Genomic DNA, 70,586 nt, shown 5'->3' on the forward strand with positions numbered 1-70,586 from the left:
ATTTGTATAAGCTACGAAATATTTCTCAGTCAAAATTTCTCCAAATGAATGGCGTTACGACGCACTTCCGGTTTTCGTCAAAATTTAAGCTACGGTATGCAGCACATTCAAGGCGTTCTACCTCAAAATTTACGCAGCCGCTTTGATTGGAATTTACAACACTTATTCTTTACATGATATAGCACCTACGTGCATAATTTGTGAGCTTTAGCTGTCATACATTTTCTAGTGGCAATTCAAATTGGAAAAGGAGCTACAGTATTCCGACGGTTACGTACCTATAGCCTACTCCCCCGCACCGATACTCCCCCGCACCGATACTCCCCCACTTCTTTACATCCCCGCACCGATACTCCCCCGCTTCTTTACATCCCCGCACCGATGCTCCCCCGCACTGATACTCCCGCGTACCGATACTCCGCAAAAACACTACTCCCCCAAGGCATAGATTCCCTTGGCTTTGTAAACCCCATTCGTAATTTACAACACTTTCTATGCTTTTTTTTTTCAAGATGCATCACCCTCTTGGGACACAGAATTGACTAATTTTATTCGAAATATATTGGGAAAAATAAAGAACGTTACACGAAGTCAATCTCAGACTTTGTGTGCAGCTTGACAGTACGTAGGTCTACAGCTCTTCCTTGTGATTTTTGAGAAATGTTTTTGCAAAATTAATTTCGTTCTCCTACTGTACTCAGTAGTTACTGTAGGCTTTATATATTGTACGGTCTTTTATTTATTTATTTATTTATTTATTTATTTATTTATTTATTTATTTTTTATTAACTTAAGGCAAAGTTAGTTTTAATCTAAGATAACGCAGCTATGTCTTTTTTTCAGGCAACGATGAATTCGTAAAATTATTAAGTAATAAAAAAGAAGTGCTAAAGCGCTTCTTTTTCCGTCTTTTTCCTCCAACCTTCTTTTCTGCTCTTTAAGCTTCTTTCCCTTGTCTTTTGAATCTGAATTAGATTAGAATCTGAATTGAGCAAAATTCAAAAATTTTGAAAATTGTTGCACAACGAAATTGTCGAGACACGAGCATGCATCGTGAGCGCGCCTTTTATACTCGCAGTCCCGTCTTGTTTTCGATTTTGTTCGTTATAGATGTGAGGGCGTGCGCCGTACTCAACACGCAAAGGGCTCTTTCTCCTTTCTTGCGGCGTGCATCTTAGACCAGGCAAGTGTCACTTGCAAACCAATCGCAAACTCCTTAGAAAAGGAGCAAATTACGCTTGCGGCCTCGCTGTCCGCAGATTATTCGTAGAATCTATTGGAAATGTTCAATATCTTCCGTACGTGCTTACATACGTGCGAACTCGAAATTTCGCATAAAGGACTTGCGTAGTACATGAGATTCTCCGCAAAATTTGGACTTAAACGGGTCGTAGATTTTGATCCACTTACCTAGACTGACCCTAACCTGTATAATTAAATGGAGGGTTGACTCTGTTACTCCATCCTCAGTTTCGTCAAAATTGCATAGGGGGAGTAATGATGCGGGGGAGTAACGGTGCGGGGGAGTAACGGTGCGCGTATAACGGCAATTTTACAGGGGGTTTGTCGATGCGGGGATCTGTCGGTGTGGGGTCGTATCGATGTGCATAATGCAAAAAATTACTAAGGGGGAGTATCGGTGCGGGGGAGTAACGGTGCGGGGGAGTATCGGTGCGGGGGAGTAACGGTGCGGGGGAGTATCGGCATGACCCCATTCCGACGATTTCTTGAAGGGCAAGTGCTACAGTTGTCGTATGGAATCATAGTCGACAAACGTTGTCGAAAATCTGTATCGATCATACAGAGTTAAATACAAGTTGATAATGTGTGTTTATCTTATAGATAATTGTTTTATTTCCCCAAATTGATAAAACAGACTGCAGTGTCGTTAGAGACGATTGACGGTGCGCTGAAATTACGCAAATCGTCAAAGTACGTAACGACCGATCTACCTTAACTGAAAGAGAATACCTACATTCTAGCACTTTATAAACCTTGTAATATCTCAATTCAGGTACGTGCATCTCTAACTTCTGCTGGCATGGTGCAACGTGTGTAGCTCATACTACAAATATGAAATGGAAGTGCTTTTGCCCCCTGGGTTATCAAGGAGGATGGTGCCAAAAAGGTACGCCGTGCCTTTCTAATAGTGGACACAGTGTCTATCTCAGTATTGACAGATAACAGCTAACAGCTCGAAGTTGAAAAGCATGCAGCAAAGTGATTAAGGGCGCATTCCCATAGATTTTAGATCGATCTAGTGGGGAGTCTCACTAGATTACTGTCAGATAATCCGGCTTAAAAGTCCGTCCCGCCTACTACAAGCTGTAAAGGGATAATTAACTTTCGTGTAAAGGGGTAATTAACTCGACTGACAGCTATCTAGCGTGAACCCCCAGGGAGTTTGGTCGATCTAGTTGGATCGATCTAATTTCTGGGAATGGGGTTTAAGTGATTAGATGGACCTTTTATAATGAAGACATTTGATGATGCCCGTTAAGGTGGTTAATTTTTTTTTTTTTTTTTTTTTTTTTTTTTTTTGTATTCTGTCGTGGACCAGTACCAATGTATATCATTTTATTTATTTTTCCCGCTCTGTTATGAAAAAATTCAGGGATCATGTTTTCCCGCCCGCCTGTGATAATTTCTGTTACCTCTTCGTAGACTATTAGGGTTGGGAAGATGGAACTGTCGCAATGGAGAAATCTGTCATCAAAGATGTGCATGGGCATTTCGGATCTTTCACTTAACAGATTGGGCTGCTACTCTATGAATATCCACATTTAAAACTTCCTCGCTTTAATGGTCTAGCGGGAGTTAGTAAAAAATACAGCGTGAAAATTAAGATTGAACCTTCCCCCATTGTAACGCATTCTACAATTTTCTTCTTGGCCATCGGAATGAGAGTTGAAACTTAAGGAAACGATAGTCCTATCATCAGGAATATGCGTGGGGGCTTTGGAATTTAAGTTTGCCTATTTATATGACAGTCCCCTGGCGTGGATAATTATAATTTCCTGAATTGTAAATTGGGCTATTTTCCTAAGACCTATAATGAAGAAGTTGAAACTTTTGGGACTGAATGCGCCAGATAATTTGCTTCATGTCTGCAGAAATTGATAGCCAATTCACGAGGATATTTTGTGAGTGAGAAAAAATAATAAAACAAATGGGTTAGTTAAAGCCTCGGTCACAACCGGACGCACGTATTTTAGGATTGTACGTCCTCTACGAATTTTGGGTGCAGCGGAGGTCGTGTAGTTCGCAGAGGTTAACGAAATGTTTCAGTGGAAAGGTGCAAGTCTGCCATTTGAGACGCAGGGGCCACGCAAGATGTCCTTTTAAGAGGGACGCTATTTGCAGGGCGCGATGACCGTGGAAATTGTATTTATTCATTGAGTCTGTCTTGCGGCCTGCGTACGTGGCACGCACTCACTACATGTACTTCCGCAGAGAATGCAACGCACGACCAAAGTAGTTCCCGTTTGCATCAGTTTTGCATCACACTTGCCTCACACCGTCACACGTTTCGATGACGTAGTGGCGGCGTACGTCTATTTTGCCTCCTTTTCTCCCCTTCTTTCTTCTTCCTCATCTTTTCTTTTCTGCTCTCAAATTTTCTTTCTTTTGCCTTATGAAGGCATATAAAAAGCTGAATTGAGCAAACTTTGAAATTCCTGAAAGTTATTGTACACGTTGCACAATCGACTTTCATTGTCGAGGCAAGAGCTTGCGTCGTGAGCACACCTTTTATACTTCAGCGTGCGCCGTACTCAACACGCAAAAGGCACTTGCTCTTTCATTGTTTGCGACGTGTGTCTTGGACCACGCACGTCTCTCTTGCGAACTCCTTGTGAACTCCTTGCGAGGCGCGCTTGTCACGCTTGCGTCCTAGCTGTTCGCAGGTTATTCGTAAAATATTTTGGACATGTTCAATATTCTCCGTACGTGCTTACGGGGTGTCTGCGAACTCGAAAATTCGTAAGAAGGACTTGCATGGAACGTGAGATGCTGCGGCAAATTTGGACGCGAACAGCCCATAACAGCCCGTACTGTCATGGCCTGTACGCCCGTACTAAAAGAGTCAAAGCAAAGTATCGACACTCTAGCTAACCGTCATATATTATCTTAATGGCTTAAGATATTTTTGTTAAGGTGAACGTCAAATATATTTCTTTTCTTTCAGCAGTGACGGGATAAAACCGAGAATATGCAAGAGGGAATAGACCTTTGGACATTCATTGAAAATTATTTCTGAATTAAGTAACTGAATTGAAAATATTTTGGACATTGCATTTTATTCTTTTTATTGCTCTGCAATTTCTACATCCCATTTGTTTTACCATTTATGATTCTAAGCATAGAACCCTTAATTGTCGTTTTTAGTAAAAGTGCGGACAGATATGGACATTGAAAACACGCTATGGTCAATGGATTATTTTTCATGTTTTTAATATTTCAATAACAAATGCCACATTGCATTGCATTCTTTGTGTGGTACAGCTACAGTTGTAAACAAACCCTTTGCACTGCGACCTTATGTGATTTGGGGGCTGAAAATCATTGACCCTGTCTCGATATGGCAAAGAACCATTTAAAAACTCACCATACAGATGGTGATCGATCCAGATCAGAATGAACATTTATGTAAGTCTATGCCTGTCCTTTCCTTAATATTTCCATCAAAATTCGTTTCTTATAACAAAACTCTGTGAAGTACGCACCAACTAGTTCACAATACCTGCCAATTTTGGTATACTGTAGCTGTTTTGCTTTACCATGTCAATATTTGGGACAAGGGTGACACCAAGCTTGCTGAAAACTGGGCAGCCACAAGCCTGAGTAACTCTTTCGATTTTTATAAAAATAAAAACCTTGTGCGTTGAATTAATCCTTGAAGTTTTATGCCTGTCGGCATAACCCAACACAATTAATCTCCGCTCCTTAATTCTCGTAAGTGTTTTTCCAATTGCGTTGGAAGCTTATATTAGGTTCGTTCCGGAAAACGTTTCTTCATATCAATATCCAACGGATAACAAAATTACAACACAGATTGTTAATAAGATAACGGAAGTTAGCTATTACGGAAAAGTTCATTTTGTTTCGAAGCCAGTATCTTGTGATGAACGTCAGCGTCTCGAATCTCCTGAAGAGTTCCCAAAACGGATGGTATATATTTCACCGGAAGTTTCTGTTTTAGTTCCAAAATTTCCGTTTTCCTCACGGGAGTCGCGCACAGAAGAAAGTGGCCCAAAACATCCATTAGTCGACACGTTGTGTCTAGTATGTCTTCAACAGTTTCGTGCAGCCATGAGATTTTGACCTCCAGTGAAAGGTCAAAGGTCACATTTGGCTGAGTGTCATGATCCTTACTCAGCCAAACGGCGGCCATGTTGTCCAGTCTCTGTAATTGATATATAAATACTCAGGTAAAAGTATGTCACTTGAAATGAACAAAATATCGTCAAGAGATGTAGATGCTGTAATGTTCAATGTTACAAAAGGGTAGGCCTGAGAGGGAAGAATGACGCCGTTTGATCGACATTCAGATACAATGTGTTACCCATTAGGAAAACAATGGCCAAAGCGCTGAAAAAATAATTGCCAGGTCTCTGCTCAAAAATTGATTTGAGTCGACCCTTAATGAATGAAATACTTTAACATTGTTTTCATGGACATATTATTCACTATGTGACATATTTCTTTTCTTTTAACCTCTTACATGAAAACCAACGTCACAATTTTATTCAGTTGCGACGGTGCCATACCATGTATCTCACCTACAGCAATCAGTGCACTTGTAGTAAGTTTGATTAAATTTCTTTATCATTTGAATTAGGTGACTAAGCCGGATTATATTGTAAACCAAATTGATGGTCAAATATTTGTGCAGAAATTTGCTTTTCCGCTTTCATTTTCAATAATAAATCAATATTTATTTTTTGTTTCAATTATCAAAGCTCGACCACAGGGCGACCACCAGAAGCACCATAGAAAAGCGTCGCATAAATATACATTGTTTTTAATAATTTTCCTCCTTTTTCCTCCTATTTCTTTTCCCTATAATAGTAATTTTTAACAATAATTTGACCATGATGTCACAGCATTCTACTTATCACGTCAACGCCATATCTCAACGTTTGTGACGTACTGGTACATTTCGAATTGGCGGAAATCCCTCATGATGTCTTACAGTTGCCATTTTTTACTCAAGATGCCAAAAAGATAACACACAGCAGCACAAACTTACCTTTTTTATTCTGTTCAACAAGTTGACGATTTCAATTTCGTTGTCATTGGAAAGACACGCCGTGGCCAGACCGTGAGTACATTGCAATGCCTCTTTCATGCACCCCAACTTGGCAGTCAGTTCACACCAAACTTCAGTTATTATTTTCAGTTTGTGATATCTATTAACGGTAGGGAAAAAAGAAATGTAAGGATCTGGTATTGCATTACATTGTCATAAATCTTATCCATAGGGTTTATAGTACAAAAAATACAACATGTAATAACTGTAGTTTACTAAGTTTAACAACGTTTTATAAAGGTACATGTATGAGATGCAATGTTACCAACGCTATTTAAAGTTTTTGACGTTGATTTTTGAAAGAAACATGCACTAATGTCCGATATTGATTAAAATAGGAAAGCTTTATCTAACATAAATTGAAACTATAGTTAAGGCTGTAGCTGTATATTGCACTTCAACACAGGGAGAAGAACCATGTAACCATCACCTCGTTCTAAACGCCAGCGTTATTTTTCCTTTCTCCTCTCTCTCTATCATCTTCTGCATGGGTCTGAGGTAACCTTCCTGAAGTTGGGTGGCTACGGCTCTTAATAGAATGACATTCCTGGTTAGATTCTCGGACACCGTTTGCTCGGCCATCGCGGTGTACGCTGTTTGTTGCTCTTTTCGTTTCGGTGTACGACAGGATATTTAGAGTCTGTGGCTAAGTGATTTGTTCATCTATTACTGTGTGTGCTTTCGATTCCAACTGAAACTTATTTCTTCTTGGAGCTAGGACTTGTCGTGTTACCATTTAGAAATAGATACGCTGTCTCTTTTTTTTTTTTTTTTTTTTTTTTTTTTGCGACTATTTTTGTCTTGAAGAGCCCGTCATCCGTTTAGTTACTTTTTAATTCTTCACACGTAGAAATGTGCAGTTGGCCGAATTATACTTTAACGTCTTAAAACGATGCTGGACTTCTCCAATCCGTCTTTCTTTTTTTCTCCCTACTACATCTAGCTGGCCTTGTGAGCTCTAGCTGGCCTTGTGAGCTCTATTTGCAGTTCAAGCTATAGGCTTGATTTTTCAGTTTGCAACTGATACTGTCTTTAGTTCGAAGTTTTTCTTGATCCGAGTCGGTGCGTTCCTTGACCTGTGGATGAAGACAAGCAGAGAAAAGAGAGATTAGATGACAATAGTACTTTGCTGTTTGATAACAAAATGTTGCCTAACAAAACGGTTTATTTCCTACAAACGTAATTTTGCGTCGTGTTGTCAGTGCGGATATAGAAGGCAGTAGTTTAGAAGAGGGGGTGTATACAATGTATATATAAATGTGTCCAACACTCGAAACGTTCGAGGCGTCTGTCCGCTGGCAATATGGTCCCAGAACTTAACTTCAAAAGTTATTTTGGTAAATGGACGATATGCAAAAGACTCCGAGCCGATCGGTTAATATAAGTACCATTCTATGACTGCTAAACAAATAGATATCACCATGTTTGATTAACAACTAATTTGGATTCTAAACCGAAACAGGAAGGACATGGCTCTTTAATGGTATAATTTTTTCTGAAATTAACACTTTATTCTTTTTCATCAAGGAAGCCTACACTCTCTCCAACACTTTAGATAAAAATTTCAATTCGTTCTCGAAGTACTTATTCCCAAAGTACTCATTTTTACTCAAAAACTCAGAAACTTGGAAACTCTTCACTGAAAGCTTTTGCTAAAAAAACGATTATTTTTGCGCCACTTCAGAAGGGTTTACACCCTCTCACCCCATGCAGGCCAGCTGGGTGGCTACTGCTTTTTTTCTTTTTTATTTATTTATGATTATTATTTTATTGTTTTTATTATTTTCTGGGCAAAAATCCACAGAGACGAGTGCAGAGAAGCAAATGAATATATGTGAATATCTACAAGAAATCCCTGCACGTACCCAACACACGCATACATACATGCACATGGCGGATTTAGAGGGGGACAGAGTGTCCTGAACCCCCCCCCTCCCCCTTTCAGTTTCTGAAAAATATATTACACCAATATTCCCCCTCTTAAAATTAGAATTTTGACTAGCTACATCATAGTTCTAAACCGTACCAAAGGGCACTGTTTGCTCTCCAAAGCACCAAACTTGAGCAGGCTCTGAACCCCACACAAAGGGGGCGATGGTAGGCTTCGCATCCAAGGGCTGTCCTTCCGGACCCCCTTCAAATAATCCTGAATACGCCCCTGCACATGTATGTACGCGTACTATCACGCTCGTGTTGACATTTGGACACAAATGTACACAGGCAGTGTAACATGTGTGCGCGCACGCACACGCGTCGGTAAAATATCCCAACTGAGCCGCTTTTGTTCTTTATTGCTTATATTAGGAGTTCTGCTTTCGCACAGTTTGTACTGTTTAATGGGTTTTAATTCAAATATTTATCAAAGGTCCTCTGTGATTCAAAGGCTGTCTCCACAGAAGAAAAAAGGACTAATTAAATATCTTCACTGTGCATAAAAATTCTGCCGCACAGTAAGCAAACCCATTAATATTTTTTTCTAATATTTATAAGGCATAATACGTTTTCTGTGTTACGTTTTTTATGTTTACAAATATACCAAAACAGTTCTGTAGTCACTATTTTGCATTCCTTTTACAACCCTGAAGTTAAGCTGCAATAGCCTATTTGAAGGGTGAGAAACTGAAGGGTTAAAAACTTAGGACTGACATAAATTCCCCCCATGCTCACTCAACTATGAAGTCATACGTGTAACTGTGTATACATGCAGTTATCTTTCTAACAAGTTTATGACTGATGTTTATATTATTGATTCTGTAAACATCATAATTCTGACTGAACATTCAAAGTTCATCCTCTAAACTGCAAGTCCCAATTAATTGCAATTTTTAGTAACGGTTTAGTTACTATTTGTTTTTAGTAACGATTTAGTTACTGTTTGTTTTGCGGTAAAATACGCGGGTTCATTCAATTCGCACGGATGTTCAAGAGAAAAAAACAGAAAGAAACTGAAAACAAAATCACTTCCCCTGTGTAGCCTATATAGTGTACAGTGTTCTTTATTCAATTTACTCGTAGAAGGAACTTCAACTATTTCAACCCAGCATGTGTCAGTCGCTATCTTAATCAACCAAAACTCACAATTTTACCGGCTGCGCATGACGTCACTTGCCCCAAAAGCACAAGTAACGCTTGACGTGACAAATTTAACTCCTGCACAAACGCAAACGCGTAAGTCAATAACGACGTAAGTTCCAGTATGTAGCAAAGTAAAACCACGCTCTGAATAACTTGAGCAATCTTATCCATCACTTTTACAAGGATAAAGTTACAACGCGAGGTATAAATAAAGCTGAGTGTAACAACCGTAGCCCCTTTCACTCTGAATGTGTCATGTAACACACTGTTTACGCGTTTTTACTTGCGGTTCAGCCCAGCGGATCTACAGGCCCCAGATTTAATCTTCTTCATCTTCTTCTGATATTGTGCAAACTTAAGGGCGAATACAGAACTAGTTGATCCGCTGACTAACGGATCAAATATGGCTTGTTCAAAATTTGCCGCAAAAAATGCTCTGTACTAGACACTTAATAGATTCGCTGCGGGGATTACGCGGTAAGCTTTCAAGTTGGTCGGCAATATTTGATCTTGTCGGAGGAAAATGACTATCAAACTGCGTTCCCATAAACCTCTCGAACTAGTTGGATCGATTTAAATCTGCGGGAATTCTCGTTAAATTGCATTCAATTTAAGCCGCTTAAATGTCTGGTATGCCCCCTCGTAACTTAAAGTAAAAGGGTAAATTCGGGGAAACACTGGTCCATCATGTTGTATGTAATTGCTTTGTGAGGGGAGGGGGGGGCGTTCCAGACAATTAAGCTGATTACATTGACTGCGCCTTAGCGGGAATACCCGCTGAAATAGATCGATCCTGCTAGTGCGAAAAGGTTATGGGAACGCAGTCTATGGGATCGCTCCCTTATATTTGGTGTCGAACTGACAAAAATGAATTTAAACATTACTTTGCTCATACTAGCATAGTGAAAATGTAGGCGGTTGGTTTAAGGTTATTTCTTTTGTCTATAAAAATTTCATTGTGTGAGTATATTGCAATTTAGAAGAGCACTTTTTTCTGAGATTTTCGAGTCCGAATATCTAATCAGTGCCCAGTAGACTCTCAGGTTTATGTCACAGACAGCGACAGAGTCGTGGATCACTGCCCCCCCCCCCCCCCCACACACACACACACACACTCACACACACAACGCATGCACTTTTTTAATGTTTTTAATTACAACAGTCATAAGCTTTCTAAATGGTGTCCTCTTTATATATTTTACATACAATTATGAATTATCTTAACCTGAAAAGAAGAACAATTTGCAAGAGCTGTTTAACCCTCAAGTGACCGAGTGGGGTCATTTACGACCCCAGCCATATGATTTAATGTGCCATCTCTTTATTTTTTATTCGAATTTTCTTTCCTTGCATGAGTTTGTCAGTCTACTAATCCTACACACTTTCACAGTTTTTTGTAGGGATCAACCAATTAGTGTGGCGCATACAGCACAAACTCTTGTGGGGTCATTTATGACCCCAAAGAGAAGCATTGGTTTTTAAATATTAGTTTTTAAATTTAATTCAAATGTTTTGCCCATGCAACTGACAGGAAAATGCCACATGCATGTACTTCATGCAACCAGCCAGTGTGCCCAAAGCATAGGCACAAATAAGTGGTTTGTAAAGATTGCCCTTGAAGTGTTCCTAATAGTGCATCGCTGAATCTAATTTCAGTAGCTTTGTTGGAACTTGTTCTCATAACTGGGTCTCTCATTTTGACGGTTACAATTTTCGGGTATTTCGGAAATCAAAAGAATTCTGTCGATATCATTTTATACATATATTAACAAAGTGTTTGTGTGGATTTTGTTATATACACAGATGTGGTAGTAACATACATGTAGGTTGATTGAATGTGTTCTGAGAAGTATGCCTTCCTTACCGGCATTAGGGTATTCCCTACTCAGCAAATCAGCTAATTATTCTTATTGAAGTCAGCAGGATGCTATCTCAACATAAGTCAAAATATTTTTACTCAAAGCAATTTTGTAATGTACTTTTTTCATTTAGTGTGGCAAATAAAAAGAGAAAGGTTTCTGCAAGTGGAAATTGACAAGGACTGTCTAAATACCGGTGTAATGTTGTTCTTAAAATCTGTGCTTGGTTATTTCATGCAATAAAAGTATTATTACCAAATACTTTTTTACATTAGATCATTATAAAATACTTGTCTTAAATCCTGGGAGTAGTATAGGTGTGATAAACCCTCAACAGCCTTTTATAATAAGGATCCCTGTATAGAACACAATGGGGTCATAGATGACCCCACTTGGTCATTTCCGTCAGTAAAATAGCTTGGTCTCTTGAGGGTTAAATTAAATGCACTTAAGTGTAAAATAGTCACATGTAGGAAGTTTTGTGTTTCGTTTTGAATGTATATTTAATGTAAAGGTAGAATATACACGAAAACCAAAAGGAAGTAGTGTCTACTTTACTGCAGTTTCTCTCTATTAATTAAGAAAAAAATACACAATCTTACTGTTTCAGAAAACTGGAGTGTTTCATAATATAATAATTTTTAGCTCTTGGATCTGTGAGTACTTATGGAATATAAAACCGCCAAGATGCGGAAGATGTCGACAATGCCAGTCCACTTACTAAAAAAATAAAATAAAATAAAAACGAGAGCACTACATTTGTAATGTAAACATTCAAGAAGTAGCAATGAATAGTTTCAAAAATAAGGGTCAGATATCGCCTGATTTTAGAGTAAAAAACTCACCGGTCTTCGTAGGTCGACAGTCTTCACTAAACATGATCATGCCCTATTTTATTTACCTCGTGAGCATGCGTTACCTGTGACAAAAGGGCCATGCCGCCATTCAGAATCACAAGCGTGACACATTTTTTTGTACAAAGAAAAACAAGATTCAAATCGGGTGGTCGCCTTTTGCACACGACAGACAGATTAAATAAAAGTGAAAAGTTTTTTTGTCTCCTTTCTTCATATACTCAGCGTTCTTTCAGATGAAGTTAGTCACTGAGTTTCCTTGTTCATTTTCCACAGCTAATTAAAGTCTTACATGCGGCGTTGCATATGCTAGCTACGATTAAATTCTCTTTTTGCAGGTTATGTTCGTGATTCCACTTCTCTTTTTTCTTGCCATGCATTAATAGAAATACCATTTATTAGTAAAGTCTGATTTCTGGATTCCAGAAAGGTAATATTATATGTCCAGCGCTTTAGATAACATGAAAGTATCAAGTTAACAACAACACAGTGTACTTTTCTACTTGCGCGCTTTGGTGTGGAATTTAAAGCACCCTTAAGCATCGTATGCAAGTATGATAAGATGGCAACAAAATGAGACGATTAAGAGTTAGCGTCGGTGACTTAGGGATCATTCCTAATGATACTGTTGTTCTACAGCTCGATTCAACTTTGAGGGGACTCACGCTGAATGCAATTATTTTAGCGGATAAACACGCCTCCTCTTGTTCCCAGCGAATTTGTATAAACACTATTTTCTTCTGTTATCTACTTAACGACAGGGGGAGGAGTGTAAATCTCTTTAACAGATTGCATTCAGCGTGATTCCCCACACAGAGTTGGATCGATCTCCGTAGAACGATGGTTTCATTAGGAGTTAGCCATTATTGGTCTCATTAATATCACTGCATGTGGACGCTGCCTTACTTTACTTAAAGTCATGAGCATGAATGAGGCTCAAGTCTTTATATTTGCCCACCGATGTCATATGATATAAACCGAGCAGGAAGACGTGTTCAAGATAAGAACATCAGTCAAGTCCATAGGCTATATCTTCTTGAAGTCACATGCCAAAACACTGCATTAAATCCTCGACAACCGTCGTTACTTGCTGGTCTAGGACCCGAATGTCATCTAAACGGAGGTGACTCTAATCTTTGCTTGGAAAATACACCATTTTTTTTATTTTTATGTTTATTTTTATTTATTTATTTATTTATTTATTGCAAAATAAATAAGAAAGGCGAGATTAAGGAATAAATCCATATGTGTTAACGTGTGTAGCACGTTGTAAACACTCTGTCGTTTCTGTCATTCCCCCTTTGACAAAAGAAGTTACTACGCTGCTACAAAAATTACTAGTGCGTAAATACTTTCCAACTGAAGTTATTCTAGATATGCATAAAATAAACATTGATTAACCTACTGTAGGTAATGTTGAATAAACCCAAAGACAGCAACCTCCGCTAACAGTGTGATTCAGATTCTGATTTCCTCTATGAAAGTCACAGAACAAGAACCAAAGATGGCCAGTAGGCCTACTATCTATATCTGCTAGCCGCTCAGCTTGTCAAATAAGATACATGCAAGGTTATTCTATGGGCACATTCAGATTCAGACATCGTACCAGCTGGGTCGGTCCAACTTCGAGGGGGATTCTCGCTAAGTGCAATCAGTGGGATCAGCTTAATTGTCTGGAACGCCAACTCGATCAGCTAGGGGGTAATTAAGTCGAGCGCAACCAGCTCGTGCGATGACTGAATCTGAATGCAGTGTATGTGATGATGCTGAGTCGAGTCTTCTATAATGTTTGCCACTGTTACCGGTCTATTACTGTTACAACATTTTCGCTATAATAACGATAAATGCATCCATATATATTAGCACAGTACACCGTTAATGCTCAAAGAAAAATGTACCATGTATATGAAAAGCAATAGGTTTATATCCTGATACACAGACAGATCAATCAACGTATGCCTTTTCTTCATGGTCCCATTTCAATCCTGAAACGACCTCACCTGCATGAGTTGTCATTCCAGGCTGGCAACCTTCAAGTCAACTTTAGTTGCCAGTATAATCTCTGTTTTCTGCATTAAATTTAAACGTACTGGCTCTTATATTAATGAGCGATATAGAGTGTTTGACTGTTAAGCACGTGCGCTTCGCATTTTACATATTTAATTGACTTCGCTGGTTTCCGAATTTTGCTGTCGATTTAAGCTCATGCGCATAGATTTAACTAAGTGTCTTTCTTTAGAAGCAATAATTAAATAAAATTGTGCATTCGTCTGGGTTGCCATTTAAAAAACCGAGAACTGACATGCTTTGAGAGAGAGAGAGAGAGAGAGAGAGAGAAAGAGACTAACGACGTTTCAATCCAAGCACAATAGTACCAACTGAACTCTACTTACGTCTCATTCTCACAAACAGTATAGTCTCCACAGTTTACATAACCTAAGACTTAAAGTAAAGTGCACATCGTGACCAAATAAAGTCAAAGGAATCAAATCAGAATTTACCAGACAAAATAATCCCCAAATGGTATTAACGTAAGACTTTAGTTTAATCTACACCGCACATGTAATTTTAAGTGCATGACGTAATATTATCGTGCGTTGATAATGCTTTTCCTAGCAAACCTCCCCCCTCATGTTTTTTATCCCCCTTCTGCCTTCTCAAAATTGCTCAAATACGTGGCGTCAAAATAAACAAAGGGCAAGCCCTGTTCTGTCATTTATTAAGTAAAGAAATGTCAGTGTAGGAACTCGGGTTTTTTCAAAAAAAAAATTTAATGTACAAATGTTAGCAAGCATCAAGCATAAGTCATATTATTGTCAAAATTATTAAGAGATATTCACAGTTTTCGCTACCCCGACCCCCCACCCCCCCCAAAAAAAAAGCTTTTTTTACTTAAACTCGCTTACTTAATATTGAGCAGCTTTCCCACTCAGACTTCTGAATGGCGCATGTTCTTCGTATACAAGTCGTTTAATATCAATAACATCTCTTAGCAAATGGGTGTGTTAAGCGAATTAAGTATCGCTGGCAACGAGAGCAATAACGAATAACCAGAGTTTTCGAACTAAAGGCCGTCAGAATAAAGGACTGCTACACTGCGTCGTCACTTAATTAAAACACAGATCGATGAGAAATCCCTGTCGTCTTTCTTATAATTTTCATTCCAATTTAGGCGACTACATTTCTCGCAGAATGAAGCAAAAGCGTATTTGCAAGTGCCCCGAGTTTACAGGAAACCAACCTCTGCTGCCATTTACTAAAAAAAAAACTTGTAATACTGGGTATACTATCTGGTTAACTCTGATACTGGGGGTGCTCGCAAAAATTACGCTACTTCATTTTGTCCTAAAACATGAGTTTACCTGATTTTACCGTCAGACCTTAGGTTCATCCTTTTCAGGAACTGCCTCAGATGAAGGAAAGTCTTGTAGTTGGCGATGGATTTTTGGTGAATATGAAAACCACTGATTTGTCCTTCCTTCAGAATTGATGCGTTAAACACAAGGCGTTGTATGCCACATAATTGCGTGGTCGTTCTGTCAAGTTTGCTAACTAAAGCCCGAGTGCTGCCTGCTGTTTACTAGTACACAGTGCTCTGTGTTGCTGTAAGTGTGTGCGACATTTACACAGAGTGCTTGGAGCTGCCCAAGGATCGCTCCAGGCTCGCATAACTTTTGTTCAACAGATATTGGATTTTATTGCATTATCAAGCACAGAAATTCTGCACTGATGAAATAAATCATAAAATCAGCAAAATGGCATTGGGCAGAATTGTGATTTAACGCGACCCAAGTGCGCACCATGAATTTTTAGTATTGTGTAAACCCTGTATTGGTCTGTAGCCAGCATGGAAAGGTTGTCGCTGACTGTCACCAGTTAACCTTAGGCTAGGGTAACTATGTGTCACTCCTCTTTGTCCTAAATGTATTTTTTCGAAGGTACATGTACCTATTACTAACTACAGACACGATTTTTTGTCACTGGGATTTTAATGTGTACTATCGACGTAGCGTCTTAAAACTGCAGATCTGGAATCTGAGTTTTACGCATCTGTAGCGTTCACTGATGTGAATGTTGTCCCAGCCCAATATTTTCTTTTTAAAAATACTGACTTAAAAGACCACAATTTTGGCCTATGATTTTAGTCCACTTTCGGTCTAAAGTCGTTTTGTGAAGCGGGCTCCAGGTTAACTGGAGTACAAGTTATTTCTCACTGCCGCGTGACACCATTAATGTTGTAAATACATCAGCCGGTATAACAAGGCCAGCTTTTTAACGTCAGAGATCATGGGGCGCGTCAGTCCAAGATAAGCTTTAAGCAATAAAAGGATAGCAACTTTTCGTAATCACGCATGCACCCACACACGCAGGCACACACACATACACACACGCGCGCCTTAATGAGTTTTCGTTGAAGTCTCTTGAGAAGTGTGCATCTCTATATAGCGAATACACTTTGACAAAAACGGATCGAATCTAACCCTTCCACTGAAAGATAGTGATGTGGAGGGAGGGGGGGGGGGGGGGTGGAGAACGCGTACGAGGATGCCCCGAAATTGCTTGCATATTACCATCTAATTGTAGTATATTTGATCCGCCTCGGCCTTCAGCTATATCTCAACTATCTTACACCAAATCTAATGCATTATTGACCGTGTTTTCAAATAAGCTGTTGTATTACTGACTAATCCCTAATGGAATCACTGTACGTCAGCGTTGAATTACTCAGAATACAATCTGTTAGTCTCCACTTCATATATCTCAGTTCTACTGGTGCATATTGACAGTTTTCAATATTGCGTATTAAGTGAAAACCAGCATTTCAAACAATAAATGCTAGCTATCGAAATTTCTTTTACGCACAAAACTATCAAAGCCAGGCTATCTGATTCAAGGCAATGTGTGATAACGGATAAAACTCCAGGAAAAGGAGATGATATCTATTTCTGTAATATGATAGACGTAGCATCTTCTCTCCCTTTTGTCTCAATACGACAGTTATGTAGAAATGATTTGCAAAGGGGGGGGGGGCTTTGAATACAACCGTCGACGCACATAAGGCGTGGTGTCTACAGGATATATACATTTACACTTACATATGCGAATACTACTGTACGTGTATGTGACTTTACTTGCACCAGGAGCCACTGGGTTCATGTTTCTCTTATTATCAACATCCATTCTCCATAAAGCAAAATCGTCTTACCTGGAATGGCGCAAATCCTCTGTCGCGATTTCACTGTATCAAGCTCGCTCACGTTATCCAGGTTAATAATATTACAAGTCTCAGTAACACGCATGCACAGTATATTTACAAGCAAATTCTGCTGGTAGATCTAAGTCTGTGTACAGTCACTGTGACAGTTGCTGCAGAAATCTGCATGGTGTGTCACTGCAATCAATATTTCAACTACGGCCTTGTTTCCCTGTCTGATGCATCAAATCAGATAGGGCATCGACTGTTTAGTGTTAAGTGTGGTAGCACTTGAGAACTAAGGCCTCGAGTAGGATGGGGAGAATCTCCAGCATCACCACCCTGAAGTATTACCGTATTCCTATAAGTGGGTTTTGCTGCCCCTTCAGGAACAGACGAAAGTCGTTTTCTTTTTATTATTATTATTATTATTATTTTCAAAAGCTGGTCGGCTACGGGGATGAAACCCCACCCCCCTCCCCTCCCTCAGCCAACCTAGTCTCAGTACGAAATCAACAGCCTACTGCTGAAAATTTAACATAACCTGTGGATGGTCAACCACTTCGCATTATTTGGGATTACACCTGGTGCACCTGTAACTAGTGAGTCTACAGTTGCCATAGAAATATGGCTGCAAATCCAGGTAACAAATAATACTTTATAGGCAGTAGTGTGCGCTTTCTTCAGTTGGGCAAATCGGTCAACGTGCATTGAGGCGTTTATTCCTATAAGTATTAATGATGATGGTAATAATAGTTAGTTGTGCATTAAATGAGTTTATATTCATAGCCTCTCTAAACTACTGTCAAACTATAATGCTGATTATTACACAATTGTGTAGTGAATGGAACAAACTAATGTGTACATCTGTTGATGTCAGGTGTTTGGCCTCTGTGTGGACGTTTGCATGAACTTGACTACTGCTTTTGAAGGGTTTTCACGAGATGAACTCTGAGGAAGAGATAATTTACCAGCATTGTCAGCCACAATTTGTCTATGCCTTTCTCCACGTGGAGGACAATAATATCGATTTTCTACGTGGATAGACGACACCAGTATTCAGTAGTACGATAGCATCCATATCTGTGATTACTACATGTACTACTGTATTACTTGGGGTACTCGAGTATTTTCATGTCTTATTCTGGGAGATCCAAATCCATTTATGAGCTCTCCTTTGCATTTATTAGCTACATTAGATAACGAGACAATTGATGAAAATTAATTCTATAATACTTTTTATTTCTATTTCTATATCTATTTTTGGTCCAGAATTCTCCAGCAATAGAGCACTACTACTGTATGTGTTTTTGCACTACTGTATGTGTGTTTTAAGTCCTGCAATTGAATAAATTGACGTAGAAACGCGTGTTTCTCACTAACAATTTATAACATCGTTTTTATTATTTCTGACATTTCATTCATATCGATGCAAATGAACAATCCGTTTATTTAACAAGTATATTATGCAGGAGAGTGATGGAGATTTTACGGTGTGGCTGAATATTTTTTTTAATAATCACAGACCTGTCACCGCTCCCGATCTCGTCGGGAGTCTCCCAGTTTGGGGGCTAATGTCCCGATCTCCGGATTCAGACTTTAAAAATTCCCGATCTATCAGATTTTTTCTGTTTCCTTTCTCTACCGATATTACGTGCAGTGACTTCATACTTGAAAATGTGCCTTCATTGTGACTGCAGTAAACAATACATTGTAGGGTGGAAATCTCAAAGACAAAACCACGTCGGGTCTTTGTATGAATACCGTCTTGATCTTTATTTATGTTAATGTTGTCATGGGACGAAGCTTTTTTCGAAAGGAACCAAAAACCGATCATTTAAACCGCAGGCATTGTCTGTATTTTAATAAATCAATTCAAACTGCTTTTACAAGTAGACTTCCTCTCTCTCTCTCTCTCTCTCTCTCCTACCACTGTTTTGAGCCAACAATTACCCACATAACGTTTGTTTGTACTAAATCAATACTTCACAATGTCATCTGTCTGGTCTTCACTCCCTTTTTCTTCAAGTTGGGCAACACACAATGCAAATGCTGTAAGGCGATATTATAACAAACACCGTCTTTAAGAATCTTAATTATTACATAACGGTTCAGGTGTACACGATAAAGCTACGCAATGAGCCACCTTGTTTGACTATGATAAATGCGTATTACTATATTGTTCGATTCCTTCTTTTACGACCTACCTATGCCTTTTAGAATCGGCTTCGCTATGATTTGTTGTCATGGTAACAGATACGCATTGGGGCCATATAAACAGGTTATGCATTCATTATTGTAGTTGATTTTTATTGACAGGCGGAAAGCTTCGATTATTTAATTGCGTTTGGTAAACGTATCAGTTGGCATTTACCCTAATTAAATAAGTTAATAATTTATGACTTAATTAATTCATAAGAATAAGTAATAAATAGATAACATTAACAATAGTCATGTAAAATAATAAATGGAAATAAGGATAACAAAACAACTTGAAGTTATAGACGTGAGGACAGGATTACGCAATAAACCACAATCGCCCTCCCTATCTCTTATCGACTGATTTTACAATTTGATACACATTGTCATAAATTACATCGTACGAGTAGTATAACAAGTATTTCTCAATTATGCAACGGCAGTCGAACAAAAATGATACAGCATGCATCATATATGTTTTTTTTCAATAGTGCGATTTGGGAAATTTGTTTGTAAAAATCTAAAACTCCCGTATATTTTATTTTTCGGTTTTACTTTGTTAAGCACCAGGCTATTTGTCACCCCCCCCCCCCCCCCAGTATTCAGACATTTTCAGACCTTAAATCTTGTAATATACTGATGTTATATTCTGAAAATAATTTGTGCAAGTGCAATACAAATTGTGATGTCAATTTTGAGTTTAAAAAAGAGACTGGCGTGATGATAAAAACGATCGCCTACTTGTTATAGTTAAAACTCATATTAAATTTGATGATTGGCGGAAATTCGACTGCTCCCAAGCCGAAGAACGATCTAGTACATTTCATTAAAACGGGGCTGATCATGATTTATTTTTGTAATTGTGTCAAGGTATATACTCTCCATCTAAAACTCATCTTCTGCGTTTAAATTTTCGAAGCGAACATCCAAGTCACATACAGCCAAGGGTAAAAATGTGCTAACTTGTAGAGTCGTTAATCCAATTAACTAATACAGTATATTTATCAGCTACATTACAGTTATAGTCTCCGGTCTTACCTTTTGACACGTCTATGCGGCCCGCTTGCTGTAGTCCCAATGACAGACTAAAGTTTAAGTCCCTTTTTTTCACGTGGCCAGTTTATTGCTAACGCTCATTTCAAATGAATGACTTTGTAACCTGCAACCCAATATCTCGCGCCTTTTAAACCCAGGAATTAAATTTTATACAGGCTCTTCTTTAAATTAAATTGCAGGTATCGGGTGTCGCGTCCGGTTTTTGGTGGCCAGTGGACAGTGGCCGAGTATTGTGGACATGTTAAGGAAGCAGAGGTAGAGACGCAAAGGTGATTTATTTCCAGAGCATTAAGCAGTCGTGGTTTAGTTCATCGCCACTGTGTGTATATACCGGTACAGGCATATCTGTGATTGTGCGTGCGTCTGTGTGTGCGTGTGTGTGTGTGCGTGTGCGTGTGTGTGTGTGTGTGTGTTTGTGTGTTAGAGAGAGAGAGAGAGAGAAAGAGAGAGATATGAATAAACAGAGATTAACTACAGGTAGCTGAAATATGCTACGGCACGGCTTCACGCTTGAGGCGCTGAAGCGTACATGTGATTTAAGATGAAATGCGTTTAGAAGCAACTAGCTTTCTATCACTTCTTCTCAATACATTCTGGATTTCACCACCTCACTAAAAAAACTGATCTTGTTGATGTTGATTTTGAACACCTCTAATAACATTTCACCAAAGAAATGTCAAGTCCAAAAATTTTTGACCAAAATTTTAGCCTACTTTGAAGCACGATAAAAAAGTTCATACTATTACAATTAAATGAAAAATTGATTTTTAATGACCAAAAAAAGATATACATGTACACAATGTTTCGTCCGAGTATTTACTTAATAAAAGTGGACAATTGAATACATTTATCTTGAACTTCCTTTACTCAGAGTGCTGTGTGAAGCAAGTCACCTGGGCTGGTGATAAAATGCTCTTCTCTAACTTGAAATACAGCTATTTAATTCTTTAATCAACTCGTTTAAACCGACTCAAGTTCTGATGCGTGACGAGGAACAATTGACCCTAATTTTAACTTAGTTCAAATATCCTTAGTCACAAATATTAGCCCCACTATAGCAAAAGGGTATACGTCGCAAGTATGAAGCATTTTCGAAATATAAACGTCTCCTGGTTTTGTGATTGTTTGTACATTTGTACTTTTCAAACTATAAACTTGCACGAACAAAATCTTAAACACCGAAACGCCAGAATGAGTCAATTTCTCATAGATATTCCCTGTTAAAACATTTGTCGTCCATTACCTTATTAAGGTTAATGCAGAAAAATTGCCTGTAAGGCTGCAACTGTAAAACGCCCAATAGAACTACTTAATCTCACGACCTGTGACCGCCTCTCATTGTAAAGCAGCTTATAATTCCATATCCTATGTACGTTTTTAGTCAAACATTTGCAATATCTACGGTAGACCCAGAAGGAGTAACGGCGGGCACATGCCACACACACCCTGCGCCCCGCCCCTTTAAGCTTCGGATGTACCTCCCTCCCCCCCCCCCCCCCTCACAAACACATATAATGTCATATTGAGCAAATTGGAATAGAAATAATCAAACCCTTTCCGTGAATGTAAAATCTTATAAAAAGGCGGAGAAATTCCTTCATCATATCAATTATTTCTTTATTTCTCCTGCGAGCTATACAGGTGGGGGATATACAGCGAAAACGAAATATAGTTACGTGAAGATTGCCTGACATCTTTTTAACCTTGGCTGAGCTTGCCAATAAAAACGCGTCTATTAATTTACTCTTTTGATGATGAGAACACAGACAGTGACAGAGGTGAGATCATGAACAACACCCCGCCCTGTGTGTTACTGTTCGTAACAGTTCTGTATACTCGAGCTACCTATGGTGATAATGGATCATTGAAACTACAGACTTGACATTTAATATGGAATATTTCAGTTTCGAAGGTATGCCTAGGTAAAAATGCATCCTTTTTTCAAAAAACTCAGATCTCATATAAAATATGTGAATGGAGAAGTGTGTAGTCAGGTGTGTCGCTTCCAATTCACTGAATTCCAGGTTTGTTGCGCTGCTGCATTATGTAATATGCAGTGATTTAATTGGGTAGTGCTCCTTTGGGCAGGTCAAAGCTTGGCTTTGGCAAAGCATGGTTCTTCCAAAAAAGTATCCATATGTCGGTAACTACTGCATAGAAGAATTTGAAATTTGGCATGCAAGTGGTCAGTTTTGCAAGGTGTAAAATGAGCTATGCACTGCTCCGCAAATTTGTTAATCTGTGGCAGAATGGCTCGAAAAAGCCAGGCATTGCCAGACAGATAATTGCGCCAAACGAAACGGTCCGCACAGTTTTATAGAGTAATGTCCAGACTGATGCACCTACACAGAGACCACACCCAATGTATTGAAACCTTACCACCAGGGTACAGGACGTACTGTCTGTCGGGATATGTTGTTGCAACTAAACAAAAACCACTCAGTCCGTTCAGAATGAGGGGTAAATTGCCACCAAAACGCATTTTTTCAAGGCCCTTAGCGAACACCAAACTGGTTTTAGCTGGTTAGAATACCAGACGACCTCGGGGGAACCCACTGTAAACAGCAAAACATCGCTGTATGTTTCTCTAATGAATTGGGGACCTTGACTGTTTCTGAGTTGAACACTGAAAACTCGTGGCTTTCTTTATTGAGGTCAGTTTTCACCTATACCGCTCAACTTGTCAAAACAGAATTTACAGACATCTAGAAGAGGCCAACAACTAAGCGTGTGCCGCGTTTAAAGTGACTAAGTTCATTAACAGCGTCGGTAATTGGAGCGGATACCACATTGGTGCCAAAACACCAATGATGGTCATCCACGAAAACCTGAACCAGATCAAATAAAGGAATAATCTGGGAACCACTTGACAATCATTTGACAGGGGGCACCTTAGGAACAATTTTAGGTTGCACGGTGAAATTGCCGGTACACACAGAGCACTTTTAAAAGCAGATTACTTACAGAACCAAGGGAATGAGCAGCTACCTTGGTAATCAAAATCGCCACATTTGAACCACATAGACAATATGTGGGTAGGTCATTACTCGCCGAATCAATGGCCTACATGTCCTACAACAAAACTGGACCAAATTGGACAGATTTTGACCGATGCCTGGAATTTTATTCCAGATTTAACTCTAAAAACCTAACCCAAGGAATGCCTTGCCCCTTGAGAGCGCTGGTAGCAGACAGAAGAGGTCAAGCGTAACAGCGACCGTTACTGTGACTAGACACTGACATGGGGGTTCTTTGTGAGGCGTGTAACTCTTTTACAGAAAATAATTTGGAAAATATGGAGATCCAAAATATCTCTTTTAATTGTTGTCGTATGACATAGAATAGGCAATGTGTTTTTGTTTGCTTCTCTGGCGAATTCCATTAATTAACTGAAGACACAATGACATCAAAAGGATAATTAAAAGTTATTAAAACCCAATTTTAAGCCTTATTTTCATTTATCGGTCAGCAAAATAGGAAAAAACTGATGAAAAATGATTTGGAAAAAAATATTCCATATTAAATGTCAAGTCTGTAGTTTAATATCATTTGGTGTACGAGGTGTTAGGTATTTATTTTTACTTTTCTTCGTGTTATCTCTCTCTCCCCATCTCTCTCTCTCTCCCCTCTCTCTCTCTCCCCCCCTCTTTCTCTCTCTCTCTCTCTCTCTCTCTCTCTCTCTCTCTCTCTCTCTCTCTCTCTATCTCAAGCAAGCAAGCAACCAAGAAAGTAAGCAGGAATGCAAGCACAGACACATGTACACACACGCACGCACAGTGTTATTCAAGGTGAACACACTCCATTTTCACTGTATCTCTTCACGCTACACATCAAGGCCGGAATGTGTAGCCTCAATAGCCGCTGTTCAAAATAGTAACAAAACAGATATAGAGTTTCACCTGGGGAAGAATGGTGACCTCTGCAGCAATCCTGCATATTTTCACTATCACCTGGCAGGTAAAAAAATGTGACTGCGTCGCCCTGTCATTACTGCGGTCTCAGTAATCTTATGCCTTCAGATGACCCGATAGTGGTTATGTACAAGTGCAGTTTACAATGCACACAAGGGGGTTTGTTTGCGAGCCTGGATCGCAGCACTTGTAAAACCATACCCTCGTACCAGTGCCACGGTTATTCTCTGCACTGTGAGAAAAAAGTCCACATAATAAAAAATGCAGTCCTACGGGGCAGTAAAACCGCGGGGGCAAGTTTTTGATTCTCTTGTTTGTATTAATTTGTATTAAGTGCACGTGAGGTCTTTTAAAAGATATCGTGCTATCGCACGCACGTGCACACGCATGCGGACGCACGGGCACACATGCACACACATGTACGCACACACGCACGCACAGAGAAAAATATACACACGCACGGCAACGTTTATACACACAAACATACATTACAAGTGGACATGCGATTACACTGCACCCCAATCTGTTCTTGTTCTTTATTTATTTATTTATTTATTTTTTAAATTTAAGGCTAATATTTTCAATCAGATTAGCCCGCCTAGATTTTAACATTATATAAACACGTGGGTGTTGTAGACCTAGCACTATTATTATTATTATTATTATTATTATTATTATTATTATTATTCATCCATTTATTTTTATTGTTTGACTTGGACGCGATGCAGGGAAAGCGCGGGTCCTTTAAGAACTGTTTTGTTGTGGCCTAGCCTACTGTCCTTAACTCGACCTCATTTCTGTTTCTATAATTTAAGTCCATATCTTTGAATCATGCGTAGGCCTACGATAGTTATGACTAGACCTATATTTATAAACAATAGGTACGTGTGGTTTACAGTATAGGCCTATATAAATCAAAGTTTGCTATTAAAACCGCAGTTGGCCTTAAGACGATTTAAAGATAGACCCCTATGCTATCACCGCATATTTATGTCTGAAAAAAGAAAAAATACATGTTCTTCACCTTTTCTACACAGTTTGATGAATTTTGTTATCAGCTGGAAATGAACAGAAAATACTCGTGTGCGCCTTGCCTAGATGTATCGACCCGTATAGGTGCACGTACGTGTATACATATATATATAGGCCTATAGGCATAGGGCCCACCGGTAGGCCTACTCCATATAAAATATAGGATCTAGCCTCTTCCAGGCTCTTGATTTCTTAGGTTCTATCTTTTTATCCGAAGACATAAAAAAGATGCATTTATCTAAACATCCACTATGAAAACTTCCAATTTTTTTAATGTTGAGGCTTGTGAAATTGCATGTGGTTATCTACTTCGCCACTAGTAATAGCCCGGCCTGGATCAATCGCAACAACCGCAATTTATTTCGTTTTTAGCAATGAGCAATAACTTGCCATCGATTAACTCTATTAGTCGTCGGTTCGATTTCCGGGTTCAAGAAAAAGCCAAAGGCGCAGGGACACGTCAGTGTTATTTTCTAATCAGTAAGTAGTGCAACAGCGGTCAAGTGTTTCACATATGGAGAATATATAACTATTATGGTTGCCGTCAAGTTAGTGGGTGAGAGTACATTTTAGCATGTGGCATGGCAAATTTAAATCACTTGGAATGTGAATTAAACAACCGAATGATCTCTGTCACTCATCGTGCATTTACTATATACTAGTACGTAATCGTAATCATCAAACTACTGGTGCAATGTGCATGAACTTGTGCATGTAAGCGGGGTAGATTCATGGGTCCCATTAGTAATTACAAGTACCGTACCTGTATTTAAAAAGTGTAAGAAAATTCATGATTTTTTAAATGCTGTACCAATTTAGGCTGTCACTAGATCATCACTACAAACAAGGCCAGCTTAACTTACTTCACTTATTTCAGCTGTGTTACTCTTAGCATTGTGACCTACTGAGTATTGTGTTTACCCTGTAACTATTTTCACGTATGATACGTTAGCAATATAGAGTGGTTAATCTATATCCGTTGTTTCACTTTTTCTGCACATAACGGTAGAAACATGCATTACTAGTACTAAGTTTTATGCTGAACAAGGGTTATTAATTTTATTTTTGTTTAAAATGAACAACACATAATTAAACTTTTTTTTTTACTTATCTTAAAAGGAATAATTTTGACTTAATTGTTTGCATGATATTTTCTTTCATTTCAGTTATCTTAACATTCCAGCTGGGAATTCTCCAACAGGGGGCAGCCAAAGACACAGGACAAGACAAAACCATGGCAACACAACAACAAGATCCATCCACGGACTTCTCCATTCTGGCTGGAATAAACAATGAATTTGCAATAGACATTTATCAGCTGCTTTCTAAGGGTGCTCCCAGCAATGCAAATATCTTTATATCACCTTTCAGCATCCTTAGCGCCATGGCGATGACTTATGCTGGCAGTCGTAACGAGACCAAATTCCAAATGGACAGAGTCTTACGTTTTGGCAAATACAGTGGGGAAGATCTTCACGCCTCCTTTCAAACCCTAAATTCAGTGTTGTTTGGAAAGAAAGATAATTATACCTTAGAGTGTGCCAACAAGCTGTATGCCCGGAAAGGATATAATTTCCTGCAGGACTATCTGGCACTGACAAAATCATTCTATGGGGCTGAACTGGAAGAGAAGGATTTTGCTACTAAACCAGAAGAGGCACGTCTCGAAATCAACCAGTGGGTGGAAGAGCAGACAGCTGAGAAAATAAAAAACCTGCTACCAGAGGGCGCTATAAATTCTTTGGTTGCCATGGTGCTTGTCAATGCAGTTTATTTCAAGGGAAACTGGGCCAGTCAATTTGATCCAAAGCAAACTCAGAAAGCACCATTCCAGCTGACCTCAACAAATAAGATACAAGTTGACATGATGTACCAAAAAAGTAAATTTCCACTTGGATATAGCGAGGAACTAGAGTGTCAAATCCTGGAGATTCCATATGTCGGAAAGGACTTGAGCATGCTGATTTATCTCCCAGACAAGATTGATGGTCTGAAAGACTTGGAATCCAAGATGACTTCGAGCCTGCTAGAGACCACCGCCAGAGATCTTTTTTCAGAAACAGTAATGGTAAAATTGCCCAAGTTTAAGCTCACAGAAGAGTATCGCCTCCACGAAAAGCTGGGCCAGATGGGAATGCCAGATTTGTTCACAGAAGGCGTGGCCGATTTATCTGGAATGGATGGTACCAGAATGTTGTTTTTATCCCAGGTGCATCATAAGGCTTTCATTGATGTCAACGAGGAAGGAACAGAGGCGGCGGCAGCAACAGCAGCAGTAGTCATGTTGCGAAGTGCAAGGCCAAGGAACATAACCTTTGTTGCTGATCACCCATTTTTGTTTTTCATCCGTGATAATAAATTGGGCGCCGTGTTGTTTATGGGCAGGTTACAGACGCCTGCTGGTCCCGCTGTGAAGGATGAACTGTAGCAAGGTCACATATTACCTGCTGAACTTTGGTTTTGCATCTACCTGTAACTCTGATGACAAAATGAGATTCAAAACACTGGACCTGAACACTTACATTTTTTCTGATTGTAAATTTTTGAGAGATATTTATTGGTTGATTGCCGGATGGATTCATTCTTTCATTTGATTGTATATTTCATTGTTATTGTTACAATTAATAATACCAGTGATTAAATGTTGTGAAAGATTATATTAAAAAAGGCATTATTATCAGTGGTAGGATAGCTTTATTCTACAGTACATACTTGTGTACCAGATAGCATACTACTGGGCAGTAATTTATTTTATAGATTAAAGATCTAATTTTTGCCAGTGACTGTAATCAAGTGATTTTTGCTTTATTATTTTCTGTTTACCTTGGGCCAGATAATACAGTTATTTCAGGACTTTAATACTGTACTCTGGTATTGTATTATATGTTATGTGCTGGTTCACTGCATATTGAATTGAATCACTTTTTTTTCTGAAAAATGATATATATACTAGTAGATGTAGGTTGACTTAATGAAAAAAAATCAGTTTTAGAGACAAATCATCTTTGCCTAGTGTATTCAGATTTTTAGATTTAATTAATATACACTGTTAAATACGGATTCATATTTATTCAGACTTTTGAGAACACGATGCATTATTACAAACTTTGAAAGCGAGTTTTAAGCTTGGAAATAGGACTTAAGTGATAGAAAAGATCTTGTGATTCTGTTAATGATAAGATTCTTTTACCAAATATTTGATGTTTCATTTTAAATTCATACCCTGATGTACATGTATACTCCTCATAAATAATAAAAAAGATTTGTTATTGATGGATTTTCCCACAAGAACTTTCTGGAAAGATATTTGATTAAATTTATATGTTCTGTATTAAATAGATCGATCTGGCTTATAATAATTACAGTTAATTTGTTGTACTGTTTATCAAGTTCCAACTAGTATATGTTGATTTTATACATGTAAAAGCTAATACATGTATACAATTCTGAATTGAAATGCAGAAAAATCGTATGTCGTTGAAAATGAAATATGACGATTCTTAGTATAAACGTGAAATCGGTTCCAAGCTGTGTGAAAAAGTACATCTACAGTTCGCTATACATCACAACAGCAATATCGTTCCAGCTTTAAAAAAAACATGATCTAATTCATGAAGTACTTTTATAGCGCACGTTCGCATCTAACACAATAACGCAATGAAGTCAACCATGTGTGAGCGCAACACCTGTATACGATCTTCAAAACATCGCCTGAAAATATGTATCTGTCTTGTTCAAACATGTCCCCTCTTTATAATCGAATGACGCAGCACCGCGTACATGTAGTAAGATTATATACTAGTATATCTGATGTGTGCCTTGACGAACATTTTGAACAAATTAAGACAGTAGGTGGAATCTGAACCATATTAGTTAATGGGATGGGCAGTCCCAATTTTTAAAATTTCCCCGTACCCCACTGTACATGTACCATCTCAATGAAGGTCGTTGGGTTGGGGCATGTTCTGAGACCCAGATATTATCAGTTCTTATTCCTCACTGATTATCAGGGTTTGGGATATGGAGGATGAACTTACGCCGTACTTGTTCCCAAATTCTTCTTGGTATCCTGACTCTGTCAGTGAGAGTAAAAGTCTAATCTTTTATTCTGTTTCCTTCATTATTTTATTTTATTTGGTTGTAAATGTCCACGCTAAGTTTTATGGGTAACCGCCCCCCCCCCCCCCCCCCCCCCCCCCCCCAACTTCCTGACCAAGGCTTTGGACTGTTTTCCGCGCTATCTACGGTTGCCAGACCACGATATCTCCAAGGATGCACACGTTCCGCGACACTTAAACGGAGTAAAGTGCAGAGACGCATGTTTGTAATCCTTTTATTGTTTCTTGCCCTGAATATCCCGCGGCGTAATTACTGGCAGCGCGAGCCAGTTACTTCCGTGATCACAAGATACCGCGAATAGAAAATAGGTTTTTAGAAAATAGACTTTCCATGTGAACGGTCCCTGAGGCACACTCAGAATATGCAGTAAGAGAAGACTGGATTCCTAAACTGTCAGAAAAGGAGATAGTGTCGAAGGTAAGCTACAGGGAGAGTCTATTATAATTAGACCCATTAACACACACGTGTGCGATAGCAACTCTTATGTTCTCAGTGTTCTAGTTTGTAAAGCCCGGTTGCAATTTGACTATGGTTTTGCGTTCTTCATTATATTTATAACAAGTGAAAGAGAGAATATTGCTTTTAAAATAATTAAAATCTGACATGTCCTGCCCTTGTATTAGGTCATGTGATAGCCGCTATCTATTGCGGTACCGGTAGTACGTGACATCACAACAGTAGTCTTTTCTGCATCGAGCATTGCAGTTTAAATAGGTTATCTGTTAAACAAATAAATTAAGCATTGCTGCACATGCATCAAACCCCTGGCATGAAGTGACCCCTCTGTACACATTTTCACCCTATTTAAACAATGTATATTAACGAGTTGCAATGTATTATGATAAAATACCTGCTCAGCTGGGGGTGGTTTTTATCTCTATTTTTGGCGTTCTCTTAGCCTATAACACGGGGCGGTTAAGTTGTGAAGTTTGTTCTTAAACGAATATAATATAGTGTAGAGTCTAAAGTGTGAATTGTGCACTAGGCCTATAGTTGTATTTAAAAGAAAAGTAAATTATTTAGGTGTAGTCTGTTTTATCGCTCGTGGAGAAAAGGGCGACATTACGAAAAACGCTGGAAAATCAACGGGAAAAGCGTTAACGCTACGAAAGGAGCTCAAATAAAATATAATGCAGGAGCTCAAATAAAAAAAAATGTTGCAGGGTAGTGTGATAATTTAATTTTTTTTAATTCGAAAGGTAATTGAATATTTATGAATTAAAGATGCATACAAAGTCAATTTTTTGTCACAAAAAACCAACCAAATGCCAGCATATAGCTTCAAGTAGTATAACTAAGAGAATTACCAAAAGGCATTGTTTAATTTTACCCGAAAATGATGTTTGAACAGATTTTTCTGCTGGCATTCTAAGCTGCAAAATATGTCAATGGGGAGGAAAGTACGTCACAAAAGTAGGTTAAATTTACAACCAAAAAATTAAAGAAAGGATCAGTCTAAAGGTCTTTTATGGCTGATCGAGTGATCTTTTCAGTTTATCCCTTGGCATGTCGAATTTATTTGAGTCATATAAGAATCTAGTAGAAGTGGTTTACATGTGTTACTGGGAATCCACGCTCCACCGATGCTCGGTTCGTATGTACCTTTAAGATAATTTGGACTTTGAAAAGAAATCTAAACAATATTTCCTAGTAACATAAAAAGTTAGTCTAACAACGTGACTAGTATGTCACGTCTACCTGAAATATGCAATACTCTGAAATTAACTTGTTCAATCATTGATAAAAACATTCTCTTACTATGACTAAGTTGCAAAAGAGCTGACAAAATCCTCGAAAAATTGAAAATTGATAAATTTTTTACTTGCCGAATGCTTTGAATAAACATGATATTGATTAACTGTTTACAATATATTTACAAAGCATCAGTTAACTTCAGTATTTCATTTTTCAAGGTAACCATCCACCCAGAACAGGGTTTCATGGACGTGGTGCATGTGTGTCGTCTTGAAAAGTTCACACCGAGTGTTACCACAAAAATCACACTCCCTAAAATGAGCCACAAGCGTTCTGACAAGAGATGATGATTATGCCCAAATTAAACGCGTTCGTCGCGTTTTATCAAAGATGTTGCCACATGAGATCCTGACATTACATTAACATTTCTACTGGTCATTTTTACTGGGGTTGATTAAAAATATCAAAAACAGCGAGCATAAATAAGGCATCATTTCGACTGTTGTCATGACGAGTCGGCGATCTGCATAAAATCTGGATATCTAAAAAGACGAGAAATATATGGACGACGACGACATATATTGCAAAAATGGAGGAGCCAAAAGATCGTAACAACTCAAAAGATATTTCCAGGCCCATAGAGCTGGATTTGGATTTTTTAATGCCATCCAACATCAGTGAATCTAGTAATCGTCAATGCCTTAAGCTGTCTAAGACAAACTTAGAAGTCTTGAAAATACCCCTGTCTACATTTTGGAATCTCAAAGTATTGGACATATCCAGCAACAAATTTACAGAATTCCCTCTCCAGGTGTTTAATGTGCCTAGTTTACAAGAGCTTAACATCGGTCATAACTTGCTTAGTACTATTCCTATTGACATCAACACGCTGACAAACTTGACGATTCTTAAGGTCAATGATAACCGTTTCGAGGAATTTCCAACTCACGTTTGTGACATTCCCGCCTTGCAAATATTCGATATCAGCGGTAACAAGATCCGCATCATCCCTTCATCTGTTAGCAAAATGGACAGTCTTAAAACGCTGCATATACAGAAAAACATGATTGATGTACTTCCAGGTGCATTGTGTGATCTTTATGAGTTAGAATATCTTGACATGAGGGCAAATCATTTGTGCACCATTCCCAAAAGTATAAGACGTTTGACCAGACTGCAAACCCTTAATATCTCTCATAACCAGATTTCAGCTTTTCCAACCAGTTTATGCAGCCTGTTTAGTTTGGAGAATCTGGATATTGGTCAGAATAAAATAGACCGTATACCATTTGAGATAAAGGAAATAGATGAACTGAAAACTCTTAAAATCTCCAGCAACAAACTAATTGAATTTCCAGTCGAATTATGCCATTGTGAAAAACTGGAGACACTGCACATAGCAGACAACAACATTTCGTCAATTCCCCCTGATATTGCAAACCTGCAGACACTGAAAATATTCGATATACGACATAACAGGGTGAGCTGCCTACCGTATCAGCTACTGCATGTGAAAGCCCTAACAGAACTCTACGTCATACCAAATCCATTAACACAGCCACCAGAGGCGGTATGTCAGAATGGGAAAGGCGCCATTTTTCGCTATCTGAGAGAGGTGAGGGAACGCAAGGCCATTGTGGTGAACAGGCTGCAATTGAACTTACTTGGGGTGACAGGGAGTGGCAAAAGTAGCTTATCCAGGTCTCTACAAAGGAGAGAATCTTCCCTGACAGCCGAAGCAGACAGGACCCAGGTGATTGAGCGAGGGTCATGGGAACCGGACAGTAAGGTTGCTTTCAATATCAACGACTTTGGGGGTCACGATGTATACAGAGTGGGCTATCCTATATTTCTTCATAAAAATGGAGTTGCCATCATCACTTTCAACCTGTCTCAGTATCAGTGCGAGGACAACTACTATATGAAACATATTGGAGAATGGATACAAACAGCCCAGTGCAGAGCACCTGGTATTTACATTATAATTGTAGGAACTCACCACGATCTAGTTGGTGATAGAGATCCCGACATGCTGTGTCAAGATGTCCGGCATAGGTTCAAACAACAAGCGGATTGGAACATGGAATGGCTACAAAACGGAGTTGACGCACATGCATTTCAAGGGAGAAGGGTTTCATATTTTTCGAATTCCCATGTGGACATCTTCACGATCAGCTCAGCCGATATGTTTGGAATGGAGAACCTCTCGGCGTACCTGGTTCAGATAGCCAAGGAGAGAGGAGTCGTCCTCCCTGAGGCCTGGGTGGATGTGATGAATGAAATAGAGAGGATGAAGTTCGAACCTACAACTAACACTCTGACAGAGGGGGCTGTCAGAGAAATAGTTAAAGTTGAGGTTGCACGTAGAAAAAAGAATAGTGCACGCCAGGCAGACGTTTCCCTAGAGGAAGAAAAGGGGAACCAGATTTCGCGAATCGTAAGGAGAATGATGTGCTGCACAAGTCTCTTCCATGAAGAAGTCGAGGAAATAAATCAAGTGGCAAGTGGTCCCCAAACCCCTCACGAAGACGACGAGGATATTTCTCCAGCACAAGTGGCATATGTGGTGCAAGATGTCCTTGATTATATGTCAAATACTGGTGAAGTAGTGTGGTTCAATTCCAATACAGCTCTCGGGAAAGTCATATTCCACAAGCCGGAAGTCTTAATCAATCTCCTCAATTCCGTCCTACACCATGATTTTGAGGTTAAAAAGAAGACACTGAAGGACAATTACACCAAACAGAAATTTGAGGAAATAGAGGACAACCTTGAGATGAGGGGTATTATTGACGAGGATGTCATGGAGTTTCTCTGGCAGTCCTTTGGGGTTCCTGGCATTGAAAGGGATGCCATGATTGAGCTTATGACAAAGCTTGACCTGAGTTATTTTGTGGATGGCGGATCTGTAGCAAAAAGGACGGGCGCATTTCATTTTCCATGTTTACTACAACAGAATGAACCATGTGACTTAGAAAGTTCGGGCAAGTGGCCGGCCAGATTGCCATGGGGGGTTCTACAGTTGACCCTCCAGATTCACACACCTCACCGATGTCCAAGCGACGTGTTCGAAAAGCTCTCAGTCAGAATCCACAAGTATCTTCATATGTTCGACAGAAGACGCATCGACTGGAATAATGGTGTCTATGCAGTCACCAGCCGTTGTAAAATTCTCCTTACGCGTCACAGCGAAGAGCGAGACTGGGTAATCACGACAAATGTCAGAGGGAAAGATCGACTCGCCATGTGGGACATCCTGCTCAAGCTCCATCAAGACCTCGTCGACATTTTGAAAAATGACTGGCCGGGTGTTTTCTACAGCAAGCACCTGATGTGTCCACACTGCATTGAAGAAGGCATCCCCTCCCCCACCCTTTTTCCTGGAGACATCTTGGACCAACCAGACTACGTTCCACGCGTGAAGGTCTTACCATGCAGAAATGCGCCCTCTCAAACTATCAGCGCAACGCACGTGTACCCAGCTCTGGCAGGTACAGTACTCAAATCTATCTTGTTTACAACTGAAAAGGGGTCTCTTTTCAATGTATTGTTTTAAAGTCATGGTTTTGGAACAATGTGACTACCAACATCACCAGTGTCCTTAAAATGTGACTGCATATTTAATCACAATCGATCATCGCCGTGAGGAGTCAAGTTTAATACAGAGATGAGACTTTTGGCTATAAGTAGGAAATCCCTTAATTTTTACAGTTCAAGTATTATTTAGCATTTAACTAAGACCCCATTCCCATTGACACCATCGGTCCACGTAGATCGATCCAAATCTGTAAGGACAGTCACTGAGTGCAATCAGCTTAACTGAATGACACTCCACTCCCCCTCCTTGGCGTAAAGTAGAATACAGAAGAGATGGAGATTATACGAGCTCACTGGAAACAACAGGAGGGGCCTAATTCAGCTAAACTGATTGCACTTAAAGCGAGTCCCCGCAGAGATGTAGCCAAGTGCGTATAGGGTAAACTTGTGTATTTCTTTTAATTTCCTTATTTCATTTTCTTAAAGGGAGAGACGGTGTGCTGAAAGAAAACAAAGACCGACTGCGGCGAAACAGGGTGACGTTGGTTCAGTCGGTTACTGAACAGTGCCTTCTGGAGGTACTGAATAGTCTTACAGCACAAGCCATTTTTTTGCCCAGAGAAAAGGAGAATATAATGAAAATTGCCACACAGCAAGAGCGGGTTGAGGAGTTTTTGGACATTTTGAAAAACAAAGAAGACAGAGCTTTTTACATATTCCACAAACATCTAGAGAGCAGTGGACAAACGCATTTGGCTGACCTATTGCGTCCAAGGTGAGTTGAAATTGTTCCTTCACAGTGAGTATTGGCATATGTTGATCATTTAATGAGCGGAGTCTGCAGATGTTTCGTTCATTTAATGAAATGAAATATGCTTCAGAGTCACTGTCCGAAAATTACTGTCGGTGAAGTTAAGATGATAGACGAAATGTTATCCTCGCGGATTTTATTTTCTTTTTCTTCTTGGCAGCGAGACATGCCCTTACAGTGTCCATCATGATAAATATTATTGATGGTTAAACTTTATAAAATAGAATTAACAGTCTCAAATGTTAAAACAATATAGCTACATTTAATTACGCATATATTCTATTTCTCCAATGTCATATTCTTATTTCAGAGAGGAAATCATGGATGAGCTACCGAGTGGTGAGATAGTCTATTGGGTTTAGCTGTGTGGTATTTCGCATGTGTCGACTCAGAGAGGAAAAGGAAAAACTCGGAGACGTTAGTGATGCAGTAATAGCCTGCTGATCTGATCTAGCGTGGTATGCCTCAAAGTTTACTGAAAATGACTGCCCAGTGGATGGGAAACAGAAATATAAACATACCAAACGTTGATTAGATAAATTTGGACCGTATTATAAAGGTGTTCAAGCTGTTAGGAAAAATCAAATTACTACGCACACGATTTACTTATAAATATGTATATTCATCTTTGACATGTTCATAGCTATAAAATGACTTTTCATCTTCTCCTCATTAATGGATAGCAGGCATTGAGAACGTTACTAAGAACTTGACCAACGGAAAGTAAAGACACGCATTTTCTATTTAAAGCTTGGACAATCGAGCATTTAGAAAATAAATTAATACGAAGAACATTGTTAAAATGTAACTGTTGTTTATTATCAAGCGTTACATATTTTTTGTGTTTATTTTAAACAGTCAATATATTTTTTGAAATGTTAATTTCTGTTGTTATCTGTTTTATACATATGCACTGAATAAAATTATCTAAATTAAATTCCTTCCTCATGTTATAATGGTGTTTAATATTTAATTTACTGGTGTGGTTATTTTTTCAGAGGCGTTTGAATCAAGTTCACCACCACTACACAAATATTAAGTCGACGTATTAACTAGTATGTCACAAGCCCTTCTAGGGTACCACGCAGAATTCGGCAATCAAAAAAAAAAAAAAAAAAAAACGCCGCGGTTAGCTTTCGTGCACCTTGTAGCTTAATGACAGTCTTATGAGAAGGTACAAATGAAGGTTTGCAAATAAAGCAACTGACACGCATCGGGTCTTTAACTTTATGATACAGTCATTTTCGTAGTACCTCTTAATAACTGATAACAATATAGCACTGTAAAAAATTAATAATAAGCAACAGTAGCATAAAATGACCCAATTTGCACAGGTTCTTCAAATATTTGGTAGGAATTGGATAAAAAAACAAAAATTATAACAAATAATTATCTATGGTAGTTAGGAAATTAAACCAGAGATTGCTTGTTAAACAAATAACTGACAAAATAAATAAATAAATAAATAAATAAATAAATAAATAAATAAAAATCATTTTAAAATAATTTGGCATCATTCTTTAAAAATAGGTAGTTGTTTTAAAAAACGAAATGGGCAATCCAACAAACGTTACTCCTTTGTTGCCCTTCCGTTTCGCTTTCTATGACGTCATAAGTGGCCACCACGTAACGGCATCAGCCCCGTAACGTTAGTTACAATATCAAAGCCAATGGCGATGTTCGTAATTTATGAAGCTGTGAGCTTTTATCAAGTAATTTTGATTTAATGGAAGAATCCGAAGACAACGAAGGTAGATTGAGTCGCGCCCGTAAACGTGTTCGAAATGTTGCGTCTCGAGCTGCAAGCGCATTTCGCATACGCCGTCGGAGCAGAAGGATTGCTCCTTCCGCTCGAGCTGAAGAGCTGGAATCTGAGGTACCAAAGGGTCCGAATCAGGTACGTTATATAATTTCGGTTTTACTTTCTTATTTTTATGCTCAGTGTATTTTATGTATATCTGTGGCCTAAATAAACTCATTTTTACTCTTTTTCTTCATCAAGTAACCTTTTTCAAGTAACATTTGTTAGTAAAAACAACTAAACAATGAAAGTCTGTTGAAAGCAAACGTTTGAACAAAATACTATAATTCTGCAGAAAGAATAATGTCCGATAACAATTTTGAAGACATATTTTATTTTCCAACTAAAGTTTTTCCACATGTTTATATTATATAGACAAATAACTCGAATAAGAGCAGTGCAGGGAGTCCTGCCAGTGAGCGGACCCCCACACCAGAGCGGTATGTTGCCGAACCAGTACATCATTTGCTTGTTTGGCTTTTTTCCTTAATATTTCAGTTAAAATTTGAAATAGTTAGCTTATTAAACAGTTTTCATTTGCGTACACCATTTTTTTCAGTTTTGCTTTAATTGGCCTTTTTTCAAATATGTGATCATAATGTAAAATACATTTAATTTAATTAGTTTTTTATCTAAATCCTAATTATCTTCGTTTTTATTTCGTTGAAAGGGCCGAATCGACTTCCTCTGTGGAAGAGGAGAATAGTCTGGAGAAGACTAAAGCAAGACTGAGAGAGGCCCAAGAAAGATATGAGACAAAACAGGATGAAGAAAGGGTGGAAGAGATACCCAAGGAGGTCTCAAGATGGCAGGCATTCCTTGCCGTTTTCTGTTGCTGCTTTCTGCAGGTTAGTTTTTGGATTTTTATTAGAATTTGATCATTAATTCACAATTAAAATTTAGGTATTTCTTCGAAGTAAACTAATATGAAAATCATCTATTTCAGCCAGACCCTGGCGTCTATCCCACCCCAGCCAATCCTGGGCAGGAACCAAGACCTGTAAACCTGTTCGACAAATGTTGTCCTCCGGATGACTGCCCAGTGGATGGGAAAGTTAGAGGGGAGTTAGTGGACAGAGTTCTCGTCCAAAGAAAGGTAGAGAAACAAAAGGAGAAACAGCGAAAGAAAGAAGAAAAGGAAATGGAGAAGGAAAGGAAGAAAGAGGAGAAAGAGAGAAAGGAAGAGGAGAAGAAAAAGGCCAAGATGGAGAAAAAGGGGAAGACCTATGTCCCGAAGCCAAAGAAGGAGAAGAAAGAGAAAAAGAGGAAGCCGGTTAAGATCTTGGACATCAACACCAAGTTCCCCGAGCCAGACGGAGAGACTGCCGAACCCTCAGATCTGCTGCCAGTCGCTGAGCTCAACCCTTCTTTAAGTTCGGAGTCCGTGCTCTCCAAAGGTGCCATCGCCGCTGCTCTGTCAGGAAGTGGACTTGGGGCTACAGCCAGCACCGAGGTTAACTACGGGGACGTTGAAGTCTGGGACGACTGGAACGAGCAAAAACTGCAAGAGTTAATAATGGAAGATCTGGTGCTGCAACAAGTATTGGCCAGCGGCGGGAAAGGCAAAGGGAAGGGCAAGAGCAGCAAGAGAAAGGCCGAGGAGGAGTAAAATGCCATCAGCTACACAGTCAACAACAGCATGCTAAATTATTGTATTTAATTTAATTTTTCATGGGCTCTATAAATAGTTCTCTCTAACAAAATCGTTTTGTAAGTATTTTATTCAACATAATGTTAATCCGTTGACGCATAGTGTCACAATTTATTTGGACATTCAAAGTCTTTCTAAAAAATTTCAGAAAATATGTTGTTGATTGTACCAGTTAAAATACACACACAACCATTTTGGATTTATCGCAGGGCACATGAATTTAAACTGATGCACTTCAATATTAAGATATTTAATGTAGGTATTTAATCCAATGTATTTATTACAAACACCAGTCTTGCCTATTGCTGGCAAAAGGCAAGAAGTAGATGCTTTAGGCATCGATGAAACAGTATGTGAGGATGGAGGTATGGACGGCAGTTGTTATCGGGCCGTCGACCCCTTGACGTACGGTGTTAGTAACTATATCAGCGAGCTGCTCACTGTCTTTGCACGGAAGATGACCGATGGACGTGTGAGTTCAAGTTGACTAGGTGTAAGAAAAAAAACTTGAGGGCGGAGGTGTTTTTTAACTGTGAAAGCGAGTTACTATATTTACACGGCAGACGACCGATAGACAAATGAAAGAAACGACGGAGGCGTGACTTAAAGAGGCTAGATGAAATAAAAGATGAATAAGTGAAGATGGAGGCATGGACGGCAGTTGTTGTCCGGCCGTGGACCTCAGGGGGTGAGGTCTTGAGATGTTACATTTAGTAATTACAAAAGCAAGTTACCATCATTATAAGGTGGGCGATATTAAGATGAACAGTTCAAATGAATCAAGGAAGATCATAGAAACGACGGAATTGTGAGGAGTCAAGCGGCGGCTGGACATGGGTTAGGGCTGTCGACTCATAGAAGTGGCAAATTATCTAAAACAACGAGTTACTTTTTTATTGCACGGAAGACGAACAATGGAGATATGGATTATGTAGTTCGTATATAGTGTATAACAGGAAAAAAAAGGGAGTGGAGTAAAGATTGTGTTTTGAATTACTGTTTGTCAACAAAGCTAGATACATAAAAAACCCTGCAGTCAACACCAACAAGGGCAATTTTATTAATCGAATTTTCCACTTTGTTTTGCACATTTTTCCAATCTGTTCACCACCTCAAGTTTTAATATTTTTAGTCGAATAATTGGTGATTTGTTGGCGGAAAAGTGTGAGGCAAAACAATTGTTACAGCAGTTATTAAAGTGGTCATATATTTTAATTCAGCCAAAACAAATGGTTGCTTTTAGTTAACACTTGTGATTCACAATGTGCGCGTGCTCGCCTAGGCGTACATTGGCACTGGAGACGGTAGATATGTTTAAAACAAACTGCTTAGCTATTTAGGTAAAACTACATTTCTGCCTAAATATTTGAGGATTTTCTGTAAAGAACCCCTAGTATTGATTTCAAGTTTACGTGTGCTGTGTGAAAGAGGGTAGGCCCCTATTTGTTAAATGAGTATATTCACTTTTTAGGGCGAAGGATATATTCTGCAAGTAGTAAAATATAATGGAATAGCGCAAGGTAATTTACATCGAGGTATTGAGAAACAGAGATAAAAACCGAGGAATTATTCAAATGTGGGTGATATTGTCATCACGTAGAATTCAATGCAGACCAGAGCTTCAACATACCTGACAGGGCTGCTTGATAACAAAATATCTATCTAAACCTTGGATATTCGTTATTATGTCCAAGTCTAAACAGGGAACTAAGTACAACATGAGAAATGGAGCGATGCGGGGAGTAGAGACCCCCGAATTTTCTTTTCCTCGGGATTTTTATTTTTATATCATTATTACTATCGATTGATATCTTCATGTCGAAAGTTAAGAAATTTTATACCAAGCAGTATCATATACGTTAACATTTTCAAATTGTACAGTTATCTAAACCAAGTGTTTTCATGCTGTGTCAACCGTTTTATCTGCATATTTTTCTGGGGGAAACCAGCTGTATTGTATTTTATGATAACATTTATTCTCTTTCATTATATGCAAGAACATATGCCATTTTTTTTTTCAATTTGTTGCAGGTACATGTAGGCCTACAATATTTTCCACGACTAAGCCTACATGTACATATTTTTAACAAAGTTTTTAATGTTTTTTCGAAAAATGGATCGGTGATGATAATTATTCAGCGATACCATATGCATTGTGTCTTGCTTTGCAGGATTAACGAGACACAGTGAAGGAAGCCAACTGTTTAAGTTCTACAATACATATATAGATTTTTATCAATGATGAAATATCATAGCAATTATATTTTCTTGAAAAAAAAAAAGAAAGAAAAAGAGGAGAAAAAGAGGAAAAAAGAAAAGACAAAAAGGAAGGTTATAAAAAGCAAAAAAAAAAAAAAAAAAAAAAGAAAAAAAAGAAAAAAAAGAAAAAAAGAAAAAACACTAACAAGCTTTACCCTTATATTGATTTGTTTTACTATTATTATTATTATTATTATTATTATTATTATTATTATTATTATTAGGCCTATTGGAAAAATAAAGAATTTTGAAAGTTACAATGTTTAGTCAACATTTCTTCTTCCTCGTTTTAATTATTAGTAGATGTAAATAAAACTTTAGAGATATTTTTATTATGACTACTGTAGTATCAATTAATCATTTCTACGGGAAAAAACCGTTGAATACCAGAACACTAACTTTTGGGCCCAATATACGTGTGCAAATATCCCTTTTCTCTGTCGGGGGGACTGCCGCGTCATCAGGCTGATAAATATAGTAGTATTTTGACTAGTTCCAGGCAATAAGAGCTCGCTGTATGATACATTTTTTACATTGATAACAATTAAAATATTTCAAATTGAAATAAGTTGGAGAAAAAATTATCTTTTTATTACTATTAATCTTTTCACCTAGCATTCGAATGTTTGATTATGAAGTCGATTAAAATAAAAGTGTCTCACACTGATATGAGGAACAAAGCGCAAACAATATGGAAGGACGGGAACACGTGTTGTCGGTGTTGACAACAAATTTTGAAGGAAATTTGCGGTCTCTGGTAGATTTCAGACAGATTGTAGACGAACACACACTCTACAACACACAGGTAATGATTGTATGTTATAATTCAGAGTCAAATTAGTTTTATATATTGTAGATTATTCCTTATCACATCAGCTGTCTTGTGTTCGTGTCGTGTGTCAAGTGCAAGGTTCTAGTAGCTATGACTATATACGGCACTAGTGCTTTATCTATCTAGTGTGAACTAACATAACAGTGAACAGAAGTGCTAGGAGGCTTATTGTTCTGAATACATGCACCACAGGTTTTGGGATTCTTCTGAGTTCCAGGTGAGTGGATACGGAAGCTGTTAATAGGGTGGCATGCAGACAGAAGCCTAATTACTCGTTACTGTTATGGAGTGCTTCAGTTGTACAGCATACAAACGGATAAATGAAGTTAAAATATGGTTGCTGTAGACGCCAAATTTAACTAATGTATTGGTTTAGTTAAATATAGTAAGCAGTTAATTGTTCTTCAATTGTTTTTGAGGAATGGAAATTCCTTTATTGCGTTATTGCTTGGCATTTAATTGTGCCCTACTTGGCCTTGAGTCTATAATATTTTAATCTTTTTGCTTATTCTCAGAAAGCAAGTCAAATTCAAGATGAGATAAGTAAAATCAACTCAGGTCTAAATGCAGCAAAATCCAGGTAAGCATACACTTATTGTTTCTGTTTAAAACTTTTCCCATGTTATATATCATATATATGTATGTTCCAACTACCAAGCTAATGAACATTTTTGCTCATTTTCCCATATTACTTTTATCTGTTATGTTGAGAGAAAACAGGGGGCCTTCTACGTAATTTAGACTTGTGTTTAGCTCTCATTTTCTTTTATTTACTTATTTCTGAAGTAATTTTTATGTGTGAGATATCTTGTTTGTTATTATTTTACTGTTTTTTTTTTTTTCATTTTTGTACATTTTTGTAGAGTTGAGAGTCTTGTACTGCTGAATGATCTTCTCAGCCAGTGTAGCACAGAAACTCTGTCACAGTATACCATCACTTGGACACGCCTTCTCATACAGATTATCAAGGTAAGAATAACCAATAAAATTAAAGCAGATCAATGTCTTACCAGTTAAAGGGATAATAACTCTTCGTTTTGGCCAAAAAATGAATTTTCCTGGAGTAAACAACAATTTTCCCATACTAACCAATGGTTAATGAATCCATTTTCACATTCAAAGTTAGTCCCTGGTTTTTTTCTAAAAAGTTTGGTTTTTTGTTAAAATCTCTTAAGATTAAAATCCCTTAAGAGATTATAACAGAGTATAGCCATCAATGGAGGTCACATGGTCTGAAGGCAAGCTCAGATATCAGAATAATAGCTATAACTGCTGTTTTTGTCATACCACAGAATATATTATATTTCTGTGAGTTATTCACAATGTTTTTATTGTGAAAAATAGACCTCATACGAAGAGTTATTATCCCTTTAACTTCTTTTTTTTTCAGGACCAAGTATTATTGTAACCAGTCAGCAAAATTGGGAATCTTCAACAAGAAGAGAAATTTATTTTAAATTGAATTGTTAAGATAAATGACCCATTTTCAAATAACCTGTTTTTTTCCAAATCTGTCATGTTTTCCATGTATAACCTTTCAGGGCTATGCACCAGCAAGTATTCACAGACTGGCGTGTTATGTACTAGGAAGTCTTACAGAGAAGTCCTCCACTTGCCCTGAGTTGGCTCGACAGGTTGCCCTTGACTCCTTGCCCCAGCTCATTCCTGCTCTGCTTGCTATGAAGGAAGAGGTATGTATAGTCTCTCTCTCTCTCTCTCTCTCTCTCTCTCTCTCTCTCTCTCATTAACACATCTTTATTGAAATAGCTGATAGTTAAGATGCTATAAGATGTTATTAGGATGTTATTATATCAGTTATTCACAATGTCCTGGCTTATTCAATAATCATTTGCCTTAGTACATTAGTTCTATGTTCACTTTAATGACACCTAATTGAAAATTCAGCTCAGATGCACATAATGACAACTCTGTCTCTGTTTTATGACTGTAACTACTTGCATGGGAAACAAGTATTTGAAATTTATAGAACTTTCATTCTTTACATATGCATTTATCTCTGTTTAAATTATGAATGTGCATTTTCTATCTAACAGAGTTTAGAAGCAGCCTTGTACTGTATTGGGAAGTGTATGCAGTTCTATCCGGGACCTTGTGGCACTTTTAAGGTTATAACACTATATATTTCATACATGAATATATCTGGTTTCTCATCATTATTATTACCATTGGTTTATCATTTTAAAATCTCTATATTCTTAAAGCCTATTTATTATTAATTCTATGTAATTTTGTTTGACATTAATCCATGGTAAAATATTTATTACATTAACATTTTATGTCTTCTATCATTTCAGGGTAAAATTGAAAACTGGGTTATAGATCAATTAACTAAAGAGAACCCCAGAGTTGTGGAGGTAAGATAGCAGATTATATCATTTGGGTGTGTAGAAAATATCTTTTTTAAAATTATGGCACAGGTTTCAAACTCCCACAACATTGAACAATATTGATCTCTATCTGTTACAGATGATTACTGTGCATTTTAATATACAATGTTTAAAAATATTTTTTATTATCATTCATTTATTTGCTTTTTTGTGTCTGTTTTTACTATGAAGTTTACTTTTCAGTGTAAAATACATACACAGTTCATCACATCACATACCAGTTGTGATGACCAAACTTGGCACTGATTCTTAAAATAGACTGCAATTTTCATACATTTATTTTGCCCATACCCACTTCTTGTCAGTCCTGATAGACAAACATGTTCCTCTTCCAGGCTGCTGTTTCTGTCTTCCCCTGGCTGTCTCAGTGTGGAGGGGGAGGAAACCAGGGAATAAAACACGCAGAATCATGGAGCAGTAACTGTCACAAGCTGCTGGGCTCTCTTCATGATACTCTTGATCAGCTTTATGAAGGGGTGGAGTCAGGTATGGATTTAATTACATTTAATTTATTTATCTATTTGTTTTACTAACTTGTCTGTTTATTTGATTTTGTTATAAAAAACCTATTTATGAAAAATTGAAATGGCTCACTCTTTTTTAAAGCTGAAAATCCCTCATGATGTGACCACAGCATTTTATTTGATTTTGTTTAAAATTTTAATTTTCAGTGTACATATTTTGTAAAGGAAGCCAAAGCAATATGTGAATTTTTTTATGGCAAAATTCACAATGCACCATTTTTAAATTCCAAATAAAACTGGAGGGTAGGTATAGATGGCACTGAATACACTGAGGCCTGAAATTGAATATGGAAATGAAACATATTTTCAAGGGGACAACCTGAATTAAACCTATTGGATGAATTGTTTATTTTGTAGGAGTGGAAGAGAACAAGAAGAAGTCTGAAAAGCTTTCTTTGAGTCCAGTACAAGGCACAGGCATGGAGAGAATTGTGGGTTTACGTAACAGGCTGGACATGTTATGTGGTTGTCTAGGGGGAATGCTGAGGTAAGGTTTTATTATTTTCAGTACCTTTACTCATCAGTGCCACCGTACCCATTTTTATGTACAGACACAGATGTGTCTGTACATATAGCCATCATCTGCGTCTGTCGTCGCCGTCGTCGCCGTCGTCGCCGTCGCTGTCGCCGTCGCCGTCGCCGTCGCCGTGCACTTTTACCGATAACACGATAAGTGGAAAACCATTTTGCCTTTTGATTTGAAACTTGCAGAACTGATGAATATTCATAATACGCAGGTCAAGTTCGAAAATCAGCATGATGGGGTCACTCTTAGGGAATTTATGCTGTTTTTTCACTTTTTTCAACATATATGCAGCACCGATAACACGATAAGTGGAAAACCATTTTACCTTTTGGCTTGAAACTTACAGAACTGATGAATATTCATAATACGCAGGTCAAGTTCGAAAATCAGCATGATTGGGTCATTTTTAGTGAATTTAGGCTATTTTTTCACTTTTTTTCAGCATTTTTGCAACACTGATAACACAATAAATGAAGAGCTGTTTTACCCTTTGGCTTGAAACTTACAGAACTGATAAATATTCATAATACGCAGGTCAAGTTCGAAAATCAGCACGATCGGGTCATTTTTAGTGAATTTAGGCTATTTTTTCACTTTTTTTCAGCATTTTTGCAACACTGATAACACAATAAATGAAGAGCTGTTTTACCCTTTGGCTTGAAACTTACAGAACTGATAAATATTCATAATACGCAGGTCAAGTTCGAAAATCAGCACGATCGGGTCACTTATAGGGAATTTATGCTGTTTTTTTTCACTTTTTTCAGTATATATGCAACACTGATAACACAATATAAGAAAAACAGATTGGCCAATTGTCATTATACTCACAGGAGGGGCCAATCTTACTAAAACGCAGGTTGAGTTTGAAAATCAGCATAATCAGTCCATTATTTTAAAAGGTAATGCTGTTTTTTCACATTTCCTCACATTCAATTCTTAGGCATGTTAACAGTCTCATTATTGAACTAATAAGATACGTAAATGTGTTTGTTTGGCATTTCCTGCATCTTTACAACATTGTTAGTTGATTTTGTAAAAATGATGGTAAACTTGTTATCATGTATTGTGTAATAAAGTGTCAAAAATGGAAATAAACTCATATCATTGCAGTTTGTCAGATGCATTCATCCACTATGTTCAGAATCTCAGAATGGAGGAAGTTGGGCATTTAAAACTGTTCTATTGATACTTTTCCCATCTCATCAATTTTCTTCATTGGTCATATAAAAATGGCAGTAAACTGTTTATTTTGTTTAATGTTTAAAAAGTGTTAAAAATGGAAATAAACCCATTTCAGAACAGTGCTGTATTGTTTACATTTTGGCATTTTCAATATGTGACTTTGAAGTTCCATGGGCCTGAAGGCTTTTGCTAGTCACATTTTCTGAATAACCATGATGCTAATATTTTATAATTAAAAATTGATGGTCATTATGCTGTAAAACATGTAATATTGCATGAAAATTTGAAGAAACCCCTATTTTGGGCACTGCTCCCATGATGACCATTTAAGGAAAATCATGTCACTTACTGTTCTCAAACTTACAGGAAAGAAACATGGGACTAAAATACAGCTCCAGTAGGCAATGCAGGCCGTTTGGTAAATTTTTCTGGCAATTAAACAGTTTTTTGTGAAAATTTAATTTTTCACTTATTGGCATTTTCAAGGTGTGACTTTGAAGTTCCATGATCCTGAAGACCTTTGCTTGTCACATTTCCTGAATATCCGTGATACTAATATTTTATAATTAAAAATTGATGGTCATTATGCTGTTAAACATTATGTAATGTTGCATCAAAATTTGAAGAAACCCCTATTTTGGGCACTGCTCCCATGATGACCATTTAACAAAAATCATGTCAATTACTGTTCTCAAACTTACAGGAAAGAAACATGGGTCTAACATACAGCTTCAGTAGGCAATGCAGTCTGTTTGGTAAATTTTTCTGGCAATTAAACAGTTTTTTTGTGAAAATTTAATTTTTTACATATTGGCATTTCCAAGGTGCGACTTAGAACCTCCACGGGCTTGAAGACCCGTGCTAGTCACATTTTGTGAAAATCCATGACACTGATATTTTATTATTAAAAATCGATGGTCATTATGCTGTTAAGCATTATGTAATGTTGCATCAAAATAGAAGAAAACACAATTTTTGGTGCTGCTGCCTTGATGACCATTATGGGAAAACCGTGTTACTTATGACTGTCAAACTTTCAAAAAAGAAACACAGGACTAAAATGCAGCCTGATTCAGAAAAGCAGTCTAATTGGCTTCTTTTTCTGGAAGTTATACATTTTAGTGTTATATTCATTATCTTTTTTGGCATATTCATTGTGGGACTCGGAGCTCCCATGGACATGAAGCCAAATGGTAATCATATTTTCTACATGTCCATCCTATTTATAGTCAATAAATAAAAATTGGTGATAATTATTCTCTAATTTATTATGTAATGTTACATCAAAATTGACAATATTTTTGCACTGCTACTGCAAACATTATGAAAAGAAAACTGTGCTACTTATTATAATTTTAAACTTACAAGTACGATTTTTAGGATTGGCCTTCAGCTCATGAGAAAACCAGCTCTATTGGATTATCATGTTTATTGTATTTATGCATTTTTTGTGAAATTTTCATTTTTCTCATTCTGGCACTTTCTAAGTATAAACTTGAACTCTGATGGGCCTGAAGCCTTATGCTTTTACTTTCCTCTGTGTTACCTGTTGTGCATAAGTTGATGTTGACTGTGCAGTTAAACATAATGTATTATTGCATCAGAATTGGTAGTCTCCTATTTTGGGCATTATGGTTTTGTGCTTTTCTTAAGGTGACTTATGGGCCTGAAGACCTTTGAGTGGGTCAGTCTGTAAATTACCCTTGGGTATCACTAGATTAATTTCAGAGTTATAAAGTCATTTGCTTTAATAGGCCATTAAATGAGATTACGTAAAGCACACTTGTTGATATTTCCCTGTAAACTCCCAAAGGGAAAGCTCTCTGCTAGATTAATAATAAGGAAGCAGTGATAATTATGCAGGTAAATTTTGTTTAATATTGCAAATAAGTTTTATATATATATATATATATATATATATATATATATATATATCAAACTGGAAGATTAAAAGTTTGAATAGCAGCTTCATTGGAATTATATTTACCTCAAGCTCTGCCAAGGAGGTTATATTTTCACCCCTGTTTGTCTGTCATCCACATAACACAAAAAGTTATGGACTGATTTTGCAGAAATTTTCAGGAACTGTCGGAAGTGGGCCAAAGAGGACAATGATTAATTTTTGGTGGTGGTCCGGATCAATAATCAATCAATTATCAATAATAATCAACAATTGCTGCCTTGGCAGAGGTCTGCACTCTCAAAGTGCTTTTCTAGTTTTGTTGTTCTCCTTTATAATTTTTTCTCAAACACTTGCATTTGTGACTTTTAGCCCCAGGCAGGCTGTCATCTGCCTGGGGCTCTGCACATTTTCTGTATTTCTACATAAGCAGTTATATTGTTTTTTATGTCTTTAAACATTATGTAATATTATTTTATGCACTGTCATCATTTTTCAAATATTGAGACTTTCATAATGTGAATTTGAACTCTCATGGTCCTGAAACTGTAATCTTATTGAAGGGGTGGATTGAGACCATCTTCTGGGTCTTCCGGAAGACAGTCAGGTTATTAAGTTTATATTGACTGGTATCTATTTTTTTCTGTTGGAACACCATCAAAATGGAGGATGGATCAACATAGATACTTTGTAATACTGTCAGAAAATATCTCTGGGTCCGCTCCTTTTATTGACCATGTTACCTGTTGTGCAAGATTAAAATTCAGTGTTGACTGACAGTGCTATTATAAGCATTATTTATTATTGCATCAAAATTGACAAAATGACCTTTTTTGCATCTTTATTTTCTGTTTTTTGTCTGTACATTTGACAGCTTTGCTGCCTTGTTCTTTGATTGTTTTTCCAAAAGAAAGTATAAAAGTATAAAAGTATTTTAAAATTTAAAATAATAGTAATTAAAAAAAGGTGTTCTAATTCCGTACTTAAAACTGTCAGATGCAACTTAATTTCATTTATCTGACATAAATGAAGTCATTATAAACGTCAATCACTAATTTGCTATTGATATTTACCAGTGCTATGATACTGTTTATAGCACCACCTTCCCAGCTGTAGTGAGGATTCCTGTACCAGAAGTGATCGGGTTCATACAGAGGGCGCTGGCAGTTACTGGTAGAGCTTTGGTAAGATGATCCCCTCAAACTTGTGTAGATTGCCAAATGTTGAGACAAAATATTTTAATTTTTATACATGTTCAATGTCGTACATATTACACACAAAAATAAGAGATGGATGGAGTGAAGAAGAGGTAGAGAAACATTGTGAATTTTTATTGACTTTAAATTTTTCTTCATGATAAAAATGTCAACTCTGATTTGGCTATATTTGTAGATATCAAGTTTATTAAATTTATTTATTATTATTGTTACTATTATTTTAGCTACTCCGTCCATCCACAGATAATCTACAGTTGCTCTCAGTGTTACCATTCCTGCACACCTCTGTCCTCAGGGTGCTGTCCTGTCTCATCTCAAGGTATGTGTTACCATTCCTGCACACCTCTGTCCTCAGGGTGCTGTCCTGTCTCATCTCAAGGTATGTGTTACCATTCCTGCACACCTCTGTCCTCAGGGTGCTGTCCTGTCTAATCTCAAGGTATGTGTTACCATTCCTGCACACCTCTGTCCTCAGGGTGCTGTCCTGTCTCATCTCAAGGTATGTGTTACCATTCCTGCACACCTCTGTCCTCAGGATGCTGTCCTGTCTCATCTCAAGGTATGTGTTACCATTCCTGCACACCTCTGTCCTCAGGGTGCTGTCCTGTCTCATCTCAAGGTATGTGTTACCATTCCTGCACACCTCTGTCCTCAGGGTGCTGTCCTGTCTCATCTCAAGGTATGTGTTACCATTCCTGCACACCTCTGTCCTCAGGGTGCTGTCCTGTCTCATCTTATGGTGTGTATATGGTAGAATTAAAACTTTTTTCTAGAGATCTTTAATTTCTCTCTTTTTACTTCTTAACTGATGCCATTTTCTAAAAAAATCAATTAAGAATTGTAAAAAATTCACTACCCTTGCTGAAGTTTTTTATGTGAAAATAATTTAGTTCAAAAATTTTAAGGTTTTATGTAATTTTATTTATGCTTCGTGATTCTGATTATGATGAGAATTTAAGCTTAGTGAAATAATTGTCTTCATAAACTTAGTTCTTTCTTCAGCTTTTTTCTTATGTACCTACTAGTAACTATTTGTATTTGTAATTTTTTGTTCATCTTTATTTGATATGTTTTTTATTTTTATATTTCTTTTTCTTTTATAGTTGCCAAAAGAACCTAATCTCCTATACCAGCACAGTAAATCAACTTCTCATCCAAACTCTGTCCTGGACTATAACTGAAGACACAGCAGATGGTAGGAAAAGACCTTATGGGTAAGTCACATGACTTCTCACAGAATTTCCAGAGTTCAGTGCTTTATGCAAAAAGAAAGCAAATCTGTTTCTTTAAAGTAAAAATGAATACAAAGAGGGTCATTAAGTAGATAAGTTTGAACAGATTGGCTTTTGTATAGCAATTTCCATTGTTAAAATAATAATTACTATTATAATTATACTTGCAAACTTTTCTTAAAAAATAATGTTAAAATGAGCAAAGGACACAGAATTTTCACAACTAATAAACTTGCAAATAAATTTGTATAGAAAGAATGAATTTGTATGTTTATCTACTTCTCCATTTATTTACTTTTAGTAATTTACGAAAAGAAGTATATTCCACACTCGTCGTCTGGGTCCAAACACTTGGTGCATCCTCTAATGTTCATAATATTATAGACCAGTTGTTGACTCAGCTGAAAAGAGATATCACTCCAGATGTTGACGTTATAAAGGTATTAATGAGATTTCATGATTACATATAAGAGAATTAAACAAACTGACATTAAGTGTGTGATCATTCAAGTACATGTCCTACTGAAGGTATTTACTTTGGTAAGGTAACTTTCCATATGCAGACACTATTATAAATAATAGTGGTTAATTAAATGTATGTCTGAATAATGCTGTCGTGTTAAGTTTAGTGACAGTGAGGAAGAGTACTAAAGTTTCTGTACAGGTTACCATTGTTTACAGCTCTGTCTTCCCGAGCAGGAGCTGCATGTTCATCTCTGGTTAAAATATTATTGTACTAGTAAAACAGTGCTTCCATCTTACTCTAATCTCTCTGGCAGAAGTAAACTTTAAAATAGTTATTTAATAAATCCGATTTTCTTAAAAACATTTTCGTACTGACTTTATTTCAGCTGGAGACTATTAATAAGAAGCCAGATCAGTACACAGAGCCTCCTAATAAAAGGAAGAAGGGTAATAAAGCTGGATTAGAAGGTGTGTCCACTCGTAAAGTTCTTGACCACTCGGCTAATGCTGATGTCTGTCTCTCTGCTCTGGCTGCTTTGAGACACCTTCTGGTGGCTGTTGGAAGTTTGTTAAAAGTTCAGAGGATTAGGGTAGGTGAATTGCTAAACATTAATCACTCACAAATTTCAAACACCTTATTTTCTTACAATATTTATTCCCAAAAGATTTATATTTTTGATTGCGCTCAGAAAAAATTCCCCTCTGATGGAAGCCTGACCTGCTTCTTGAAACTTTTTTATTTATTACTTGCAGATTTTTTTTAGGAGGGAGGACATGATTTTTCTGATTAAAAAATTAAATTGAAAGCAAATACTAGTATTGATATTTGGGTTTTTCATTATTTATAGTTGCAGTGAGTTATCAGATATGATGTTTTGTTTCTTGTCTGATAAAAAGTGAAAGCAAATATTGATATTCGTGTTGTTTTATTATTTATAGCTGCACTGAATTATCAGACATGATATTTTTGTGTTTAGGAGAGGTCGTATGTAATCAAAAACAGCTAACATGAATGACTATAGACAAGGAGAAAAGTAAGGACACTTAGATTCATGTACTTTAACATGGTGTTTTACATATATATTCTATCATTAATACAGGATATCCAAGAAATCGCCTTACCCCTGGCACTGCGTGTCCAGGCCTTCACTGACCAGGGGTCACCTGGGCCATACTCAGACCCAGAGTGCAGGAGAGAGCTGTACCATGTGATCCAGTGTCTGTTTCTGATCCCGGCATCCAAGTGTCCGCCCCCCACCCACTGTGTGATAAGGCTGTTTACTGGTGGACAGAATGACCCAGACAGAAAGGTGACATGAGAGAAATGTTTATTGTAAAATATGAACAGTTTTATGTGATGCGTAAATTTTACTTCTGCGATACTGTTCATGGGAACTTGACTATTGTGGTGACGACCTTTTTCAAAGTATTTAAACTGAAGGCTGTGGGAAATGGAAAAAACTCTCAAGAAAAATTTATCAGTCATTAGTCATGAGCATCAGTTTCAATATTTAAAAATGGTAACTGTCTTAAGAAAAATGAATTTTGCTGATTAAGATACATATTTTAAAAGATTCAACTCTAAGACTTACATGAATAATTATGTGTGGTTTAAAGATATTTGCACAACATATCAATACTGATGAGTGGGTAAGAAAATAAGGGTAATACTTTAAATTAAAATATTCTTTTCAGTTGTTGAAAATAGAAAAGCAATGGCTAACTTATTGAATTGACCTTTTCATTCAGGTATCTTCATTCTGTCAAGAGGCACTCACAATTTGCGAAGCAGTCATTCATCCCAGAGTCCCATCACTCCAACAAACTGTTCTCTGGACTGTAGATGGCAGCAAAATCCAAGATGTTAACAAGACAAGCCAGGTTTCAAAATCAACTGTTGACAATTCTTTATTTATAAGTGGGAAAAATAGGCAATGTGGGGAATCTATTTTCACAACGAGTTTCCAAGATTCACAGTCAGTTGTAAAACAAACAAATTACCTAATAAAAGATGACACGATAGGTAAATCTGGTGCACCAAGTAACGTGTCTGCTGCCATGGACAAGCCTGCTGCTGAGGAGAACTCTTCAGAAAGTGAGGAAGAATGTTCTGATGTTGCTATGGAAACTGAAGAGAAGGAGGTTAAAAAGAGCAAAACAGTTTCCACAACTGAAAGCTTGACCACCAAATCAGACGATATTTTCACTGAAGCATCAACAAGTAAAGATGATACACTCTCAGGTAATGGGAATGAATTTTTTTCTGTAATGTCTACACAGCCAACTGGGACTAAAGCAGCTACTGTGGCACCACCTGTAGGGGGTAATAGAAATGAAAGGACGGCTACAGCAGTGACACCTGCAGGAGAATTCCTCAGTGAAGATGAAGAGACAAAAACCCACAAGCGAAAATTGTCAGAAATGGAGGAAAGCAGTGATCAGGTTAGTGAAGGATGATAAAACATGGTCACAACTATATGTGGGTGGCAGAAGACGCCTTGGGCTCTGTCTTCTTTTTTATAGCACCCAAAGGAATTGATGTGTAGCCCCACCTAGCAGGAGGGAATTATTTTCTTCCTTCTGAGCTCCTAACTGGGCCATCTTTATCAACTAGTAGTTCAATATTATCAACCTTATTTTGGAAAGAAAACAACCATATAATTGAGTATAATTATGAAACTAATCTTTATTCATTAATTTTTTTCTGTTCTCTTTACAGGTGGAGAGCATGTTGGCTAGTTTTGTAGATGCCCAGCCAGACTCAGACTGATTGCGACATTAATTTGTGGTTTAAAACACATCACTTGAAGATAAATTTGGGACAGCGTCTTTGATTTTGAAGGATCACTCGGTGTGAATTATGAAGTGTTGACAACATGTGCAACAAAACTGAGAAAAAGTTGAGAAATGGTCCACTATTTGGACAAGAAAAAACTGGAGACATGACCACGGATTTTTCGAAATATTTCTTATTATTTTCTTTTCTTTTATTTATATTTTTTACAATGTCGGTTTCAGAAAGCGCGTTATGGTTCTCTAACTACACAAAATCTTGAAAGCTTTATTGTGTTATATCCTGAAGAAAAAACTTTAGGAAACTGGACTTGATGCTTTATAAAGGCAAGAACTTGGCAGACGTGCAAAGACGGCAGTTGTCCCGGACTATAACGAGTCGTGGATGGCGTGGAGGCAAATATGGCGGACCTGAGAAATAAAGATAAAATAGACTAATAAATGCAGAAAGGCAGAAAAGACACTACCACATCCGACCTTTACGAAGAAAATTTTTACCCGAACACTTTTTTAAAATAAAGGACTTCAATATGCCATTTGAGGTCATTTTGTGCTGTCTCTAGTCTGTCTCTAATTCTTATCATTAAGTTTAACATACGTCCCAAAGTTGGTGAATTTTTACTTACGTTAACACATGGCGGGGCACCGAGGGCAAAGATCACGGCGGCAGCGACATCGTCTGGTTGAAGACTCTAGCGTGAAATGATATTACATGAAAAAATAGGGTGCATTTAGATTCACACATCGTACAAGCTTGGTCGACCCAACTCAGTGGGGGATACTCGCTTAAGTGCAATCAGTGTAACCAGCTTTATAAGCACACAATAAGTAAAACTTGCCCAACTGCACTGAAAGAAAATCCCCCGCAGAGTTGGACAGTCCTAAAAAGTTCAGTGTGTGAACCTGAATGCCGTCATAGATTTATAATCAATCATGTCAATTGGTATGGAAATGCGTTTTCGTTTGTTAGAACCATGTAAGCAAGGTTATGAAACAATTTCTTTGGAAATATTATTGCACCTTATACAAAAAAGGTAAAATTTAGTAAAACTGCCTTTAATATGAATCTACTTAATAGCAATGTGAGATTCATTTTGGTTTAAAAAACATCCTCCATACCCGAATATATCTGAAAAGACTTTGTAAACCTTATAGGCCGAGTGAATAAAATCAAGGTTTAGGTTTATTTCAGAGGAAAACGTGGCGTGTCACAGACCTATCATAAGCTGGACACAGTGTACAACAGGTCCAAAATGGTAAAAGATTAAGGAACCGTTCCTATAACCCTACCTTACTAGCTTGATCGATCTAACTCCTCGTGGTTTTCGCTTCTTGCATTCATTCAAAGCGGCTTAAATGCCTGGCACGCCCCCTCGTAACTTAAAGTGCTTGGATAAATTTGGGAAATCTTTCGGGCCCATGGTATTTGTATTGCTTTTCAAGGGAGAATCCACGCTGAGATGGATCATTCCTCTAGTACGATAAAGTTAGGGGAACGTAGTCGTAGATCCCATTCCCATACCTAGATCGATTTAACAGAATCGATACTTCTCCGAGGGGGTTCTCAATCAATTGCTTTCAGCTTAAGCGGCTCTGTTGCCTGGCACGTCTCCTGAAGCTGTTAGGTGGTAACTAACTATCGTTTAGCAGCTTTAGTAGGCTTGTCACACATCTAAGCCGTTCAATCTGAAAGCAATTTAGCGAGAAACCCTTCGGAGATGGATCGATCTTCTTAGATCTATATAAGTATACGAATGAGGTCTAAGCCCGCAAGAATTTATTGTAGCTTACATATTCCGGGCAGAAGACGCTGGCATCAAATAACCCTCTAACGAGCGGAGTGTCGACCACTGCAGGACTCAGGACCTAGTGACAGAGCATGATATTTATATAACAGGATGAGAATATTGCTCTGCATTAAAAAGATCTTAAATATACTTAATAAAATCATATTATCTAATCGCCCGTCTATGGACACTCGTGCGTTGCGAGGGACAGTTAATTACTAATAACACAAATACGACCCTTGTTATTCCAATACTGTATAAATACATTTATTGGCTTGTGCTTGCCTAAATTCTCTTTGCTTAATCATCTACTATAAAATTAATTATCGTCTGAACTGTTATAGTATATATATAAGTACATGTATCTTGAACCCAAATATAACTCTCTCCTTCTCTCTCTCTCATACCGTCGTCCTAATTTTCGTTTTCTCCTTTCTCAGCTCGTGTCGTAGGCCCTCAGTGAAAGCGTTCAGGGCTTGCTTTGTTGGGGTATACATGTGACATGGGATGTCTGCATGGACCGTGCTTCCACATACACTATAAACAGAGAAAAATGTCGAATTCAGCACGAATAACTAGTTAATCATATTTGGGATATGATTTTAAAAGTTTTCACATAAAAGGGCCATTCAGAATAGATGATCCGAGTACTAACTGATCCTCCGACTAAATATGGCCGACCCCACTTCAAAAGCGATGCCGTAAATTCCATATTGGTCTCCTGGCAGGGGCCTAACAATTAAACCTCGGACCTGAGATTTTATCCGTTTAATGGCGCGTGTAATTGTTGACCTGATCATTTATCTGTTAGTAAGTCATGATAATAAATATTTACCACGGCTGGCGCTTCAAACAATAGGATAATTGTACTCTTTTATGCCGCGCACAGTGGACGGCGAGCAGTTGAAACTAGTATGTATTCTGTTTAAAGCTGGTGTATGTATTACCTGCTGATGTTGATAATGTGCCCGTCATCCTTGTTCCTTTCTTGTATGGACTGAATGGTCAGCTGGGAAACGGTGATGACAGCGAATACATTCACCTGGAAAAAAAGGCTTTAGACTTATTCGCAATGAACGGTCGTTTAATTGCCGGTGTGACAGCAATGTCCTAGGAATAGAAGTCCTGGGAATTGAAGTCCCGCCCACCCATATAATCAGTACAGGTTGGGGTTTGTCGGATTCTTGGGGTTAGTATATATACATGTATATATATAGGACGAATGCCACCTGTACAAAGTCATAGGAAGCCGACTTCGGTTCCTAGCGGAATTCCGTTCCTGTTACACAAGTGCTTACGAAGAAAGTAAAAATTTAAAAAATGAGAAAATTTTCTAGGACTGGACAGTCATCTCGCTAGTACATGACTTTAACCCCCCCCCCCCCCCCCTCTCCCTTCGATTTCTGGTCCCCTCTTGAAATTTGTATTTTGCCTATCTGAAACATAAACATAAACCTTACCAAATGGCACCGTTCGCCATCTACAATACCAAAATTTTCGGGGCCCTTAAGCAGACTCCACGCCAAGTGGGGGCGGCGGGGGTAGACTTTGCATCCGCCGACCCCCCCCCCCTCCCCTTCAAACAATCCTGGATCCGCCCCTTCACCTGGATACTGGATCTTACAGTAATACGACTAATAATATGCTGAAAACATAGCAGCTGAGTTCTCTTACATCATACAATGTCTTGGTATCAGATAAAGACCCTGTCTTGCAATCCTGGTAGAAGTTGACTCCAGCGTTGTTAACGCATACGTCGACACCGCCCAACTGTTCCTTGATCTTTTGAAACATGGACTCGATCTCTTCTGTTTTGGTAAGGTCGCACTTCATTGGAATCAAACGACCCTTTTCGCCCTCAAGTCCCACTGCTGCTTTCTGGAATACAGATACATGTATTCAAACATCTTTTCTTCCAATGACAAAAATTAATTGATCAGTTTTGTGATTATCGTATTTAACATCTTAGTTACGCAACTAAACGTCTATATGTAGGAAGATGTTTGTAAGAGGTCGGTATTCTATACCAACGTCTATCTATTCTTCATCGCCCGAACGTATATGAGTTGTTGAATAAAGTATATCTATCATACATTGCCATTGTAGAAATAAAATAGATATAAAAATAATAAATAAGGGATAGCCACGAATTATTTGGGTAATGCACAATTGCCATTGGCAACTAGCTATATATCATGGTTCCAAATTCGTATTTTTATAGATATATAGGACATGAACAGGGAAACATGTACAGTTCTTTTAAAGAATTTGTCCTTGCATGGTTTTAATTTTTTAATTCTCCGCCCACACAATTTAATAGCAGTTATAGTGCTTTTCACCGAGGCATCCAATCTTAATTTTATTCTTCTTCTTCTTCTTCTTCTTCTTCTAAAACATACCTGCATTCCTTCCACGTGTCTGGCACATCCAACCACCACCATACCATTCTTAACCAGAGCACGAGCAATGGCTTCTCCCATCCCCCTCGATGCTCCTGTTACCAAGGCAACGCGCCCTGCCCAGCGATCCATTTCTGAAACAACTTCATATTAAAAGCAAATTTCCATTGGCAAAAACTTGTCGACTCTTTGGGATCGAGGGACAAGGTAAAACGACGGAGAGGGGGCGGATCGCAAAGCTTAACTTATTTCAAAGCACTTTAAACGCGTTTGCATATAATTCTTTCGATAATTGTGCATGGAGCCGTCGTTAGTTCTGCGATCATACACATATATGATAACCTCGTATCCCCTGTTATGGAAACCATATGTGTTAATCACATTATTCACCACGTTAGGTACACGTATATGTCGGATGCAGGGTATGTTGTATTAGAAATGCAGGGCATGTTGAATCAGTGAGGTAAACGAGTACACGAAGCACGTGTGGTTGCCAGCAAGTGCTTTTCATCAAGAACCCTATATGAACTAAATACGAGAACCTAAGGGAAACCCTTGTTTAAAAAAGCCCTGAAAATATCGCGCTGTAAAAGAAAAGCAGATTTGTAAGAAATAATATAAATATGGAACAGGAAATACATCTTTAATGTAAACCTCACTTTGCCCCCCCCCCCCTCCCACTTGACCCCAAGTCACCCGCACGACAATCCCCTTATATATACGCCGTTGGTTGGATATGACACATACATGTACTATATAACGTCTGTTAACTAGGGCAAATAGCACAAACTCAAAGTATGGGCACAGAAATGTTGTTACAGACTACTATATCGGGCCCTGTAATCTGACATTACTCACGCAAAATGTAGTCCACGTTTGTCTAACAGCAGGTGAGTCTTTTTTTCTCGACACCCGGAAGCTTCATCAAACGCCACCTTTGTTTTACCCCCAAATAAGCAGGGCTTTACTTAGGCCTACTCATTATTGTCAATGTGATAAGTGCCAAAAACAAGGACGCCGGTAGCTATTAAGCGGAAAAAATAGAGCGCAAACTCACCTTTCTACAATCTCCTTACCTCTTGTCGTTTTTAGTCAACGTAAATGGCAGAGTTATAACAGAGAGGTAGACTTCCAGTGACCTCAAAAACCTTAAGTTTCAACCGGTCGATATCAACTATAACGTGACTTGAAACCACCTTCAATCCTGCTTTATACACATGTACCAGTTAACCTATTTATAGCCACGAGTGAAATGACCTCGTTCTTCAGGCTAAGCATTTACAATTGGGTCAAAATGTAGAAACTTTTATAGTCTTAAGGTCGTTATACGAAACATTTATGGAACTATGCGGTTTTCTATGTAGTTCATAAATATTTTAAAGTTGGGTATTTCCATTTATAAAACACAGCACATGTGCATTATAGTAATGCTGGCTCTATGAACAAAATAGCACTAAATATGCAAAATGATAAAGCAAAAAAAAAGTTTGCATACACACCAAAACGTACCTCCAGGCTAAAATAGGTTACATGTATTATTATTATTGATAAATAATTCCAATCTTAGATAAACTCAGAAAATAAACAGCAGACCATATGCTGATATATCTTCCCTAGCTTTTGTCCTCAGCTTCACTGCCTTGCAACTTTTGACCAGGTTTTGCTACGCTTACACTGGTACAGTGCCGCCGGAATCTACCTTTACCAAAGGGCCGCAGGGACTCCCAACCCTGCGCTGCATGGTCGAACAATGGCTTGTTTCCTTGACAGTTCCCGAGTGATGGAGCTATTTGAGGTACACATAAGAGTTTACCTCTGTTTTACATGCACCAATATAATCATGCCCAATTCCCGTGTCATCACACTGCGATCTGGCAAATATGCAAGGTAATAAACAAGACGCGCAAATGTTGGCCATGGTTTAAAACGGGCCATGTATATGGTGGAGGCAAATATGAGACAGTTGTACCATGTTTCTGTACCCGGCGTCCAGGTGTCCACCCCACCCCATCCCCCACCACACCCCCCTCCTACTGCGTGATAAGGCGCTTGGCCAATGAACAGAATGACCAGGGCAGCGAGATTACATGCTTATTGTAAAATATGACTTTTAAAACTGCGGTACTGATACATTTCAAAGTATATCAGAGTGATCAAGACCATGGGAAATTGAAGAAAGCTGTTGTGATTGGTTGACTGTTTTCTTTTTTTCTTGACACCCGCAACTGCCAACTGCCGTCTTTGTTTTATCACGACCCGGGACCCGATAAGCGTTCGTATATTTTGTTTGATCTCACAAGAGCGAGAAAGATAGAGAGAGTTGCGGTTTGTTTTACACTTATTAAAATCGCTTTTATTTTAAAATCATCACTAACCTCTACTGAACGTGGTGGATCTTATGAATTTTAAATGGATTTTAGATTTTAAGTAAATTAGTAATAAGTAGCAGTAACGGAAGTAGTAGCAGATGTTTTTGTTGTTGTTTGAGGGAGGGATCGCTGTCCTCTGGGTATTTGCCTTTATACGGCGGTGTTTTAAATACTTGTTTATAATTTACTCGTGACTGACCTTCCTTTTGAAAGTTTTCGTGTAGTCCAGGTTTGCCACAAAATTCGTTCGAAAGTTTTCTTGAGGTGTACGTGAATTGCATTCCACGCTATAAAAGTTTTATTTCAGTATTTGTACAATGTCTTTTGGATAGGCTTATAACATTCGGTTTAATGATTCAGTGTTTTGCGGCTTCTCAAGGTTTGATTTCTTTTTTAAAAAGTTGGCTGGGTCCACTTTATTCAACTATTTAACTGAAATTTTGTAAAATATTTAAAATCAAAATTCGTAACTAAGTTATGACAACTTTCCTTCATTTTGGCAGGAAAGGTCCCAGAAAACGGATATTCATGGGGTAAGCGACACTTTTCCCATACTTTCTAACGACTAATAATACGTATCAACCTAACAATATAAAATTTTAAAAATAAAAAAGCAATAACTCAAATTCCACTTTTTAACGATTTTTTTTTCAAATACAAAGTCCATGTTCATACTTGAACCCTAGACGTTTGGATATCGCAAGACTCGTGCTGTGACCTAGTTTAAACCAATTCATGTTGGCACGAAAAGACATTATGGAAGAAGAGGCTCAGACTGGTCCTTTGAAGACGGCAAAGGTTCAGTAAACACTTTCTCTGCCTCTTCAAGCTCACGTACTCCACTTCTACCCTGAGTCTACGGACACTATCAAGGTATCTTGTTCATTATACCTTTTCATGTGTTAGCTTTACAGTGCCCCTGAATAGTAGCGGCAATTTTGACCATCTGCCATTGAAAGGAACTGCTCCGCGGTGAATCTGCATTTGAATGTCATTAGTCCACAATGAAACGTAAAACAGGTTTAATTTTGCTTAATTTAATTGGATTTGCTGTATTTAAAATTTTAAATGAAAAATACATAGTGTTTTTTAAAGGAAAAAGATAATATTAATGTTTAAATAGTTAATTGCTTATCTAAAAACATTATCTCCTGAAAATATAAACACATAACGCGTGCTTGCCATTTGCAAAGTTTGACAGCTATGGCCGATACCATAGTAAATAGTCGGTACACCAAAATCAGTTTGCCTCATTGTCAACGGTCATTATGCATAATATCTAGTAGTGTCGGTAATCAATGTGCGCAAAAGTCGCGCAATTTTTATGGCATTAAGAGGAGATTAAGGTCATAAATAATGGCACACTAGCGAATGTTTTACGACGACGGATAAATCTATTTTCTTAAGCTCTGCTGAATGCATTGCAGTTCGAATTCAACATATTTTGCGTGTCAGGTCCTTGGATATTATCTATTTAAGATATATTCCCATATATATTATACAGTTTCACCCTTATCGCTCTTAAAGTGATCCAGATTCACAAGGATTCTCGCTCTTTCTCTTATAGTCTCGTATAATGTAACGTCCTGCAGTAAACCACATATAAGGTTATCTAGTATGGCGACCACAGTCAATGCTCTTCCGAGGACGTCATAATCACAACCGGTATCTGTATTTTCCAGGTGGCCTTCCTTTCGGATTGTACTAGCTGTCCTGGTGCTTGCACAGCACTAACAAGTGCTTTCTAATAATTGCAGCGGAGATCATGTTTTGTCACTGCTGCCTGAGCGCGATATTAATCCAGTGGTTTTCATCCCCATAACTAGCGCCCTAACGAAAGCAATCATGGCTTCGTCTTTTTTATGCAGCAGTATTGTAAAGGTCTCCGCTTTTCTGCCACCAGTGTACGGTTCTCTTACTTCGCTGCCACCAACAAAACAAGGTCTCTGTTTTGTAAACTTTATTTCTACGAATAACTCTCAACACAAATGTACATGTTTCTGTATCTTTTACTAAACACTGTCTCTATTCTTGCTGTACTGCTGTACTTCTAATTTAAACAACTGCAACTCAGCTACAATAAACTAACTGGAACTATATTGTGAAACTGACTCAAACTAAGTTGTGAAACTAAGTCTGACACTATACTCTCACTGAGTACTGCCACTATACTCTACAGTAACTCTAACTGAACTCTAACTGAACAACACTGCGAAGAGCAGCTGTATTTATACATTTCAAAAGTGGACGGCCTTGAATGGTTCACTGCTACTTTGACTGGCAGCCAGAGTAAAAGTGGACGGCCTTGAATGGTTGACCGCCAACCCCTCTACTGGACACCACAATCCCCTCTTTCGTAAACTGATACCACTTACAAGCCATTCCAACTTAAGGTTCAAAGTTCAACACACACAAGAATGTAAACAAAAGGCTAAAGCTTACTGCGGCAATTTTACCATGAATTTTAAGGCTATGTAAAATCGTTACACTCTTCCCCCCTAGGTCTGATCCCACCGGGGATCTGTCCCAGCAAAGTACAAAAATCAGTTAAAACTAAAAATATTCTGAAACATTTAAACAGTTAAAATTCAGTCAGTTCATAAAGTTCATTCAATAGTTCAGTGTCACTTTGATTAAATAAAATTACTCTTAAGTTCAACATTGGGTTAATAATGATAATCATTTAAAGTTCATAGTCTGATTCATAATAATGTTCACTTTAAAGTTCAAAGTCTGATTAATAATAATGTTCATTTTAAAAGTTCATTGTCACAGTCAATCAGCAAATCTCTTGGGAGGTCTTCTTTTCCTTTGTGGTCTTCCCTCATTTCTCAAATTACTGTCGGGTTGGTTCTTGGGTACTTGCACTTGTTTAGATTGACCACTCTGCTTCATCCTGTGTTTGATGGCACTTCCCTCATGTTTCAGTGGACTGCCTTCTACATAATTACCTTTATGTACACATTTCTGCAAACTTGACACCCAATCTGGAACTTGGTCACTTAAAAATGGCTTAAGACGGTCATGGTGCACGATCTTCATTTTACACTTAGGCTTGCCTTTCACTGCAAACAACAAATCACTGTGCTTTTTGACAACAACAAAAGGTCCTTGCCATTTATCACGTTTCAGCTTTGGGCTCAGTCCCACTGTTCTAGTGCTATCTAGTAAGAACACCAAGTCACCAACTTTATAGTTATTTTGCGAAATACGGGTGTCATGGTCTCTTTTCTGCCTTTGAAAGTCCTTTTTCAAATGCAATCTCACTATTTCATGAATTCTAGTCATTTTCTCTTGCAACATTTTGACATACTCTGAAGGAGACGTCACAGATCGGTCTTCTGGTGGTTTTCCAAAGATCAGTTCTGTAGCTGTGTGAACTTCTCTGCCTAACATAAGCAAATTAGGGGAATAACCAGTGCTTTCATGTTTACAGCACCTGTATGCTGCAGTCAATAAAGGCAAATGAATGTCCCAATCCCGTTGGTCTTCTGACACATAAGCTGATATCATGTCACATAACACAATATTGAATCTCTCCACCATTCCATTTCCTGAGGGATGATAGCTGGATGTTCGGGTTTTATTTATTTCTAATACTTGACATACTTGTTTGAATAACTGTGACTCATAGTTGCTACCTTGGTCTGAATGGAGATCAAGGGGTAGGCCAAATCTAGAGAAAAACTCTGTCACTAGCTTGTGTGCTACAGTTTTAGCTGATATGTCAGGGATGGCATAGCACTCCACCCATTTGGAAAACTGGTCCATTGCTAAAAGAATATATTTATTGCCTCTTTCACTGACTGGAAAAGGTCCTAAGATGTCTGTTGCCACTCTGTCCATGGGAGCGCCTACAGCATATCTTAACAAAGGAGCCTTGGGTCTTGACCGTGGTCTTTTTCTACCACCACAAATAGCACATCTTCTTATGTAATCTCGCACACTTTCTTTCATCTTGTACCAGTAAAAGTGTCTTTTCAACTTGCTCACTGTTTTCTTGACACCAAGGTGACCCGACGTGACTTTGTCATGTACGCCCTTCATCACCTCATTCCTCATCTCTTTCGGAACCAATATCTGTAAAAAGGAACCTGTCTTATCTAACGTTTCCCATCTCTTATATAAAATGCCCTCCCGCAGCACAAGTTGGTCCCAAAGCAACCATAACTGTCGCACTGCAGGACTTTCTGCGGCCACTTTATCTCTTTCTGGTCTCTGTGATGACTGTTCCTTCCAGTCCAACACAGTCTTCAACTCAGGGTCTTTACGCTGCAAATTAAACAATTCATTCACAGTGTAACTGCCCAGCCACTCGGCTGGAAGTCTATCTCTGTCACTCTCAGATTCACTGAGATCTGTATCTTCATCACCATGAGAAAAATCTTGATCCTTGAATGTCAAGTTTTCTCTAGGCAGCACTTCCTTTTTCTTGGAAACTCTCATCCTTCGAAGAGAAAGTGCTCTAACTTCCTTAAAGATACACTTGAATTTCATGGTCACCCAGCTCAGGATTGCAAAGAACAATGTCAGTAGGATGTAAAGGCCTGTCAATAAAACTGAACCAGCTGCTGTATACACACGTTTTACTGGACATTTTCCTTGGTTTCCCGATACTTGACCACTGCCACAGACTCCCTTGTCTGATTTTAGTTCTTTCTTTCGGTTTTCTGTCACTCGTCTGGTTACTAAAGGGACGACTTCTTCTTCCAGATATCTGGACCATTGTTCATGTTTCTTCTTACACTGTACGCAACCCTCGCATGGCAATTTGCTTAAAATGGACTCCCCATCATAGCATGTACACTCATCTGGGTCGCATGGAAATCTCGATATTGCATCTGCGTTACCGTGTCTGGCCCCTGCTCGGTGTTCTATTTTAAAATCATACTGTGATAGCACTTCCAGCCATCTGGCCATCTGATCATTGGGCTCCTTAAAAGACATAACCCATCGGAGGGCACTGTGATCACTTCGTACCAAAAACTGTCTACCCAATAAATGGTGTCTGAATTGTTGAACAAAGGTAACAACGGCAAGCAGTTCTTTTCTAGTCACGCAGTAACGGCGTTGAGTTTTCGTCAATGACTTACTTGCATACGCGACTGGTTTCTCTATTTCTTTCTGGGTCTTCTCACACCACTGTAACTGAGATAAAACGGCACCAATGCCCGTGGCTGAAGCATCAGTGTCAAGAATGTACAATCCTTCGTCTCTCGGATACGCCATTACCTCATTACCTGTAAGGGCACTTTTGAGGTCCTCAAATGCTGTCTGACAAGAGTCCGTCCAAGTAAACGCCTGGCCGGCCTGGAGCAGGTAATTAATTGGAGCAGCTCTTGTTGAAAATCCTTTAATAAATCTACGATAATACGAGCATAGTCCTAGGAAACTACGTACATCAGTCAGATTCCTGGGAACTGGCCATTTCTTTATACAGTCTACCTTCTCAGGATCTGGTTTAACGCCATCTTGTGTCACTACATGTCCCAAAAACTGAACTTCAGTCTGGAACAACCTGCATTTGCTTGGCTTCAGTTTTAGCCCTGCTTTTCCAAGACGAATAAAAACCTCGTCAAGTCTCTTATAGTGTTCTTCAAACGATTTACCAAACACAATAATGTCATCAAGGTAAATCAACACTGTCTGCCACTGCAAACCACGTAAAATCAGTTCCATACACCGTTCGAAGGTTGAAGGAGAATTAGAAAGACCAAAAGGCATAACATTATATTCGTATAACCCATTTCTGGTCACAAATGCAGTCTTTGGCTTATCTTCTTCTGCTACCTCGATTTGATAATACCCGCTCTGGCAATCAGCTATTGAGAAGAAAATTGAACCACCAAGAGAGTCTAAACAGTCATTTATTCGAGGTAGAGGGTAAGCATCTTTCACTGTTACATCATTTAAGCGTCTATAGTCAACACAGGGTCTTGTTGTTCCATCCTTTTTCTTGACATAAACTAGTGGAGATGACCAAGGTGAGGTGGACTCTCTAATAACACCATTTTGGAGCTGTTCCTGAATTATTTTCTCTTCTTCCCCAGCAAACGCTCTAGGGGGTCTTCTGGGCTGCTGTTTTATGGGTCTTGCATCACCAGTGACAATCTTATGCTTTACGACAGATGTGTGACCCATGTCACTGGAAGACTTGGCAAAAACATCACTGTGCTTCTGCAGGAGTTTCTTTAGTTCACATCTTTCAAAGTCAGTCAAATTCTCACCTGACTGTTTATAGAGGTCAGCCAGGTACTCAGGCAATTCTGGGCTATGAAGGGTTAAGTCTGACTTTTGTTTACCAGGGGTTAAGTCTGCTCGTAAGGTGGGCACAGAAAGGCTATCTTCAAGTTTATCACCAATCACATGGTCTACTTCATGTAAATGAGCAACGCAGGTGTCTTTCAAAAGTGAAATGTCTTCATTAGAAGGGTTAAGGAGTCTCACAGGTATTTTATTGTCTCTTCTGAAAGGATCAACTAGCACATGTCCGATCAGAAAATCACTTGACTTCTCTGGAATTGCCTCTACCAGTCCCAATCCTGATTTTATTTTGCTAGAATCAACTGTCCCTTCTATGATCAACTCACTGTTTGCAGGAATAATAACGTCATTAGTCACTGTCACTCTAAAGGCATGCTTTGGTTCCCTCTCAACCAAACAGGGCACTCTCTTCCCATTAAGTTTCAGTCCGTTCACACCCAGTGAAAAATCATGATGGCACAGGAAGTCCATTCCTAACAAACCATCGTCCCTTATTTTTGCTACAAGCATGTCCCATACAAACATTTCTTCGCCAGACTGAAAACTTATTTCTACATGGCCTTCAATTTCAATGTTTCTACTGTCTGCAACCTGCAACTGCAATTTTCTATGAGTCTTTTTCAGTTCAGGTCTAAAATCATGGGGAATTTGTTCATAAATGTGGGTAGATATAATTGTTTTTGACGCACCAGTGTCTACAATAAAGTTCACTTCTTGGTCCCGAATCTTCACTGGCCAAGAAACACTAGCATTTCTACAACTGATGGTTTCAATGTCACTGCCAACAGGTGTTTTTAGGGGTTCATTCTGGCCGGCTGGAATGCCCCTTCTCAGTTTCCCTGGTTGTTTACATGCTGAGCCTCTTTCACAGGTGCCTTGCATTCTCTTGCCAGATGCCCATATCTATGGCACTTGAAACACTCTATGTTGTTTTTCCAATTTTCTGACTTGGGTGATGGAGGACTTTTCGTGTCTTTTGCTTTCTCTTTCAATATCAAATCTTTTATTTCATCTAACTTCTTGTCAAACTTCTTTTCAAGCTGGTGTAGCTGACTTTCTGTTACAACAGCTTCAGGATTTGCTGCCCTAACACTTGGTCTTTTCACTGCCTCTTCTCTTAGACTGTTATACATTTCAAGGGCCTCCCTTGCTTCGTCTAGATTTTTGGGCGTTTTCATGCCCACTGCCACGGCGGCTTGATGGTCTGGCAACCCTTTTATGAAATGGCGCAGTGCGATGGTCTCACGGGTGGTGCAGTCAGCCGTCGGGTAACCTTTTAACACCAACTTTCTAATATCGGAGATGTACTCTGGCAATTTCTCTCTTGGACTAAGCTTTCTATTCTCTAGCTCTGATAGATAGGAGCTTGTAGTACGCTTTTCTTGAAATCGGTTTTGCAACGCCCTCTGTAGCAGAGGGTAGGAATTTACCACTTCTGCTGACAACTGCACAAAGGCGAAATCAGCAGCCTCACCACGCAGACTGTTACATAATCTAAACAGTTTCTCAGACTCACTCCATTCACAAGTCTGGCTTAGTGCTTTGAATGGCTCAATGAAACCCTCCCAGGATTCTTTTCCACTAAAGAGAGTCTGTCTGGGCAAAGGTATTTCAAAGTTACTACGGCCATTAATTCTGTGAAATGGGGTAAGTGTAGGGGTTATTGTTTCTGATATGGGTTCATTCTGGGCTCTGTGTTCTATTTCTGTCTCTTTCTGTCGCTCTAGGGCTCTGACTCTCTGTTCTGCAGCCTCAGCACGTGCCTCTAAGATGTCCGCATTTTCTTTTGCTTTTCTAATTAATCTTTCTTTCTCTGCCTCTGCTTCTTCTACAGCATTTTGTAATCTGTGAGTAGAATTTTCTTTTTCAGCTTCAAGAGCTCTGCAGGCTTCTTCTAACTGTTCCTCCAGGTTTCTCACTTCCTCCTGGTCAGATCTGTTGTCCTTTTTAGGAGGCATTTTGAATTTCTTGATTTCTTGAGCTTTTCTCTTGGCGTGTTAAAGTCTGTATCCCAGCGCTTGCCACCAGTGTAAAGGTCTTCGTTTTTCTGCCACCAGTGTACGGTTCTCTTACTTCGCTGCCACCAACAAAACAAGGTCTCTGTTTTGTAAACTTTATTTCTACGAATAACTCTCAACACAAATGTACATGTTTCTGTATCTTTTACTAAACACTGTCTCTATTCTTGCTGTACTGCTGTACTTCTAATTTAAACAACTGCAACTCAGCTACAATAAACTAACTGGAACTATATTGTGAAACTGACTCAAACTAAGTTGTGAAACTAAGTCTGACACTATACTCTCACTGAGTACTGCCACTATACTCTACAGTAACTCTAACTGAACTCTAACTGAACAACACTGCGAAGAGCAGCTGTATTTATACATTTCAAAAGTGGACGGCCTTGAATGGTTCACTGCTACTTTGACTGGCAGCCAGAGTAAAAGTGGACGGCCTTGAATGGTTGACCGCCAACCCCTCTACTGGACACCACAATCCCCTCTTTCGTAAACTGATACCACTTACAAGCCATTCCAACTTAAGGTTCAAAGTTCAACACACACAAGAATGTAAACAAAAGGCTAAAGCTTACTGCGGCAATTTTACCATGAATTTTAAGGCTATGTAAAATCGTTACAGTATCAATTCTTGACCTATGCAGTGCAGTGTATTGGCTGTACTGAAACACTCACCCAGCACTTCCTCCTTTATACGAAGAGCTCTCTGATATGTACTAAGAGCCTCTGCGTGGTTTCCCTGTGCAGATATGGCACGAGCTAATTCATGTATTGTGGCTACTGTCTGTTCGTGATATTCTCCAAGTATCTTCTCCTCCATAGCCAAAGCTTTCCTGAGGACTTCCACAGCACCCTTTGCATTGCCCATCTCCATCATTTCATAGCCCATGTTACGCAGTGTATTGGCTGTACTATGACTTTCACCCAGCACTTGCTCCTGTATAGGAAGAGCCCTCTGGTATGTACTAAGAGCCTCTTCTTGGTTTCTCTGTGCAGATATGGCAAGAGCTAATATATGTATTGTAGCTGCTATCTGTTCGTGGTATTCTCCCAGTATCTTCTCCTCCATAGCCAAAGCTCTCCTGAGGACATCCAGAGCACCGTCTGCATTGCCCATCTTTATCATTTCCTGACCCATGCTATACAATGTAATGGCTGTACTGCGACTTTCACCCTGCACTTGCTCTAGAATACGAAGAGCTCTCTGGTATGTACTAAGAGCCTCTTCGTGGTTTCCCTGTGCAGATATGGCACGAGCTAATACATGTATTGTGACTGCTGTGTGTTCGTGATATTCTCCC

The 70,586-nt window shown here is 38.4% G+C and overlaps 6 protein-coding genes across 14 annotated transcripts; 4 read left to right on the forward strand and 2 right to left on the reverse strand.

Moving 5' to 3' along the window:
* Positions 1 to 4,261: 4,261 nt before the first annotated feature.
* On the reverse strand, positions 4,262 to 20,633 carry LOC106176408 (uncharacterized). 3 transcript variants are annotated; one of them, XM_086998086.1, is made up of 4 exons: positions 20,530 to 20,633; positions 6,741 to 7,386; positions 6,251 to 6,410; positions 4,262 to 5,404 (listed from the first exon to the last, which is right to left on the reverse strand). In XM_086998086.1, the coding sequence occupies exons 2-4, from the start codon at positions 6,890 to 6,892 to the stop codon at positions 5,075 to 5,077; spliced, it is 642 nt and encodes a 213-aa protein (XP_086854212.1). In that variant the 5' UTR covers positions 6,893 to 7,386; positions 20,530 to 20,633; the 3' UTR covers positions 4,262 to 5,074. The 3 variants fall into 3 exon arrangements, with proteins under 3 accessions (XP_086854212.1, XP_086854211.1, XP_086854210.1); XM_086998085.1 differs by lacking the exon at positions 20,530 to 20,633 and adding an exon at positions 17,305 to 17,516; XM_086998084.1 differs by lacking the exon at positions 20,530 to 20,633 and adding an exon at positions 15,461 to 15,729.
* A 5,263-nt stretch (positions 20,634 to 25,896) lies between these two features.
* Positions 25,897 to 28,763, forward strand: LOC106176419 (leukocyte elastase inhibitor). The gene is made up of 2 exons (XM_013558798.3): positions 25,897 to 26,046; positions 26,657 to 28,763. The coding sequence occupies exons 1-2, from the start codon at positions 26,025 to 26,027 to the stop codon at positions 27,916 to 27,918; spliced, it is 1,284 nt and encodes a 427-aa protein (XP_013414252.2). The 5' UTR covers positions 25,897 to 26,024; the 3' UTR covers positions 27,919 to 28,763.
* A 2,234-nt stretch (positions 28,764 to 30,997) lies between these two features.
* On the forward strand, positions 30,998 to 36,446 carry LOC106176409 (malignant fibrous histiocytoma-amplified sequence 1 homolog). Its single transcript, XM_086998132.1, has 3 exons — positions 30,998 to 34,795; positions 35,328 to 35,616; positions 35,963 to 36,446. The coding sequence occupies exons 1-3, from the start codon at positions 31,894 to 31,896 to the stop codon at positions 36,012 to 36,014; spliced, it is 3,243 nt and encodes a 1,080-aa protein (XP_086854258.1). The 5' UTR covers positions 30,998 to 31,893; the 3' UTR covers positions 36,015 to 36,446.
* Positions 36,447 to 37,196: 750 nt separating this feature from the next.
* Positions 37,197 to 40,065, forward strand: LOC106157467 (uncharacterized). Its single transcript, XM_013533133.2, has 3 exons — positions 37,197 to 37,893; positions 38,124 to 38,301; positions 38,400 to 40,065. Exon 3 carries the CDS (start codon positions 38,595 to 38,597, stop codon positions 39,060 to 39,062), a length of 468 nt encoding a protein of 155 aa, XP_013388587.2. The 5' UTR covers positions 37,197 to 37,893; positions 38,124 to 38,301; positions 38,400 to 38,594; the 3' UTR covers positions 39,063 to 40,065.
* Positions 40,066 to 42,023: 1,958 nt separating this feature from the next.
* LOC106157468 (proline-, glutamic acid- and leucine-rich protein 1-like) lies at positions 42,024 to 54,999 on the forward strand. 2 transcript variants are annotated; one of them, XM_086997213.1, is made up of 16 exons: positions 42,024 to 42,168; positions 42,711 to 42,775; positions 43,059 to 43,164; positions 43,737 to 43,886; positions 44,250 to 44,321; positions 44,511 to 44,570; positions 44,939 to 45,089; positions 45,485 to 45,614; positions 49,835 to 49,922; positions 50,180 to 50,274; positions 51,059 to 51,169; positions 51,489 to 51,627; positions 52,039 to 52,242; positions 52,753 to 52,962; positions 53,402 to 54,094; positions 54,372 to 54,999. In XM_086997213.1, exons 1-16 carry the CDS (start codon positions 42,055 to 42,057, stop codon positions 54,420 to 54,422), a joined length of 2,439 nt encoding a protein of 812 aa, XP_086853339.1. In that variant the 5' UTR covers positions 42,024 to 42,054; the 3' UTR covers positions 54,423 to 54,999. The 2 variants fall into 2 exon arrangements, with proteins under 2 accessions (XP_086853339.1, XP_086853340.1); XM_086997214.1 differs by lacking the exon at positions 42,024 to 42,168 and adding an exon at positions 42,251 to 42,412.
* On the reverse strand, positions 54,699 to 59,955 carry LOC106157462 (dehydrogenase/reductase SDR family member 11-like). 6 transcript variants are annotated; one of them, XM_086997219.1, is made up of 8 exons: positions 59,708 to 59,955; positions 58,632 to 58,765; positions 57,907 to 58,110; positions 57,180 to 57,274; positions 56,640 to 56,769; positions 56,237 to 56,311; positions 55,072 to 55,137; positions 54,699 to 54,856 (listed from the first exon to the last, which is right to left on the reverse strand). In XM_086997219.1, exons 2-8 carry the CDS (start codon positions 58,761 to 58,763, stop codon positions 54,815 to 54,817), a joined length of 744 nt encoding a protein of 247 aa, XP_086853345.1. In that variant the 5' UTR covers positions 58,764 to 58,765; positions 59,708 to 59,955; the 3' UTR covers positions 54,699 to 54,814. The 6 variants fall into 6 exon arrangements, with proteins under 6 accessions (XP_086853345.1, XP_086853343.1, XP_086853342.1 ...); XM_086997217.1 differs by having other exon boundaries at positions 58,632 to 58,774; XM_086997216.1 differs by having other exon boundaries at positions 59,689 to 59,954.
* Positions 59,956 to 70,586: the final 10,631 nt, after the last annotated feature.

This window comes from Lingula anatina, chromosome 10 (genome assembly GCF_051362555.1).
Source record: "Lingula anatina isolate TDL-2025a chromosome 10, LinAna3.0, whole genome shotgun sequence".
NCBI classification, from domain to species: domain Eukaryota; kingdom Metazoa; phylum Brachiopoda; class Lingulata; order Lingulida; family Lingulidae; genus Lingula; species Lingula anatina.

What these genes read in the sequence shown, in the direction of transcription:
- LOC106176408 (XM_086998086.1), bottom strand. Translation starts at nt 6,892, where the DNA reads ATGGCCGAGCAAACGGTGTCCGAGAATCTAACCAGGAATGTCATTCTA. An exon ending in ACGCTGGCGTTTAGAACGAG is followed by an intron (nt 6,411 to 6,740) that starts GTGATGGTTACA and finishes TACCGTTAATAG; the next exon opens with ATATCACAAACTGAAAATAA. An exon ending in TGTTGAACAGAATAAAAAAG is followed by an intron (nt 5,405 to 6,250) that starts GTAAGTTTGTGC and finishes TATCAATTACAG; the next exon opens with AGACTGGACAACATGGCCGC.
- LOC106176409 (XM_086998132.1), top strand. Translation starts at nt 31,894, where the DNA reads ATGGAGGAGCCAAAAGATCGTAACAACTCAAAAGATATTTCCAGGCCC. An exon ending in CGTGTACCCAGCTCTGGCAG is followed by an intron (nt 34,796 to 35,327) that starts GTACAGTACTCA and finishes ATTTTCTTAAAG; the next exon opens with GGAGAGACGGTGTGCTGAAA. An exon ending in GCTGACCTATTGCGTCCAAG is followed by an intron (nt 35,617 to 35,962) that starts GTGAGTTGAAAT and finishes TTCTTATTTCAG; the next exon opens with AGAGGAAATCATGGATGAGC.
- LOC106157462 (XM_086997219.1), bottom strand. Translation starts at nt 58,763, where the DNA reads ATGGATCGCTGGGCAGGGCGCGTTGCCTTGGTAACAGGAGCATCGAGG. An exon ending in ATACCAAGACATTGTATGAT is followed by an intron (nt 57,275 to 57,906) that starts GTAAGAGAACTC and finishes CTTTTTTTCCAG; the next exon opens with GTGAATGTATTCGCTGTCAT. An exon ending in CACATTATCAACATCAGCAG is followed by an intron (nt 56,770 to 57,179) that starts GTAATACATACA and finishes CTCTGTTTATAG; the next exon opens with TGTATGTGGAAGCACGGTCC.
- LOC106157468 (XM_086997213.1), top strand. Translation starts at nt 42,055, where the DNA reads ATGGAAGGACGGGAACACGTGTTGTCGGTGTTGACAACAAATTTTGAA. An exon ending in CAGTTACTGGTAGAGCTTTG is followed by an intron (nt 49,923 to 50,179) that starts GTAAGATGATCC and finishes CTATTATTTTAG; the next exon opens with CTACTCCGTCCATCCACAGA. An exon ending in AGAATGACCCAGACAGAAAG is followed by an intron (nt 52,963 to 53,401) that starts GTGACATGAGAG and finishes CTTTTCATTCAG; the next exon opens with GTATCTTCATTCTGTCAAGA.
- LOC106176419 (XM_013558798.3), top strand. Translation starts at nt 26,025, where the DNA reads ATGGTTGCCGTCAAGTTAGTGG. An exon ending in GGTTGCCGTCAAGTTAGTGG is followed by an intron (nt 26,047 to 26,656) that starts GTGAGAGTACAT and finishes CTTTCATTTCAG; the next exon opens with TTATCTTAACATTCCAGCTG.
- LOC106157467 (XM_013533133.2), top strand. Translation starts at nt 38,595, where the DNA reads ATGGAGAAGGAAAGGAAGAAAGAGGAGAAAGAGAGAAAGGAAGAGGAG.